Source organism: Vigna radiata, chromosome 5 (assembly GCF_000741045.1).
Source record: "Vigna radiata var. radiata cultivar VC1973A chromosome 5, Vradiata_ver6, whole genome shotgun sequence".
NCBI lineage: Eukaryota > Viridiplantae > Streptophyta > Magnoliopsida > Fabales > Fabaceae > Vigna > Vigna radiata.
In genome coordinates this window covers 28,408,005-28,480,093 of record NC_028355.1, presented here as the reverse complement: position 1 = coordinate 28,480,093, position 72,089 = coordinate 28,408,005, and the positions used below count along the sequence as shown (strand labels likewise).

At 31.9% G+C, this 72,089-nt stretch overlaps 3 protein-coding genes across 4 annotated transcripts; 1 reads left to right on the top strand and 2 right to left on the bottom strand.

The window, feature by feature from the left end:
- Window positions 1–669: 669 nt before the first annotated feature.
- On the bottom strand, window positions 670–1,974 carry LOC106760572 (probable aspartic protease At2g35615). Its single transcript, XM_022780257.1, has one exon. The coding sequence runs from the start codon at window positions 1,972–1,974 to the stop codon at window positions 670–672; it is 1,305 nt and encodes a 434-aa protein (XP_022635978.1).
- Window positions 1,975–14,221: 12,247 nt separating this feature from the next.
- LOC106761871 (nuclear-pore anchor) lies at window positions 14,222–45,197 on the top strand. The gene is made up of 48 exons (XM_014645453.2): window positions 14,222–14,744; window positions 14,848–14,994; window positions 15,204–15,302; window positions 15,645–15,773; window positions 15,882–15,974; window positions 16,063–16,128; window positions 18,860–18,949; window positions 19,054–19,131; window positions 19,404–19,513; window positions 21,189–21,309; window positions 21,401–21,493; window positions 22,035–22,083; window positions 22,554–22,657; window positions 22,736–22,804; window positions 23,948–24,088; window positions 24,174–24,278; window positions 24,375–24,488; window positions 24,852–24,930; window positions 30,061–30,113; window positions 30,303–30,376; window positions 31,153–31,255; window positions 31,340–31,474; window positions 31,587–31,685; window positions 31,749–31,790; window positions 31,872–31,925; window positions 32,047–32,226; window positions 32,311–32,358; window positions 32,814–32,864; window positions 33,051–33,134; window positions 33,211–33,285; window positions 33,371–33,555; window positions 33,638–33,740; window positions 34,340–34,456; window positions 35,689–35,781; window positions 36,250–36,408; window positions 36,491–36,544; window positions 36,907–37,020; window positions 37,179–37,256; window positions 37,467–37,616; window positions 37,716–37,787; window positions 39,921–40,076; window positions 40,156–40,209; window positions 40,319–40,406; window positions 40,522–40,589; window positions 40,699–40,827; window positions 43,022–43,126; window positions 43,299–43,473; window positions 43,625–45,197. Exons 1-48 carry the CDS (start codon window positions 14,439–14,441, stop codon window positions 44,980–44,982), a joined length of 6,249 nt encoding a protein of 2,082 aa, XP_014500939.1. The 5' UTR covers window positions 14,222–14,438; the 3' UTR covers window positions 44,983–45,197.
- A 1,608-nt stretch (window positions 45,198–46,805) lies between these two features.
- LOC106762318 lies at window positions 46,806–51,363 on the bottom strand. 2 transcript variants are annotated; one of them, XM_014646163.2, is made up of 9 exons: window positions 50,818–51,363; window positions 50,601–50,668; window positions 50,220–50,385; window positions 50,041–50,117; window positions 49,273–49,704; window positions 48,688–49,188; window positions 48,353–48,565; window positions 48,090–48,242; window positions 46,806–47,351 (listed from the first exon to the last, which is right to left on the bottom strand). In XM_014646163.2, the coding sequence occupies exons 1-9, from the start codon at window positions 50,837–50,839 to the stop codon at window positions 47,247–47,249; spliced, it is 1,737 nt and encodes a 578-aa protein (XP_014501649.1). In that variant the 5' UTR covers window positions 50,840–51,363; the 3' UTR covers window positions 46,806–47,246. The 2 variants fall into 2 exon arrangements, with proteins under 2 accessions (XP_014501649.1, XP_014501650.1); XM_014646164.2 differs by lacking the exons at window positions 50,601–50,668; window positions 50,818–51,363 and having other exon boundaries at window positions 50,041–50,128; window positions 50,220–50,361.
- Window positions 51,364–72,089: the final 20,726 nt, after the last annotated feature.

Here is a 72,089-nt window from a genome sequence, read left to right as displayed (position 1 = left end):
GGGACTTTTGAATTTTAATAGAATACATCTTTTTAATGAATTAGCCAACAGGAATTTTTTTTAAAAAAATTATATAATTTTCATTATTTAGCGAATAAGAAAAAAAAAGTGTTTACAAATTTTTAATTAATTACCCAACACAAAACACAAAAAAAAAAAAAGGTCTTTATACATTATCCTTTGCTTCATTGATCCCAGCATTTTCTGAATTTTTATGAAAAGTTTAGAGAATTTTCATTTCTTAAACATTTTTTTTCCAAAAAGTACATAAATAATGTATAAAAAAAATAAAATATTAAATATGAAAATTTCTTGTTGAGAAAAATTGTAGAGGATTCTCTTCGAAATTAACCCAATATTAGCTTAGTTTGTTGCTTCTAAAAGTTAACTCTTAAAGAACTCCTACATGAACTATTAACACATAATCTGAATATGTAGAACTAGTTGATTCATAGGAGCTGATAAATAAAACCATTTCCAAATTTAACACAAAATTCAATTCAGATTTAGTAGAGACATATAAGTAGACGCATTACATCTCAAAGGGCAGAGTTCCTACCTAGTCAAGTAAAAGACTATAAAACAAAGAACAGTACATAACATTTTTCTTATCGAAATGCAACCTAGATTAAGAAAACAACGTAAGGTCTGGAAGGATAACTAAGCCAGTTAAGAGCTGCTGCAATTGGTAGGAGCAAAAGAAACTTTTCCAGCCGCAAGGTCATACTCCACTTGAAAATTAATCTGTGCCCAATTTCCAAAGATAGAAATACCAGTGGTGGGTACTACTGTCATGCAAATCAAGTTGTTGTCCAAGGCAATGAACATGTTGTTAGGGTTTAGCACAACATCAGCCCCTGTGAAATGAAAGACAAATTCAGGGAAATTCATGCTAGAAGGGTTTCTGACACAAAACTCAAATGGGTTTGGAGCATCTTCAGCAGCCTCCACATTAAAGGCTTCCTTAACAGAACTTATGAAATCAGCATAGATTCTCTGCTCAAGATGTGTCAGTATTGGAACTGAATCAATGATTATGTTCCCACCAGATTGACCAGTCAACACCTTTTTTTGACCAACAGTTATACCCTCTAGGTTAAGGATATAATAAGAAGGCAAAGAAGGGTTGATTACGAAGGGAGTGGACACAACTCCATTCGTTGGTGCTTGACTTGGATAGCTCCCAAATTTCAATTTCCCAGTAGAGGTTGAACTAAAGGGAACCATGCAATAGGAAAACTTGTGGCCAGTTTGCTCACCAAGTTGTGAGGCAAGTGATAATGGGCCTGGGCCAAGGCCCACAATGCCATTGGCCTTGCTGCTTATCTCAAAGGTGAAATTGCTGTAAAAGGCACATCCAAAAACGGATTCGGGAAAGGTTGCAGCTTGGCCCGTACCCGTTGACCCAAAACTAACAGTGTCAGAGCCCAGTCTCCCAATGGTGATTGAACTCCCACCATATTCTTGAAGGTAAATGCATTGCCTAGAGTTCCCACAATCACGTTTGTTTTGGGGGATCACCGTGCATGCTTGTGAATCGCATGCAACTTCCATGTACGTGGAAGAGTGAGTTGGATCGTACAAAGGCGCATCTTGGGGGAAACATGTTTTACAAGGGGAACATTGCACCCAAGAGAGATCACTCCCTGTGTCAAAAATTGCAAGCCTTTCAACTTGTGGGGTGCCTAAGGAGAATCTCATGAGGTATTCACCATGGTCAGGAACAGGAGTTATGGCACTTACAGCAGACGAAGATGATGAGGAGGAGGAAGGTGGTGAAGGAAAAGATGGTGATGGTGGTGATGGTGATGGTAAGGGTGAGGATGATTCATTTTGACCTATGAAGTCAAGTAGTTTGGATCGAGCAATTGATCGCATTGCAGCACTTTTCACTAGCTCGGTTTGAGTCATTTCGGAGTTGTACAAAGGGGACATGGGAGAGTGGCGTGGGATGAGATCAATGCTAAAACCCATTAGGGTTTTGCTAGCATCAACCGACAACACACTACAAAATGAAAAGATTAACGTTGTGAGCACAAAGGGATGCATGTTTGCGAATTGAAAGAGCAAGAAAGTGGGAAATGGATGATGGAGAAGAGTACCTTGAAGTGCTTCTATATATAGTTTTTTAGTTGTATCTATGTAGTGAGCTTCTTCTTTTTTTTTAAGTGACAAGATAGTTTTATAGTTTAATGAAACAAAATTTTGATTCGTGCAATATCTTTGAGTTACCTTTTACGGTGACTTTTTAATTGTGTTCACTAATTAGATTGTCTTGTTCTTGTCTCGTTGTGTGGACGGCACCGAGCGGTGAGATTCTTCAATTTCGGTGTTACATTTTGTAAAAGCAAAGTTGCAATTAATATGTCAGAATTGAAAGTGAATAAAACAAAATTATAATCGCATGAAGGTATTTTGAATCGATCAATGACCAAAGTTTAAACAATGTTATTTAGTATGAGATTCATTTTTATATTATCACATTAATATTAATTACCTTCTCATACTTATCTTCTATAATCTAGTATAACTCATGCAATCGCCTTTATTTTTTCTTAAGTTCTCGACATTCAAGTGGAAAATTATTCGTGACCTTCTTTCTTGTTTTGATATTTTCTTTTTCTGTTTCTATAAAAAATTCTCATTGTATACCTTCCTAATATAAAACAAATTTTATTATTTATGTCTCTTTTCTCCTCTTAATTTAATTTATGCTGTATAACGGCGAAAATTAAATAAAATAAAACAAATATAGGTTTGGCCTCTTTAAAATATTTATGATAAAATATTAAAAAAATATATTTTATTAACTAATAAATTATATACTGCTAAAATAAGTAATAAAATAAAGTTTATTAACATCAAACTAAATGACATATTTTTATTTTATAGGATAGAAAAGACAAAATAATTGAGATACATCAAAACATATTTTATCTCAAATGTTCATTACCCTTTATCATGTAAAATCTCACATTTAAAATATTATTACGAAATTATTACACTCAAAATCAATTTTTTTTCCCGCATTTTAGAGTTGTAAAGACAAAACACAAATAAAAAAATTATTTAGGGAATAAAAGCCTCTAACCAATATACTAGAGAGACCGAAATCAAAACTAATTTTATCAGAAGAACAAAGTGGATAGACACACACAAAAAAATATCGAGAATTAAAATTTACTAATAATCATAAATCAAAATTATTAATATATTATCGATAGTTAAAAATTCATATATAAAATATTTGTCGATAAATTTTATTAATAGATAAAAAAATTTATCAGTAATTATCAATAATTAAAATATGTCAATAATTAATATTTACGGTCAAAATTTGATGATAATTATTTGTCTTTCTATTTTTCCTTTTTTTTATTTTTATTTTTCTCTTCTCTTCATTCTTCATCATTTTTGTTACCTTTGCCTTCTCCTCTCTACCTTCTTCAATTACATGGTTTTCATTATGACCTTCACCACTATCATTATGGTCTCTATCGTTACTATTATCATCGTCTCATTTGTCACTAGTACCTCATCTTTGTTCTCCCCTTTTCTTTTTTTCTCATTTTCTTTCCTTTTCTTCTTCTTTTCATTTATAATTAATTTATAACAAAATAGGGTTTAACAAAAAAATTATTTCCTATTTATCAATAAACTTACCAACAAATTTTCAAAAATTTCAATTATCAACAATTTATTTTTTTAAAAAAAGAAACTATTACTGATGAATTTAATAATGAATTTTAAAACAATTCAATTAAAGATGGATTTTACTTAAAATGATCAAAACTTAAAGTGTAAACTTTGACACCAATTTACTGACAAAATTTAGCAACAAAAAATATTTGTCAATATAATAAAAAAATTAATTATTGATAAATTTTAATAACGCATCTATTATGGACACATTTTACAAATGAATTTTATCTACAAATTCATTATGAACATATCCATTACCATGAATATTTCTCTTAGTAATTAAAATTTTAAAATTAATTTTTTTATCGATTAACTTTTTTTTATAAATAAATTTCTATAATAAATTGAATAAGTTCTTGTAGTGGATTAAATTGATATTAAAACCATAAAATTGACCTAATTTGATGTAAAAATTAATTTTAATTTAATTTTTAATTTTTAATTTTTGTAGTAAATATATTTTACGTGTGATATATGTGTACGTATATATCATTTAGCTTTTGAATTTGTTTATGGAGTGCTTTATGTAATTATGTTGTGACTAAAAAATTTATTTTAGATAGTAATTATTTTACTAAATATGATTTAAAATTTAAAGTACATAATCACATCATCTTTAGCTTTGTTTATTATTTTATATAGGAGCACTTTATTACATTAAAATTTTAATTTTTAGATTATTGAAATATTAGACACATATTATATATCTTTATTTTTTAAATGTGTGTACCAAATCAACTAACATTCAATGACCCAACTATTAACTGAATATTTCAAACTGAAATAATCATCAAACTGGTTTTTCAAAAGTCTATATTTTGCCAAAAGATATAAAGTAAACTTATTTTTATATTTTATCTTCCGGCTATATAAATTACCGAACGAATCCTTGGTTTAAAAATAAATAAGTTAGCATCAAGGCACTAATCACATGAAAACATTATAGCCAAATTTATTATATAGTAAAATTCAGTAAGTGGATGTCAAAAGCCAGTTTCTTATAGTTAAAAAAAAAAGGCATTTCCAACTTGATTGCTTTTAAGTATAAACTAAAAGGCACGAATTGAAACCTCTATGTGGGGGAAGCAACGTAAGTTGAATGTTAGTAAATTTTAAGTGTAACACAATAAACTATGAAGAGCCACTATAATGCAACATTAATGACTTTTAGGGAATAAATTTAAACCTTAATTTATTTTTTAAAAAATAGAGTGAATGTTTAATTATTACACAGTAATCCCAAAGACAGAACGAAAACATAAAATTTAATTATTACAATAATCACCCTTTAAAATTTAAATACAAACCTTAATAAATGTTATAAAAAATTTGCATCTCAATTGTGTTAGCTCATTAAAGTTTCATTAATAAGATATAAAATTTTTATAAAACTAAGAAAAAAAGTATATAAAAAACATGAAGGACTAACCCTAAACTCATGCACAAATATAACAACTTTCAAAAACTAACAATATAAATTCAAAAAGACAAACGAAGTATAAAAAAATTAAAACTAATACTTCAATATTAATTTATAATATTTATAAATAAAAATATGATTAAAAGATAATACTTTAATAAAGAAAACTAAATTTTTTAAAAAAAAATAGTCAACAATAAACTTATTGAATATTTCATATTTATAACATATGGTTAAAAAAATATCAACTTACTTATGTTAACATTGGAAGATGGTACCATAAAATCTTTCACCAAAATAAGCCTTCTCTGTACAACTTGTTCTGTGTATAAGCAAGTCTTTGAACGGTTTAATTGTACTCTGATATATAAAGAAATAAAAAATATAAGTGGACCAAACAACTAAAATAGTTAATAGTGACAATTGTTTGGACCCTTGGGACAAATGTATATCTATACTGTTATATTATATAATAAAGAGATTACTCTTCTTTCTTTTTTTTTTTGCCGTCCACATTTTTCTCAATTTTATCCTTCAAATAATCATTTTTTTTAATTTAACTATTTTTTAAAATTTAAACATTTTTTTAAAATTAAATAAATAAAAATACCTACAAAATAAATAAAACTAATTATTTATATTTATTTTTATAATTATAATTTTATCATCTTTTGTTATTATAAAGAAGTGAGGCATGTGTTTTTACTGGTTCATATAATGTCGATAGTGGTGATGGTAATACAAACGTTACTAAGAAGAATTTTAATAATTAATTATATAAGTAAGAAAATTCACCGTTAGGTCAATTACTAAATGACTCGTTTAAGTTATTTGATATGTGTCCGTATTTTTTTGTTAGGCTTAATACCTTCCTTGGTCCTCGTATTTGTGGGAAAATTTCAGTTCGGTCCTCAAGTTTTGAACTGTTTCAATTGGGTCATAATTTTTGTAAAAATGCACACATTTTACCCCAACCGTTAACTGATCTCAAACGGCGTTAAGTTTAGTTGACGTGGTATGCTGACGTGTTGGCTTAATCCCTTCTTAGTCCTCGTATTTGTGTGAAAATCTCAGATCGGTCCTCAAGTTTTGAAATTTCTCAATTGGGTCATAATTTTTGTAAAAATGCACACATTTTACCCCAATCGTTAACTGATCTCAAACGGCGTTAAGTTTAGCTAACGTGGTAGCTAGAGGACATGATGACGTGTATTATTTAATTATATGAATTATTTTTTAAAATAAGCAGTGTTTCATGTGGCACAATACCTATTATTTAGTTTATTTGAATTAGGGATTTTATTCATCTCTCTGAGAATCAGGGATTTTACACATATTATCTCGTCGACTCAAAAAATAAAGTCACCGGAAAACTCGCGTAACCAATGCAATCAGTCTCACAGCCTTTTCTGCAAATGAACCAACTTGGTAACCTATAGGTTCATCACCAGCCTTTAAGCTATTTATTCCACTGATAGCAGAAGATAACTATTGCACAGTGAGATCAGTTAGCGATTGGGGTAAAATGTGTGCATTTTTACAAAAATTATGACCCAATTGAGACAGTTCAAAACTTGAGGACCGATCTGAAATTTTCACACAAATACGAGGACCAAGAAGGGATTAAGTCAACACGTCAGCTAAACTTAACGCCGTTTGAGATNAGTTAACGGTTGGGGTAAAATGTGTGCATTTTTACAAAAATTATGACCCAATTGAGACAATTCAAAACTTGAGGACCGAACTGAGATTTTCACACAAATACGAGGACCAAGGGAGGTATTAAGCCTTTTTGTTATTTTCTTGTTTTATGGCAAATTGACAATTTTAACCTCATTATTATACTCCTTATGCCATCCTATGCTTAGAATTTTTTTGTATTTTCAGGATTGGCGCTTCTTCCTTTTGATGGTCAATAATTATACTAGATGGACAATAAGAAAATGATTAATGAAAGTACTTTGGTTGGTTTCTAGTTTTTTTTTTTTTTTCAAGTCTTTTATTTCTTTCTCAAATCTTCCACTTCTACATTTACATTTTGTTAAATCTATTGTAGTTTTCGTGTTCATTTTGAAAGAAAACAAATTTCTTAACATATATTTTGTTAGGTATCTTCATCTTATTCTCTTTGTATCTTATTTTCATAGTATGGTTAGTAGAATTGTTTTTGTGTGCCTTTTCTTTTAACTATTGTTTCTATTGTCCAAAATCCGATTTTTTTCATCTTCGTATCTTTTCTTTGGGAATGTATAAATATTTTGCTCTTATTTTTCTTTTGAATGAACTTTCTTTTTCGTTTTCATCATGATTTGTGATTATTTGTTGGTTTGAAGTTTGTTTTGTTGTCATTTAAGTTATCTCATCTGTGTTTATGATGATGTATTATGAAACAAGTTTGTATTTTGTGTTTGAGTTGTGCTCTTTTCTTTTGTATGACGAAATTTGTTGGTTTGAAGTTTACTTTTTTTTTGTCATTTAAGTTATTCCATTTTTGTTCATCATCATGTATTATGACACGAGTTGGTATTTCGCATTTGAGTTGTGTTGTTTGGTTTTATATGACGAAGTTATTGTTGAATACGCAAAGTATTTCTTTTATTTAGTATGATTTTACATATTGTTCTTTAGTGTGGTGTGTATTACAAGGTCATTTATTACGTAACAAAGAAATTTAACACAGGTAAAAGATATTGATGGAAAAAGAGAAACCCTAAAACTTGTTGTCAGATATTCGAGTGATCCTCCACCGCAGTTTCGGACTTGTCTCCCTTGCTCCCAATTGTTCACCCCAACACTATTAAACTCAACACGAGTTAGAACCCTATAGGTGAGACATTCATCCCTTTCTACTCCCTCAAAAGAGGAAAAGGTAGCACTTGAATTATCAGTTCCTTCTACCATCCCTCAAAGACGAAGAGACCCATATATTCCATCGCCTCATAAAGATGAAGAGAACCACCTTTCTACCCTCCCAACAAGAGGAAATGTGTTACCTAAATTAAATATGTAGACAGAAGACATACTAAAAAATAATAACCACCACAATTATCACACAAGTATAATAGTCAACCCAATATATCACAAGTCAACTTATTACTTACCACACCTTTTTTTTTTCACACAATATAATGATCATTTCTTACCACTTTCATCGTGGACCTCAAGCCACCACCACTCTCTCTCATTACCCCTTTTTGTTTCACGTCACATGCAGTATAACATTCAAATAACTTTCGGCCTGAACCATAGTTACATAAAATATTTAATACACCCAAGGTCCCACCCAATATTAAATTCAATTCTTGCTTTTTCACTTTACGTTCCACCCTTCCCATGTGTTTGCCTTACTTTCACTCCTTTAACATTGCATGCCTCTGCCACACATCCATACATATACCAACCCCAAAATTATCATATATTAACTCCATACGAGTTATATATTAGCATAACAAACAATCACAATATATTAATACATTCATGCATTCTCATAGAAATGTCACTAACATCACCTTAAGAACATGACCCAATATTTCTCGCACAACTAAAATCCCTCCATGGCCAAACCAATATGTTTCTCGCCTCCCCGACCCCCTTGCTTCTACCCACCAGTGAACTTGTTTCACGAACCAATTTCACACTCATACCCATACCCATATTGCACCCCCTCATCATAATGTATATTAATGCAACTTAAAGAAACCCAAACTTATATAATGTTTTAAACCCCAAACTACACCCAACATATCCTATTAACACTTGAAAGAAACAAACATGCTCAAGACAATCCAGGGTTCCTCTCGGTTACACTAAAAAATCCTGCCTAGGGCCATTAACTCCTTCTTACAGTTCTCATTCCTTCATAGTCATTCAATCATATGATAAATACACACAATACTAAACCTAACACAAAATCTCCTATGACCCCATAGTCCTCTCCCTCCCTTTTCAATGTAATGGAAAAAGTGTATCTCAAAGCAAAATACTATAGTATGCACATATTCACACACCATACAACACATAAAATAAGCCACCCTTTTCATATACTCCATTGTTCATACACTTAGCCATACATATTTACAAAAGCTAATACCCCAACCCACACTTAACACTATTTAAGGTAATTCTTTTAAAACAACATGTATACAAACTCTTTCATGAAACACTATACCCATCTACATCCACTTCGTCATACCTAAGAGTCCATTGGTCACACCAACCTTGTATCATAGAATAGCTAGTTCCCTAACTAACTCATATCAACCAAATTCACAGTATTCAAAAGACCACCATGGCAGAACTAATTCTTCAAATCCTACTTACCTGTTAAGCACTACCACCTTTTTTTTCTTTTTGTTATAAGAAGAACTACACGCATGTAACATTCGTGAATCATCCCAGGGAATAACCTTTTATCGCATCCCATATGTAAGAAAAGAAAACCCTTATATCTCAAGCCAAGAGGGGCGAGGAGGGTGGGGAGATGAATTGGATTAACCTTTTTTAATGATCTTTTTGAAATCTTTATGAGTTTTTGGCTTCTTGAAATCAATAAACAAATAGTAATAAATCAACAAGTAAAGAAAGAGTAGAGAAAGATCAAGCACACAAACAATCTATACTAGTTCGGCTATCACAAGCCTACATCCAGTCCTCCTTCAATAACCTTAGTTGAAGGGAATCCATTATAATGATTGAGTATACAAAAATACATAAACAACCCTCTCAATGCACTCCTCTCCTCACTCAAAATCAAAATAGCAATAAAAAAACAAAGATATAAAGAGACGAAGCTCCCCATATCAAGAATCTTCCCTTTTTTTTTACGATGACCAACAAAGAAACATGTTTTCCATTTATCTCCCCCTTTGGGCATTAGCAAACAATGGCAGAACAAACAAGTAACATGGAATTCATTTGTGCTAAAAACATCAAAGTCACTTAAAAACCATTGAAGTATGTGATGCTCCCCCTATCAAAAAGAGTTAAACCACTATGAAAGTGTGTGAGCAATATATGAAAAATATCAAAATAAAGATCAACTCAATGTAACAATTTCAATACAGTATATCAGAGTAATTTTGACATGTATCAGAACATGTATACTGATTTTACATGATATAACAATTTATATTAAGGTTATTTCACAATACTCATATAAGGTACAAAATGTAGATGAAGTAATGAGTATTATTGCATAGATGACATCTATTTTGCAGTAAAGAATATGATCCAAGATAGTAGATATATTCAACAAAATGTGTATGCTTGAGTTGGATCAATATGATGCAGATAACACTATATATGATGAATTTCAATGTTAATTTGTGCTAGATGCAACATATAACATGAATTTCACTCAAAGCATGTATTTAATGTCAATTTGAACTTGTTCAACAGACCATACATGCAATTATATGTTTATAAAACCATATTCAGGCACTTAATCAATTACATTATCAACGCAACCAAATAAAAATTGTAGTAATGGTCATTTAACAGATTATACCATCTATTTAATCTATTAAAATGTGTAGAAATGGTCAGAAACAAAGTACATGAACAGAAGACCTATTTTGATCACATTAACACCTACAAAAGTATCTTTCTCAACATTGCATAATGTTATTACTTCAAAAGTATTATATATACATCAATTTTATGCCAAAATGTATGAGCATTGAATGATAATGAACATTAAAATGCATTACCAAGTGAAATATTATATTTAATATTCAAAATATAATCAAATTGATAATTCAATGCATTCATCCAATAACAGATCATTTCACTCAATCATTCATGATAGACCTTATCAAATTCAGTTAGCACAACTCTTAAGCATTAACCATATATCCATACAATCATCAAACAAATTAAGATTCAAAGCATTGTTTCATACACTCCTCCTCCACTCTCAATTTTTTTTCTTCTTATACTCTCTTTCATGTTCTTTTTTTAACTAATTCTCCTTCCCTACCAAAGATAAATCCTCTATATTTACTTCTGTTTTTTATGTACCAACAATAACATGGTTTTTATTATTTTACTCAACCTCCCTCAATTCTGGTACCATATAATTTATTATTATTATTATTATTATTATTATTATTTCTAACTTATCTTTCTCTCTCTTCCAATTAGATGCCTATATGCAAATTCCTCTTTCTTTTTCTTTTTGCTACCACTAACCGCCCGCGGGCCCCACCAACCCACTTATTAAAATTCACACTACGTGGGCCTCATATGTTCTATTTTCAAATAGAACAAAAATGACCAAAACCCTGCCTAATAGGGTTCAAATGAAAGACTCTTAAGCATTTCAAATGAAAGACTCTTAAGCTGATAGGCACCATAACATCACCAACCACTAGACCATCCAATTTCATTGATAATTATTCACAAAAACAAATATACAAAACTATGCACAATGCCGTTTATGGAACCAAACAATAAAAAATCATTTAAGTTAATTTATTCCTCTAACAATATCAATACAAATCAACCCAAGACTAACTTATTTCTAGTATTTTATACAACCCATTATACTATTTTTCGGATCTAACAAATATGACTCGATCTTCAACATTGTACATGAGCTTTTTTAGGACAACATAGCATGACTCGTTTGTTGACTTATCTATGACCCCTACTAATAAATTGTTAACTACTAATGTGAATGAAGATTTACAAGAGATATCATCAACCATCTTTGACTTTGATCGTTTGGAGGACATACTATTAGCCTAACTTTCAACCACAAAGACAATGAAGAGTATAAAGAAGGAGAAATGGTTAAGGTAGTTTTAAGGCCTAGAATGTACTATGTTTTGGGAAGATGTTAGTATTATGGTAAGGATTATGATGTAAATTTTTGGGGAAAATGTTTTGTATGTTCTTTGTTACATCTGTGCTTTACAACAATGTATCAACCCCATAACACTTAGGCCAAGATTTCAAGATTATGGAACAATGTTAATATTAAATTGTACTTAATATTGTACTTTACGAGTATGAATATCTTCCAAGTATCAATATTTAAATTGCATCTTTATTATTACTATTTTAAAAATATTTTTTGTTAATTAATCAAATACTTATTGGAATTTCAAAATATAATATACCTTAGTTGATTGATTGAACCAATAAATACGTTATTGTAATTTCCATTTTGTTTCATGCATGGTTGATGGAGTTGATGACCTGGTAGTCTTTAGCCAATCTAATTAGGCTTCTTTTTAGTTGAATCTGTCCAATAGACAAAATTGAAAAGGATATTCTATACAAATAATATGCATAAATAAAAGATGAAGAAAGTAATAGGCAGTCATAACTAAGTATAAACTTGATTAGATTTAATAAAAGACATGGGTTGCAATTGATCAACATAAGTTACTGAATTTTGTAACTTATTCTTTTTATAATGAAATGAAAACATGTACAAATTAAAGGTTTTCAATATCGGATAAGACATGCATTTGACCTAAGTAATAAGCTATAACAATTTACCCTTAATATCGTTCAACTCATCCAATCAAAACCAGTACACAAATTATGAACTTTGTATCAACGGGAAGGAATTTCCCAAAATCAGAAACAAACAATTGTAGCTATTACTAACATTTTCTTAAAAAAAACTCAAAAATTCATAACTGTAGCTACTCCAAAGATATATGAATACAATTTTTGACTCCGTTGATTGGATGTCAAGCAATTGAAATCTTATATGAAGTTACTTTTTAACATTATGAATACTAATATAATAAAATGAAAATCTACACAAATCTTAGCAAATTAAACATGTGTATATTAACTGAAAAGACCTGCATTCATTATCCAAAATAAAGTTTTCCACTAAGAAATAATCTACGATAATTGGCATTAAAAAACAATTTATGCATCTACCTAATAGAACTAAGGAAAATTTAACAAATTTATTACAATTAGGGCTAGAAAATAATACATTCAACTAAGCAATAACACCAATGTTCTAATCAACTTTTTCCAATGAAGTGCAATACACAAAGAGTTAAACTTTAACTAATTTTGTTTTATAGAAAAATTTTGTTAAGCTTGTTTTCCATTGTCTTTCCTTCTATGTTAGAGTAGATAATAACAAACAAAGTAAAGGGATAATCCAAGCAAAGTAGATAGTATTCTAACCACTTTTGGTTCAATCCTAGACAACTGTCTAGATTACTCAACTCAACTAAGCTAAACACCATGTATTTTAATTCTCTTCAGAATATATAACACAATGAGTGTTCAGAGCAAATACAAATTGATACTTAAGCAGAGAATAAAATCAATACAATGAAATTTGAGATTCTGCTAATGTTCTTTCTCTATAAAATTTGGCTTCAAACGGTATAGAGCACCAACAAGCTTGTATAAGTATTTACAAGTTCACCATATTATCTTTTTTGTCTTCTCTTCAAGCTTTCATTTATTTATAGCTTTTTTGAGAAATGACCATTAGAGAGAGAGGTTGACTTCATGTAGAGTTGGTAACCTTTATAAGTGAAAAGTTAGACTTAAGTCTACTTTGCAGAGATGTAGTGTTTTGTTATAATGTTTGTCATAACAAAGCTTGTACTATGTGTAAGAGTAAAAGACTTTAAGAGAAACATTCCTATAATGTTCTCCATATCTTTCAGTGTCTCTTATCTTGCGTGTAATGATTATGATAAAGTCTTTACACTTTTGTGATCTACACAAATATCAAGAACTATACAAGCATCGAAAGCATGAAATATTTTAAAGCAACTTACCTGATATACTAAATATTCTATAAATATATGATATTAAAGAATATCATGATATAATCAAACTATCAAAATTTGGTTACATATACTATTAATAAATGAATATTTAATACTTGCCGAATATCTTCAACTTCTTTTATGTCAGTAAAACTGAACGAGTCTTCTTATACCACCTTACTTTGATAAATTTGTTGGACTACATTGATAAATAAAAAATTAAATATTTAATTAACCAGAAATTCTAAAACGCAACAATATATAATTGGTATGATCTCTGTAACACTGAGAATGTTTTTAATTAATTTTTTGTAATTTTCTAAAGCAAAACGGATTTAGTTTCTCCAAACATGAACTCACACCGGGCCTGAAGCCCAATCCGTAAAAGCATTGCGAACATAAAATTTTCACCTTTCTCTTAAACCTTTACCAATCCCTTCGTTTCCCCTTCAAATTTCTCACTTCCCTCTTTTCCTTTCTTTTCCATTCTCCTTTACTGTCTTTTAGTTTTTTCATTTCTACTATCCCTTTCAAACTCTCCGATTAGGGCACACGCGATGCCTCTCTTCCTCTCCGACGAGGAGTTCTCGCGGTGCTCCGGTGACGGCGCCGCCGTGGCCGCGAAGGCCGACGCGTTCATCCGCGGCCTCCTACACGAGCTCGACACCGTCCGCGCTAAGGCTGACGCCGCTGACATCAACGCCGAGCAGAACTGTTCCCTCATCGAGCAGAAATACCTCTCCCTCGCCGCCGAGTTTTCCAAGTTGGAGGCCCACGTCGCCGACCTCCAATCTTCCCTCACTCAGCGCCTCCGCGAACTCACCGAGGCACAATCGCAGAACCACCAAATTCAGTTGCAATTGGTTCGAATCGTTCCAAAACGAAACATTCCTCCACTTTTCTTTTATTGTTATGTTACTATTGTGTACTTGTTGTGATTTGATGCTTTTTTTATGGGTTTATTAGGTTGAGAAAGATAGGGAGATAGAGCGGTTGAGGATGGAGGTGGGGGAATTACACAAGTCAAAGAGGCAGTTGATTGAGTTGAACGAGCAGAAGGATTTGGAGCTTAGTGAGAAGAATGCAACTATGAAGAGCTATCTTGATAAGATTGTGAGTTTTTCTGCCTTTTGGTTTCTGGTGCTCGTAAGGTTTTTAAAGTAGTTTTCGCGGTTGCAATGTGGAGGTTTTGTAGTGTCTGCCACCCCAATTGTGGCCATATCAGCCGCATAAATACTAAGGGCCATGGCAAAACCGTAACGTGATGTGTTTTCTTGTAACGGCGTTGACGTGTTTTGTGTGTTTCAATGGTGTTGTTAAAGGTCCATTTAAGTGAAAATGCTGCTCATAAGGAGGCTCGATTGAGTGAAGTTGAGGCAGAATTAGCGCGGTGCCGGGCTGCTTGCAGTCGCCTTGAACAGGTTTTTTTTTTTCTTTAGTGCTTGCTGTTATTTATTGTAACTTGTTTCCTTAGATTTGCCTTTCTATTTTTACATGAGCAGATTACTGGTGGTACTGGATTCCTTCACCGTCTGACTCTTTTAAATGACTCATTTCTGAATTAAACATAGTTGTGGCTTATTAAATATAATGGTAAACAACTTGGGAATTTTCATTGTGCTGCTCTGTTTTACTGTTTCCCAAAACAGCAAAATGTGTCTGAATATCTATTTCTCTTCTTATGGACTAGACTCTTTCTTGTTTTATCTAGTGTTAAAACTTGAATGTTTCTTTCACGATAACTGTGCAATGTGTGTGAGCAGGAGAAGGAGATTATTGAGAAGCAGAATTCTTGGCTTAATGAGGAGTTGAATGGTAAAGTTAATAGTGTTTTTGAGCTACGCAGAAAGAACGCAGATTTGGAAGCTGATACATCTTCCAAGCTTACAGATGTAAGCTAGTTTAATAGTGTAGTTGGAAAAATGACTTTTTCTTTTCTTTTTGAATTTGTTTTATTCTCTTTGCATTAATAATATTTGGGTTGACGTCAATGCTTTCAGATGGAGAGACAATTGAACGAATGCTCTCAATCTCTACAATGGAATAAGGATAGAATAAGGGAGCTTGAAATGAAGCTTAAATCTGTGCAGGAGGTTAAACTTGGAGCATTATCTCGAAATGTCATTAGTGGATATCTATTATGTGGAACTGTGCTTGATTGATTTTACTTTACCTTTTTAGGAATTAATTTCAGCTAAAGATGCTGCAGCAACCAATGAAGAACAATTATCTGCTGAACTCTCTACTGTGAGTTTTATGACAACCTTTGGCATGCACGATCCATGCTCTCCTCCCAAAAACGCTCCTTATACTCTTTATTGACATAGTTATGTTATGTTGACTTTACGCTTGTGGCATATTAGTGGAATCGATTGGAAATAAGAAATTGATAGATAGGGAAGACCTTTTAATTAAATTTGAGTAGGTTTCAACATTACCACGATCTAGTGAAGCTTAGTGTGTGTTTTTTTTTTTTTTGTGTGTAAAAGTTTGAACAGAGAAAATGAATTTGAAAGCTTTGGTTCATGAGAAACAGCAATTTCTTGTTTATAAATCCTAGACATTGGTTCACCAGTCACAATCACAGAATAGGCATTTGAGGCATTGGTAAATCCAACCTCCCTTTGAGATTCAGAAAACAGTGGTATGGTTTAGAGAATGAAAATAGTGATTGTATTGTAGTATACAATTGATTGAGCTGATAGGGTACAACTAATGTTTATGAGAGATATTGAGGATTCATTTGTAACTGAATTCCAAAGGATTCATTTGTAACTGAATTCCAACCGTCCTAACTAACTGTAGCTGTAGCTGAAAACTGTACAGTACAATTATGCCCAGACTAATGCCTTGTGCAAACGCTGAAATATACCCCCACCCCCAATCCAAAGCTGGATCTGGCTGAGCTAGGGTCTGATGTACTTAGAACAGCATGCTGCTATTATAAGGAAATGTGCAGCATCTTCAAGCTTTTGTTGATCACCTTTTCTCAGAAAGGAAAATGTCCTACTCCATATGCTCTGTCCTAGAGTGAAGTACAACAGTCCTCATGTTTTCACAGTAGATTTTTTGTGATGGAACCCAAGGAATTTGTGCATTGGTTCTTGGTTTTTCCTGAACTATTTGCTTTCAGGATCACCTAGAGATGAGGTTATGGCCTTCATGTTGACTTCGTGTCATCAGGGTATGATGATCACTCTAGCACGTGAGGAACTATCCTTTGAAACTAGCTCCTAAAGGCAGAGAACCAAACACTGAAATATTCAATCAAGTATCCCGTACTACTTTATGTGGTACTTAGGCGTCTCATAATACCGAAGTCTATTAGAGTAGGTCAATCTTTGATAAAATGATATATAAGCTATAGAGGTATTACCCATGATGCTGGTTGAAATGTAAGCCCTGATTCATAATACCCTTTTGGCAATGCAGTATGCCCAGTGAGACTGTGAAGGCGTATGTTTATGCACTTTGTTACTGAGAATGGAATATCAGGAGTAATTATAGCAAACTGTAATGATCCAATTATTGTTCTGTACAATAAGTAGTCTGGCTCCTGTCTTGATATCTTTGTTGGAAGTTCTACATTGATTAGAGATAAGGCCAATTTAGAGAATATAAGTAGGTGCAAACCTCATCTTACAAGCCGTTTTTGTGGGGTTGAGTTAGGCTTAAAGTTCACTTCTTAACATGGTATTAAAACCAGGTTCGATCCTTTCCTAGCGATATTTGTTGTTTGTTGGGTATATTGTTCCACCCACTATTGGATTGATATTGGACCACCCATTAATGTTTAGTCTCATGCTCGAGATGTGTATACCTTGGTGTGAGGGGTGTGTGTTGGAAGTCCTACATCGACTAGAGATAATACCAATTTAGAACATATAAATGGGTGTAAACCTCACCTTACAAACCGGTTTTGTGGGGTTGAGTTAGACTTAAAGTCTATTTCTTAACAATCTTTAAGCTTCCAACCATGTGGGAGGAAATGTGTTTGATATGAGGAAAAGGAGAAATTAGTTAAGATGGTTAGAATATCATTGGTTAGTTAGTTTGAAGGGTATTTAGATACAAATAGGGGAAGAAGAATAGGTGGAACTGAGATTGGTTGTAAATTGAGATTTGGTTCTTTGTGAAGGGACACACTCATTGTGAAGGGGAAACCAATGGAATGACAGTGCTCTCCTATTTCTCTTATTTATTATCTAGCTACCCTTCTAACTAACAAAGTAAACTAATTAACTAACTAACCCATTATTATTGTAAAAACCTTAACTAATTTCTCCCTTTCCTTTTATCAGCAAAAAAAGCTTTCTGTTTACCAAATTAATCTTCTCTAATGTATTTGGACTTAGTATCAGTAAAGTGCTTTGCTTCAATACAGGAAATAGTCCGATTCTTTAAGTTATTTTGTGGCAAAGTTGCTGTGCCAATGATTAATGAGGGTCTGAATGAACCTTGGAGGGTTAGATTGTTTGGAAGGGAATTGTATGAACTTGTTGTTTACAGTTTAGACATGTGGAATTGATTGAACATCTTATAACCCCAGTGTTATCTGTTTTTTGGAGGCATTGTATTTGAAGGATGAATATTTTATGATCTATAGTATATGCTGGTAGGAAAATAAATTGAAACGAGAGATGGTAAACATTTATGGTGAGGACAAGGAATCCTTCAATACTATGAAATATAACTAGGGGAGACAGTTGAGTGCTTGAAAATTCTTGCAATGGAATAATGCTGTCTATTAATCTTGACATATTTGAAAAGTTCCCTTGAAGCAGTCAGGAGTAGAAGACCTAAAAGATAAGTTATAAAGTAACTCTAGCAACTCATGTTTTGTGGAGCAGATGTATCTCCTGTGGAAAGTGAAATTTTGTTTACACTTAATGAACAATAATGTTTTCTTCTAGATTCTAAGCAGCAAATTTTTATTTGTCTCTTTTATGCATTTTGAATTTGAAATCTCCCTTTTCAGGTTAATAAGCTTAATGAGCTGTATAAAGAGAGTTCCAAGGAATTGTCAAAAAAAGCAACTGACCTAGAGGGTGTGATAAAAGCGTTGGAGGTGAATTTTGTTAGCCATTGCTCTATTTTTTATGTTTGGAGAGAATTAGTCAAATTATAAATTACAAGACATGGTATTTTTAAATGTTACTCGTGTGTAAACAGTCCGACTTAAAGCAAGTTGAGGATCATTATAAAGGGGAACTTGAGAAGGAATTATCTGCCAGAAAACAGGTTGAAAAGGTATTTTTGTCACCCAAGTTGTTTTAATTTTCAGTATTTGATTGCTTTGCCTTCTGACACGAATAATTAGCAGTACTAAAAAGAGTTGAAATACTATGGTTCTTTAAGCTGCTAAGTGTTTTAGGTTACTGCAGGTAATGCCTGAAGTTGATAACTACTTGGGTGACACTGGGTTGCCAGTGGTCTCCTTTTGTTTGAGGGTGGATATTTATTCAAAATAGATTGTGCTTGAATGTACTAATAGCCATATATGTCTATTTGGGTACTTGTAGGAGGTCACTGATTTAAAAGAGAAGCTTGAGAAATTTGAAGCTGAAAGTGAGGCAAGGAAGAAGACCAATGAACTGAATAATCTTCCTCTTAGCACTTTCACTACTGAATCGTATGCCTTTACCTTTTTTTTTTTTTTTTTTTTTTGATTTTACTCATAATTCAATGTTCTACTTTTGTCCTCATGGTATAAGTTGCTGAAAATGTAAAGCCCCAAGATGCAGCATTGTTATATGCTGTCTTTTGTATCTAAAATCTAGTACCCATTTCATTGGTTGTTGAAAAGGGCTATAATATGCAAAAGTCTGTTTTTTTTTTTTTTTTTTTTTTTTTTTTCCACTTTGGAAGATGTTATACTACCTAATAATAAATTGCTTAGCCATGGAGGTCTCATGTGTAACTAAATTGTTGTCCTGGTATCCACTATTAGCAACATTGAGCAATGAGCATGGTCAGACTTTGTGTGTACTCCATAGTGTTGGCATTTGATTGGTCTGAGGTTTTGGAGTTGGATGGCAGAGTTAAAATCGTATTACTTTATTAATTGTTGTATCTTTATGTGGAAGGGAATTGGTTTTTGTTTTTTTGGGGTAGGGGGGATGTGATGAATAGAAATCACGGAAGTTTAACTGTTTATGTTAAGAACTAGCATTTTAACCCTTGCAAAAATGCACAACCTGAATATTTATTTATGTACAAAACTTTAGTTATATAAACGGAATTACTTTATTATATTATTTCAATGAGTAAGTGAGGGAAGAGAGAATATAAAATTGTGTTAATTGAGTTTGATTGAGAGAGTGTGGGGAGAGTTAGAGAATCACTCTCCAAAGTGAGTACTGAACTATTTAAGATAGGAGTATAATATGCCTAGGGTTAGGAATGAATAAGATGGAAAGATGACCATTAATGGTAAATTAAAAATGTGATATGAAACTCAGCAGATATATTTCTTACTTTTAAAGAATAGAGATATATGAAGGGTTCTACTTCCAAGGATATCAAAAGCAGTACTCCCTCCTGTTCTTATTGTGGCATATTTTAGAAATGATTGATGGCCCAATTTCAAAGGCATTTTATAGTTTCTAAGCAGCATTAAATTTGTTTTTACTATTTGCCTGTATGTGTTTTTTGTTAATGAATATTGACAAAAAGATTGGTATTGAGGGTAAATTTAGTACATCAGTAACGTTTTTTGTTTAAATTTCATTAGTTAATGTATTAGTTAGATTTATTGGTCTTCTTAATTCTGTTAAAGGTGTCTTATATCGAGAATTAGTGGGAGTAATATGTAGCGCATGTGGAACTCAAAACAGTTGATAGGGGTGACCCTTTGAGTTGAATGATACGGTACCATGTTAAAAATTATAGGTTATTAGGTTCATGTAAGGAGGAAGAAAATGAAAGAAAGGTGGCCTGAAACTATAAACTGAAAATATAATAGATTTTGTCAAGAAATGTTAAAATAATCTCTTTTTTATACTAGTAGTTGTTATATGGTCTTATTAGCTTGTTAGTAGTAGCTCAAGTCCACTAAACAGTCACACTAATAACATGTAACCAGTTTTAATTCTCAATTGGTTAATATTCTCAGTGGAAGCAATAGATAGATGATTATTGTTGACATTTTTGTGCAAAATCAGCATATATAATTGATTTTCCTTCCAATCCTTTTCATGTATTAAGTTATGGAAACATAACCTATACATGAAAATTGTAAGAGATAACATAAGGCCATTGTTTGTTCCCATAATTCTTTTTGTTAACTAGTTGCTTTGTTCTTAAAGGTGGATGGAATCAGTTGAAGCTGATAGCATGGTGGAGGAAAATAGCTTGCTAGTCCCAAAACTTCCTGTTGGAGTTTCTGGAACTGCATTGGCGGCTTCACTTCTTCGAGATGGGTGGAGTGTGAGTTTTAAAATTTACTTTTAACACCGGTCCCACCTTTCTTTTGAATTACACAATGATACATCTTACCATATACATCTATTTGTTGAAGTTGGCCAAAATGTATTCAAAATACCAAGAGGCTGTTGATGCATTGAGGCATGAACAATTGGGAAGGAAGGAGTCAGAGGCAGTACTGCAACGGGTATGATTGACCTGGTGCATTTTTTTTATGTATAACCTCAAAATTTGATGAAAAGAATTGGCATGGAATGACCATTTTTGTGTATTTATTTATCAGTGAAGGACCAAGCTAATGAATAATGATACTTGTAGTTTTGGAGGACTGAGATGGTGTCAACTGACTATTATTTCTTTTTCTTTGGTTGGATAAAAATGTTTTGATGAATGTTTGAGATACCTAGATTGTAATTGTTCTCTCGGCATATATCTGCTTTGAGGTGCATTTTGGTTAAGTTATGCTTCTGGATGCACTTTGACTTGGTTTGGAAATTTGATTTACCACATCTCTACTCTACAACTCAACTGTGTTCTGGTTTGCCCAAGTTCAAAGATTATGTTTTATAAATGACAAATTATATTCATTTTAATAAAAAGTTTTTTTTTTAGAAGGAACTTGTTTATAATGTCGCATATCACTAACTGCATTATTTTCAATATTAATCCAGGTTTTCTGTGTTTATTATGTTAAATATGACGCAATGCTATTCTATTAACCTTTTCAGGTTCTATTTGAGTTAGAGGAGAAAGCAGAAGCAATTATAGATGAAAGAGGTATATTTTTCTGTTAGATTAAATGTGTGAAATCCCATTCCAACATTGCCCTCCATGTTGATCCACAGAAAAAGTTTAACTAGAAAACAGAAAAAAATGTAGATCTGATCTCAATTGTACTGCATTATTTCTCCGATAGGATGTCTAATATGAAGTTATGAATGTACAATAATATTTGGTGGTTTCTATTTTTGTGCTTCCTCCTATTTTTTATCATTTTGATGGTGGTGGTGCTGTTGTTTCTCAAAGATTTCATTGTGCACTGCTTGGGTAAATACACATGGATTTGATTGTTCATTTGAATTTTAAACTGGCTGGTGGTTTTTTATGTATATAATTGTAATTTTTCTAGCAGGAATAAGTTGTGCCTGATTTCACTGTGGGGTATATGCTAGCATGTTATTGTTTATATCTGTTTATCATTGATGCTGTAGTTTTTCTCTGAAATAAATATAATGGTGTGCTTGCAGAGGAGCATGAAAAGATGGCCGATGCATACTCTTTGATGAGCCAAAAGTTGCAAAACTCCCTGAACGAAAATTCCAACTATGAGAAAACCATCCAGGAACTGAAGGTTTCAAAACATAAAATACAGTGTCATTTATCTAAATTTTTGTTTACATGTGGATTTGCTAAGGTGTATCTCATGCAGGCTGATCTGAAAAGGCGTGAACGTGATTATAATCTTGTCTTGAAGGAAACTGACGACCTTCGAAAGCAGGCAAGAAACAAGAACACGTATTTATTAATGTAGCGATGTAATTGAATCATACTAGCCAATAGAAGATGGCAGCATGGAGTGGCCACCAAAAAAATCTGTTGTGGGATAGTGGATGATTGCTATTTGAAGATTGAGTAGGGTTTTATTACATGACATGTATATGTTAAAAATAAAGTTGCTAAAATTAAAATCGTTTATACTACTGAACCGAACAGAGAATAAACAGAGATCTGCTGTTGAACTTGAATGAAAATTATGGGTTTGTTCTGGAAATGAAGAGCCAACATCTGAATATTATAAAGCTCACTGGAACAAGGCCAAAGCAGATTAAAATATGATTGAAGAGGTGTGAAGTTGCAGAACATAGGAAGAAGTTAAAGGTGTCAAGGGGGAAATGCAGAGGAAGGAGACAAGAATTAAGTGAGATTGAACCCAAAATGCATAAGATTTATTTGACATGGGAGTTTACAAATTTGCCTCCAATTACAACCTGGTTTCTGGGCCAGAATTGACTATTGGTGTATTCTCAACGTAACACCTTTGTAGGCCACTATTTGCTATGATTTCTTCTGCAAATTGTGATGATCTGCCATGATTGGTGGTGCTACAATGACTTTTGTAGGAGCAGCAGGGTGCTACTGTGCTCCACTGCAGTGTGTTTGATTTGTATGTATGATTGTAACATGAAATATGTCTTTCATCAAGTTATTTGTTGAGATGAGTTTGTTGTTTGTCTTGTTATTGTGCAATGCAAATAGTTTAAACTTTATTAGAAGTTGAAGAAAGTGAGGGAAAATGAATGGAATTTATGAAACCGATTACAGGCTAAGCTGTGTTAGTTACAAACTAACTCTGACCGCCAATGACAGGTATATCACAATAACAAACTATATAATAGAAACAACAAAAGCTTAACATCTTATGTTAACAAAAGTATGCTATGCTGTTAACTCTAATATGCCTCAAGCAAATGGTACTTTTGGTACTTATTTTGGATCTCACACCTATTAGCTTGTTAAGATGTATTAGTTTTATCTAAAAAATTTCATTTGGAGCATTTTTGTCTCAATTATAATCATTTTCATGGCCTTGATCATGGGTCTTTGTATTACAGATTATTATTCAATAATTGATTCTTTACAGGTGACAGTACTTTTAAAGGAATGTCGAGACATTCAACTTCGTTGTGGCTCAATGGGGTATGATAATGTTGATCATTCTTCAAACACTGCTTCAAGGACAATTACAGAGACTGAAGCTGAGCATGTCATATCAGAGCACCTGGTAAGCTGCTTATGGAATTAATTTGTCTCTTCTTGAACTTGTCTGTTTCATTGTTACATGTGTTAAATTGAAATTTGGGATGCAGTTGACCTTTAAGGACATTAATGGACTGGTTGAGCAGAATGTTCAACTTAGAAGCCTTGTACGTAGTCTTTCTGGCCAGATTGAAAATCAGGAGGTGGAGTTCAAGGTTAGATGAAAAATAAATCTTTTGCCATCCTTATACTTATTAATGCAAAGACCCTCAACCACAATATTTGGTTTTTCTTGTCCTATTAAATTGTAGGAGAAGCTTGAAATGGAGCTCAAAAAGCATACTGAAGTAGCTGCTTCTAAAGTTGCAGCTGTTCTGCAGAGAGCAGAAGAGCAAGGGCAAATGATTGAGGCACTTCATGCATCTGTAAGTTTATATAATACTTATTTTTATAGTTCATAGTCTGCAACCTGGGGAGGAGGGGATGGGACTGAGATGGGTGGTTTTTGTTTTAGATACGAGGAGATATCCTTACAGTTCCCTTTGAGATTAAACCACTATATTTAGAATACTAACTGTAATGACTGAAGTTATAACTGTAGGTCAGAATGCTCACTTGTAATGTTCCACCTCTTATATAACTGTCATACTTTTTACCTTGATTTTTGTTCTTATGAAAAGTTGTATTCTTTGGTTAATTTATGTATTGATAATCTTTAAAAGTTGATTCCTTGTTACTACACTATTCAGGCCTCCTAAGTTCATATATGTGATGTCTACTTCTTGTAGGTTGCCATGTACAAAAGGTTGTATGAGGAGGAGCATAATCTTCATTTATCTCATAACCATTCTTCAGAAGCACGTGCAGGTTTCACAAATGTTTATTTGTTGGCATTTCCTTTTAATGTTTCCCCCTATTGTGCAATCAGTTTTGAATGAAAACATGTGCTTTATGAGTTTGAGACTCACACCATAGAAGACATTTTTCTAAACCATTTTATTTCAATGAGGTTGAGACAGGCCACGTCTACGTAATTAGGTGTACCATCATAAGCTACAAATCAAAGCTGAACTGGGCATAAAAGTTCTGGGAAAAGATAGAATTATTGTACCTGATCTATTCTCTAATTTCAGCTGTTGAGGCTTTTTCACATGCTTCAATGTTTGAACACCATGATATCTTAATGAAAACCAACTTAAGCAAGAATGCATTTTGTTTTTGCTTGCGTTTAAAAGGGTGATTGTTTGATATATTCCATTGCTTCTCTCTAACTACACTTATTTTAATATTGCTTGCTCTTGTGATCTGATAGTCCTTGCTAAAGTTGTCGTATTCATGTTAACACTAACTGTCTTTAACATCAATTAGTATTCTATTGTCTAGAGGTCTTGTAGATGGATCCTTGGACTGATCTAGCCTGCAGTGTAACTTGTTTGTTCTTTGAAGGTGTCAATACTGCTTAACTTGTGTGAAGTGGCTATCTTGTTAAAATATATTAACTCAATATCTGTATTACATATCTGGTACGTATGTGTAGATCATCATATCTTTTTTGTATTTTATGGATTTTAGAACCCATATAAATGAATGGATAAGCTAATAGACATTTAAGCTCACATTTTTTCATATTTTTAATCTTAAGATGGTGTCAAAGTGGGTTGATCACACTGTTTGTCATTGTCTGGTGAGTTCACCTCCATTTGCTCCGGTCACCGATTGTCGGTCACTGTCATCTTTAAGTCTCAACCTGCAACCACATGCAACTTTTGAAGACAAAATACCTAGAAATGTGTTGCCTTCCAGCCATCGGAATGGCTCTACACTAACTCCATTGCTGTCATTGACCACTTTTTGTTTGTGTTCCAACCCTCTTTTCCTTGTCGCAGAGTTGGTTTGATTACAACTGTCCTTGAACACTTTTGTGGGTTTTCTTTTTTATCATTGTCTGCTTTTTTTTTTTCTGTTCTAAATTTGCTTCTTCTGAACCTGTTTACTACTTTTTCGGGTCCCGCATAATTATTTAATAGAAGCTTAGTTACTAAAATTACTTATCTTGGTCTGTGCTATTTAAGCTTTGGTTTCTTGGCCAAAGTTTCCATGATCACTTGAACCGTGGAAGATGGATTTTCAGCTTTGTGCCTTGTTTTAGGAATCTATGGAACCCAATCTATTGCGAACTCTTAGAGCATTTAAAACTTATAACTCCTTTCGAACAAGGCTTTGCAAATAATACTAAGTGTCTTTTGTTTCTGCTTAAACTAGCATGTCTTAAACAAACAAATCACAATATGACCTTGGATATTGTTGAAACCCAATCAACAATTGTGGAATTAAAGATGGTTTTAGAATTCAATTCTTTGAAAGAGATTAAGGGCAAGTTGGATAAGTTTTGCATGATTATGATTCTTCATATCATGCACCCAAATCTTGATCATGTATGGGATCAAATCCTAACCTACTCAAAAAATTCTATCAATGGACAGTCTAAGCATAATTCATAATAGGATAATCTAAGTGTGAGTTGGTAAAGTCTCTTTATCTCCACATTCCTGGTTTGGCAGATCTTTAGAGAAGTGTATGTTTGATTGTGTATGTTGCTGATATAATCATTATACTTGTTAGAGATCTCACATTGACTATAGGTAAGACGAATTTACAATATATAAGTGGGTACTAGTTTCATCTTACAAGCTGGTTTTATAAAATTGAGTTAGGTTTCAAAATCACTTTTTCACATTGCTATCAAAAGGTTTGTTGTTTGTTGGTTCTATCGTGTCACCTATCTGATCGCTATTGGACCACCCATTCATTAATGTCTTGTTTTACACTTGAAATGTATATACCTCGGTGTGAGAGGGGTGTGTTGGAGATCTCACATTAATTAAATATAAAACAAGTTTACAATATATATGTTGGTATAGACCTTACCTTACAAGTTGATTTTGTAAGTTTGAGTTAGGCTTAAATGTCACTTCTTAACAATAGGAAATGGTGTTACTAAAATTTCACAACTAAAGAAACATTTATGTAATCGATTTTGGAACAAAGATCTTGGATGTCTTGAGTATTTTCTCGGTATTGAAGTAGCTTTGTCAAATAAGTTATTGTCATCTATGAGAGAAAGTGAGCCTTTGATATTCTAAATAAGATATTATAAAAGAGACATGTATGGTTGGTTGTTGACCTATGAGTGGATCCATATTAGCATATAATGCCATAACATGAGTAAGCCTTTGATATTCTAAAAGAGGCATGTATTGTTGATTGTTGACCTATGGATAATCTGGTGATTCTAAATAAAATATTCTAAAAGAGACATGTATGGTTGGTTGTTGACCTATGGATAATCTAGTGGATCCATATTCGCAGATAATGCCATAACATGAGTAAGCCATTCTTAGACCCAAAAAGATATAAAAGCTTGTTGGTAAATTTAGTTATCTCACTATTACTAAACTTGTCTTTTGTGGGAGTGGTTACTCAGTTTATGTAAGTTCCTTGTCTTTATCAATGGAGCGCTATCATTTGTATTCTTTGATACCTCAAAAGGCTTTAGGACAAGTATTGCTCTATGAAGATAAGGGAATACATAAATAATTTGGTATTGTGATTCTGGTTGGGTAGGATCTCCTTTAGATCAATTTTCTACAACCAAATATTGTGTTTTTATTGTAGAATTTTTATTTCTTAGAAAAGTAGGAAACAAAATATGGTTGCTCAATCTAGTGTTGAAGCTAAGCAATTTCATCACTCACTTGTGAACTTATGTGGATAAAACAACTCCTTTGAGAGCATAAATTTTGTGAGATACAACAACAATGGCACATGTATTATTGTGACAACCAAACAACTATTCACATCACTTCCAATCTTGTATTTCATGACAAAATTGTTGGAGATTCCACATCGAATAAAATAAGACTAAATTGCAATATATAATGGAGCGTTATCATTTGCATTCTTTGATACCTCAAAAGGCATTAGAACAAGTATTGCTCTATGAAGATAAGGGAATACATAAATAATTTGGTATTGTGATACTGGTTCGGTAAGATCTCCTTTAGATCAATGTTCTGCAACCAAATATTGTGTTTTTATTTCTTAGAAAAGTAGGAAACAAAATATGGTTGCTCAATCTAGTGTTGAAGCTAAGCAATTTCATCGCTCACTTGTGAACTTATGTGGATAAAACAACTCCTTTGAGAGCATAAATTTTGTGAGATACAACAACAATGACACATGTTTTGTAGTGACAACTAAACAACTATTCACATAACTTCCAATCTTGTATTTCATGACATAATTGTTAGAGGTCTCACATCGAATAAAGATAAGACTAAATTACAGTATATAATTGAGTGCAAACTTTACCTTATAATCTAGTTTTTTAAGGTTGAATTAGATTTAAAGTCCACTTCTTAACATGATATTAATAGATACAAAAACATAGGATAGATAAAATTCTAAAGCTGAACAAATACTGGCAGATCTTATAATATAGAGGATACTAGCTTTATTTCACCATAGGTATTGAATCCTTATGAAGGTCCAAGAAGCGAATAAGATACACATACAACAAAACAAGAGAAAAAGATGTCTTGTAATTGGAGAGCTTATGTTTCTTATCATGAATCTTACTATTCATAGACATTTGAAAAATATAACATACAAGACATACAAACATGTAAAAATGTAATTAATAATAATAATAATTACATTAAAAAAGAGTGGCTATATAGTAATAAATAAGTTAATATTATAATTTTTTGATTGAGATAGGTTTTATGACCCACCTCCTTTGTTTAATGAAAAAAAATGTATGGGTTGATAAATATTTGACCCCCAAAAAATAATAGAGTTACTTTAGTAATTGGGATTTGAATGTTTTAAATGGGCTAAACTTTTAGGTTAAAAAGATGTCTATTTTCAACCCACTAAAAAACCCTAGCTTATCTCTCTTTAATCTTGAAGGCAGAAGGCCAGGTCGTGGCAGCCATGTTGATGTCCCGAGAGTTGTCGCCACCCTAAGAGTCGTTGCCGTGGGCTATGTTAGTTTCTTCTCATTTATCGTTGTGAAGGACTACACCGCGAGGTAGCAAGATGCACCACGAATAGAGACTAACATTAATAAGTTTCAAGGCGCGAAAAAAATAAGGGGAAAAAGTTAGGGTTTCAAATTGGGAGTATATCTGTATCGAGAATTGAATCACATTCGTGCTATTCACACTTGTATTGTACGATTTAGGAGCAGAAACGATAAACCTCATGATTCGTATCGTGGAGGAGTTGAATTGTACTGCACAATACTTAATACACTGCTCCTATGTGATGTAATAATGTTTTAGTGAGCATTTATATGTAGCAAAATGACATTAAAATATAAATACAAAGTCTTGTTTGACCTATATATATTTGTGTGTGTATGTGTGTGTATGTATGTGTGTGCATATGTATACACACAGATACACAGATACACATAGACAAACACACACATATGTGTGTGTGTATTTGTTCTTTGGACACCATCATATCCTCCATGTCTGGATCCTAGAATTCTGTTGAGATTTGGTCATGATTTTGGTCAAACAATGTTTTGCAATGGCTGCAGCGCTGAGGTGTGAGGTATGACACAGCGCAACCTTTTTTTGCTGGGAGTGTCATTCCACTTTGTATTAGTGTGAACGCACACTATTGACTACTATGGACTGCAGATGGAATTAGAATTATTTTAACTGTGTCTAATGGTAAGTGGGCTGTGTAGTCCATGTAGGAAACTTACCTAGTGGGACAAGGGCTTTTTTGTTCAGTGGTTGTACTTGTGTGCGAATGTATTTTTGTTTCATTGTGATAAATGCTTAAAATGAGGATTTTTTAATGGAACTTCAATATCTTTAAGCTATTCTAGGTTAGCTTCTGGTCTTTGTTTCATTATTGTAAAACACATGTCTGCCTATACAGTGTTGGCATCTTATCTTATATTGATTGTTGGTTTTTCAGCTTTTGCCGAAGTTGGAAGAAACAACCTTAAGACTTCAATTGAAAGTTCACAGGTGATTACTTCTAATCTCATACTTTCTCTCATGGTTTGCTTGACATTATTGAGTTGTGACCCATTATTTTTTATCTGCTCTGACATCATGTAAATAACCAATTCTTCAACAATCATTATTTATTTGGTGAATTGTCCCGAAAGGTTCTAATGTTAGCACTTGTATTTTGGGGTGTTTTCATTATCACAGGAGGCTTCTAAGAAGTCCCTGGAAAAAGCTGCTGAGCGTATGAGAGGCCTTGAGGATGATTTAGCAAAGTCTAGGTATGGTTGAAAATTTTCTGTAACATTATTTTCAGAAAAACGTGGCATATAAAATCTTAATTGTTTTTTGAAAAACGTGATTGCTTTCAGTGGTTCTGGAGTTCTGGTTTGTTAGATATTAAGTTGTGTTTATGTTAATTAGGGAAACATAGACCTTATGCTTATTATGTTATTTTTACATATTCATTTGAATTTGGACTTAGCCCACATTTTTATTATTATAAATACATTATCCTATGTGTATGTTAATAGTAGTACTCTGCCTTTTCTAATCTGCTTATGTATTCATTCAGTATGTCTAATTGGCTGAAATGAGATTATACTGATCAAGCTGATTCTACACAACTGAATATAACATAAAAAGGTTCGTAGACCCCTGAAATGCAGGATTGTCTAGAAAGGTTCCTATCCAGAATGTGAGTGTGTGAAAGGGCTGCCTCACACCTTTATAGTATTTAATCCACTTACTTCGGAGAAGTAGTTTAAATTTGGTTCTTGGAACTCTCTCAAAGTATTTGGTTTACCTTTAGTTATGCAACAGTGATTTTTCTAATTTCAGGTTACTTGTTCTCAATCCTTCTAACAATTAATGATTTTACCGACTCACAATTCCTTTTTTTTTTTTTTTTTTTTTTATTTTAAAGAAATTATAACCAGGTAATCTTAATGCTGATTATAATAACTGTATATAGATTAGTAAATGGTTTACATACAGGTACCTATGTGCTTTCTGTATAGCATATGTATGGTTTCAAATTGTGAAATTGTGTCTTCAGGAGTGAGATTATTTTATTACGATCTGAACGTGACAAGATGGCACTCGAAGCAGATTTTTCTAGGGAAAGACTTGATAGCTTTACGAAAGAATTTGAGCATCAGGCATGCACTTGTCCATAATGTTAAGTGCATTGTTCTTGAATATATGTGTTGTACTTATTTATGGATTTTCGAATGACATTTTAGAAAGCTGAAGCAAAAGCCATTTTAGAAAGAAATGTAGAGTTTTCTCAGCTGGTTGTTGACTACCAAAGAAAACTGCGTGAAAGCTCCGAGTCATTGATTGCTGCTGAGGAGCTTTCTCGGAAACTTACTATGGAGGTTAATATCTTATTCAAGTTAATTATTGGGCTATTTTAAAATTATAAACTTTTTAACTGATTTCATTGATTGTGCCTTTCTTTCGTGTACACATTTCATAAATTCATTTCAGATTTCAGTTTTAAAACAAGAAAAAGAAATCATATCAAATGCTGAGAAAAGAGCGTCTGATGAGGTTCGCAGTTTGTCTGAAAGAGTGCAGCGTTTGCAGGTAAGCATTGTTTTTGTTTCATATATTTCTTAAATTAGCATATTCTTACACTTGCTATTGCAGGCTAGTTTGGGCACCATACAAAGTACTGAGGAAGTTCGAGAGGTAGGTTATAATCATCAAGTGTTATCTTCATGTTTCTATGAAACTTTCCATCAATATGATTTTTTTATTTGTAAAACATAGGAAGCAAGAGCTGCAGAGAGGGTTAAGCAAGAAGAATATATAAGGAAATTGGAGGTCTGTTTTCTTGTTTCCTTATAAATACTTCCGACTAATTGTTTAATCATAATTTCATATAGTTAAAAATGGGCAGTTTTGGTCATTTTTTACATATTTATCATAAATTCTCACTATTCAGAAGGAATGGGCTGAAGCCAAGCAAGAGCTAAATGAAGAGCGGGAAAATGTGCGGAGATTCACACTAGATAGGGACCAGACCATAAAAAGTTCTCTGAGACAGGTTGAGGATATGAACAAAGAGTTAGCTAATGCTTTACGTGCAGTTGCATCTGCTGAATCAAGGGCTGCTGTTGCTGAGGTATGGCTTTTTGTCTATTCTCTTTTGTACACTTTATTAAAGTCTTCACAAATTGTAGAGATTGACTTCATGTTCTATGCACAGGCGAAACTCTCTAATCTACAAAGAAAGTTGGGATCCTCTAATGACAAGGTTTGCTTCTTTTGATTTGTTTTGTTAATTTACGAATTGTGTTGCTGATGGTTTGTTTTATGGTTTACAGTCCTTATGGTTTAGTTTGTAGAAGTTTTCAATGCATATATTTTATAACTTTCGAATTAAAATGTTTTCTTGGGCATTATAAGTTTTTAAGGGCCCGTTTTTTATTGAATGAAGAAATCTATTAGATGTGAATAGAAATGAAGAGTGACTAAGAATATGAGAGAAGCAGGAGAAAATTAGAAGAAAGTTTACAATGTTGCCAAGTACCTGCATGCCACTTCTCTTGGCCAAGTATCTATTTACTTACTGATGAATTCATGATGTGTCATATAACCTCTAGGATGTTAATTGTTTCTTATTCATTATGCTGAATTCCAATTTTAGTATGTTTGCTTTCCTTAAATCAAAATATTTATCTTAATTCTAACTTGTATTATTGAATGTAGCTTGTCGAAATGGGCGGAGAGAGTGGACCTTCCACTTTGTCAAGTGATGAGGTGGGCACAGTTTTGTATACATCAATATCACCATATTTGGAGGCATTTCTTGTGCATATGAAAAATATGATTATGTTTATTCAAGAGTGCATAGTATTTAGGGCCTATTTGCTTTCTGCAAGAAGCATTTTTTTTCAAACCATACTTGTAATTGTGATTGACAAATATGCCCCCAACTTAATCTAGGTTGTTACTGAATTGCAAAAGGCAAAGGAGGAGATAGAAAAGTTTAAAGAGGAAGCACATGCCAACAAAGTTCACATGCTTCAGGTTGTTATTATTTTGTTTATAAATTATATTTAATTTGTAATTAAACTAACACCTGTGTTTAAACTCTGCACTGAAGTATAAGAGCATTGCTGAGGTCAATGAAGATGCACTGAAACAGATAGAAATGGCACATGAGAAGTTTAAAACAGAGGTAATTATGCATATTGAACCTTGACATAGTTTTTTCAGTCAGTTTGATATTGTAGTATATTGTTTGTCTTCTTGATAATAAATAGGCTGAAGATGCCAAGAAAGTTCTTGAATCTGAACTTAATTCACTTAGAGAGAAGATGTTAGAGATTGAAAATGAATCTAGTTTGAAATATGAAGAAGTTGCTTCTGAAACTGTGGGAAAGGAAGAGGCTCTTACATCTGCTATGGCTGAAATCACAAATCTTAAAGAAGAAATTTTAACAAAATCGTAAGTTGTTTCTTAATGCAGCCAGCAGTGTTTAATATAATGTTAGTTTGGTTTCACATTTCTTACTTTTTTTTCTTTGTAGTTCTCAAATTTCAGCATTGGAAATTCAGCTATCAGGTTTTAAGGAAAACCTGGACAGGGAGCATCAGAAATGGCGGGCAGCTCAAACTAATTATGAAAGACAGGTGCTTGAAATATGTTCACTTGGATTGCATGATGATTCTGCTAGTTTGTCTGATTTTTGAGCAGTCTGATTGTGCCATTTTAATTTCACTGACATTGCAATATTTATACTCAACTAGCTGCAAAGTATGTTGATTTTGGGTTTAGTTTTGTTATCTTTAATGTTCATTTACCATCAATTGTTATAGTGGAAATGAAATATGTAGTAATCAGCTGAAAGAATATAAAATTTTATTTCATTTATAATATAATTAAAATAGTGACTGTTCTGTCATTTCATTTTTGGGATTGGCCGATCCCTTCCATGATCAGGGATTAAATCCTATTGTTGTGTATTTGTTGAGTATATCCTTGGACCTTCACCTTTGCCTTCTGAGCTGAATTTTCTTCTGTCAAATAAACTAATAATACAATCTGTCTGCTTAATGTGCATATGAAAGTGCAAGTCATATTCTGAAATTTTTTCCTTGTTGCTAGAATTTTTAATATTTGGGGACGTGGGTATATGTATATTCTAAGCAAAATTTCAGAAGCTGTTTGAGATAACACTCTTTTTATTTATTTCCATAGGTTTTAATTGTAGATGTTTCTTATTTTTCAGGTTGTTCTCCAGTCTGAAACGATTCAGGAGTTAACAAAAACATCTGAAGCACTATCCTTGCTGCAGGAGGAGGCATCTGAATTACGGAAACTAAACAATACTCAGAAAGTTGAAAATGTAAACTATTTCCTATTCAATCCATAATTTAGTTTTCTCATGTATTTGTTTTTCAATACTTCATAATCAACCCATAATATACTTTTGCTACAATACCTTTTATTTTCCTTTCTGCTTAAGTTTTCCTTACTGAGGTGTCTATAGCCCTTATTAAACCTTTATGGGTTTTATTTGTGGATTGTCATCAGATTAACATACAATAATTTTGTTGACTTGGATTATGCTGCTGCTTTGTTTTTTGGCTGTAATGAAGTCTTGAAAGGATTTGGTATCTTGTATCGTGGTGATTTTTCCCATGAGTTGTTTATTAATTGCTATTTGAGGTTGCACACACCTACCCAAAAATAGAATATTAGTTGTTTACTTAAGTTAAGAGTGCCCATGTTCTAAAATGAAGCACTATTGAATTACTGTTATGGTGCAACTGTATAACACAAATGATTTGATGTTGGTGGAGAAAAAGAATAAAAGATAGTGAAACATTGAATTGATATTGAATAAGACATTAAAATTTATTGTTTCATTTGCTATATGTGTGCAATCTGTTGTACTAACTCGTACTTGTACTAATAATCCTAGACAACTGGGGAAACAAATCATGATAAGAGAAGAGGAATTATGAAAATTAATCCTAAAGATATGATAATATATTTTCATATATTCTAACACTCCCTTAAGTTAAGCCTTACTATGCTGTTAGTTTATTACAGCTTATGGAGAATGGTGTCACTATGATCCTGTCCTGTGTTTTTGTAGTTTTAGGTACTGATGGAAAAAATTATTCAAATGATAAAAGTCTTAAATGATGTTATTGGAAAGTTTCATTAATTGCAGGCACTTGTTGTTAGCCTATTTGTAGCTTCCTTCTTAGGGTTGTAGTTTAGTTCCACATCTATTTGATGTATGATTCAATTATTCTTTTGATGCTGGGGTAGCGCTCACCAAACATGCACCCCCAACTTTGGTGTTGAATTAGATCATGGGCCCAAATTCCAAGATATTTAACCCTATCCCTAGGTCATATATTTTTTGGCAGTTGTTTTGCTATGCTCTGCGCTCTGTGTTACTTCCCCATTCAACGTTGAGTACCTGCTATTTTACTTGTTTTTCCCTAATTCTTTGTTATACTGAGTTTTGTACCAATTATTTGATCTCCGTATAATATTTTATGGTTGCTTTTCATATTATGAATATAAATCTGGCAATTAATTTACAATTCCTATGTTTGACAGAATGAACTGAAGGCTAGGTGGGAAGAGGAGAAGGCACAATTAGAGAAGTCTAGGAATGATGCTGAAAGGAAATACAATGAAATCAATGAACAGGTGATTGAGAATATCTCTAGACTATTTTATGATTCAGTACAAGAGATGTGCAGTAAACTATATATGCAAATTTATTTACATAGCTTTATTATGCTACTAAAATATTAAGTGATGCTACATGATTGTTTCCTTATTGTCAAATTCTTTTGTTTTCTAATTTCATTCATCTGGGAAATGGGTTAGTATTATTGTTATGTTCTTAATTTTCAACTGCTATAAATATTCTTTCAGTTTCTATGGGATTAGACAATGTTTCAGTTTCTTACCAATTCTTTTATTTCTCTTGACTTAATTATACCTTTTTAGATCTGTTCAATTGCATTTGCTTCGGTGAAGTAGGTATATAATTTTTATTGTGTAGAAGTCTGAGCTCCGTATTACTTAGTGTTTGCTTGTAGTGATTTCCTACTTATATTGTACATAGTAGATGTTATCATTCCCACCATATAAATTTTCTACATTTTTCAGAATAAAATATTACACAGCCAACTTGAGGCTTTTCATATTCGATGGGCTGAGAAGGAGCGTAATGCTGCTGGTATTTCATCCGGAAGTAGTAGTGCAGATGCCTTTGGTGATGCTGGACTTCAAAATGTGATTAATTATCTCAGACGATCAAAAGAAATAGTAAATATCTCTGCCTTGGTAAATACTTCTTTATATTTATGTTCATTTCCTGGTTATCTAATAATGTATTGAACTTTTACAGGCAGAAACAGAAGTTTCTTTGTTAAAACAAGAGAAGCTGCGGTTACAGTCACAGGTAAAATTGTGTATTTATTATATTTCTTGCATTATGTGTGGTAATCAGGGTTGCAAGATGGACAAATTATTCGTCGAGTAATCTAAATAATGCTTGAACTCTCCTTATATTCATATTATGGGTTGTTACCTAAATATATTATTCAAGATTGCACCATTTGTTTAACACCAGCAGTGCCTTCTATCAATATTGATATCTGTAACTGAATTAATTCTCGTCCAATCACTGTTTGTCTTGCTAATTTGAACTGGTGATAATTGTGCTTGGTTTTGTAAGGATTTGTGATGGGGGGTGGGGATTTTGCTATTTATATTTTGTGTATTTAATGATATAATCTTCTGGAATCTCATGGTTCTGTGTAGCTTGAGAGTGCTTTGAAGGCAGCAGAATCTGCACACGCATCACTAGAATCTGAGCATGCAAAATCAAAATCATTTTTGTTTACTGAAGAAGAGTTCAAATCGCTGCAACTCCAGGTTGAGAATCGTATCATCAAAATCTACTTTTCTATATTATCTTTGGCTTGTTTCTTGAAAACATAATAGGATTATAGATTTCAACTTAAATGTTTCTTAGTGGTGTTATTGTTCAATCAATCCAATAATTTGCTGATTTTTTTAAAAATATTTTGTAGGTCAGAGAAATGAACTTACTTCGTGAGAGTAACATGCAGCTCAGGGAAGAAAATAAACACAATTTCGAGGAGTGTCAGGTATACAGCTATGTCAATTACATTGTCTGATTTTGTTATTCCAACACATGAACTTCGTTGCAATGCTTTATGACAGGCTAGGAGAAAAAGTTTTTGGAGGTGTCATAATAGAAAAATGTAGTTTATGTTAGTTGAAATGTATTTTGGTAGCATCTGTCGTACTGTGTTATGTTTGCCTGTTACTGACACTTGCAGCTTACGGTTTCTTAGAAATTGCGTGAACTAGCACAAAAGGCTAGAGCTGAGACAGATAACCTTGAGAATGTCCTGAGGGAAAGAGAAATTGAGCTTGAAGGCTGTAAGAAGGAAATTGAAACACTAAAATTGGAAAAAGATAATCTCAATAACAAGGTTTTGGAGGTATATTCTTTTGAAACATTGAAAGTTAATTATGACAATGTATTACTGTCTTTGTTCTACAGTTATTTTTTTCCTAATTTTTTTCCATTCTTTCTTCAGTTGCTTGAAAAGAGTAAAAACGTTGATGTTGAGGATTATGATCGAGTGAAGAAACTTGCTAGAGAAATTCAGGTTGTTTTATTAGCAAAAATTGTTCATTTAAATGAGTACTGAGGCCTCTTTCAACCTTGAACTTGTATAGCACAATTGATTATTTGATACATGTTTCATGCCTTATACATGAACTCTGTTATCTAAAGCTTGTGCGTTTAATAATTTAGGACTATTGGCGATCAAGCTGGGTCTGCCTGCTTTAAAACTAATATGAAATCTATTACGATAGCAATCACATTTTATTACTTATATTTTTAGCATATTATAATTAAAGTGTATAACGGAAATATCCTTGAATCATAGGGATCTAATTAGATACTTGTTATTATATTACCAAAATTAGTCTTCCAATCTCGTATATATGTCTGACGTATTCTTGGCAATAAAATCATTTTATTCTATCCTAATATTTGAGATGGTATTTTAGCGTTCAAATTCTGTCTGAGTCTGCTTCCCAAAAGCCCTAGATGACACATCCTTCATTGCTGTCAATAAAGGTCAAGTTTAGCAGATTCCGCAATGCTCAAAGAATATATTGAGCAGGATAGAGTTTATGATTTTTTGGTGGGCCTTAACTCTGATTCTTATCAGGGTTCAGATCCTCAAAAAAGTAAAAGTTCCTGAAATCAATGAAGTAGCGGCTATGGTCAAAAGTGAATAAAGTAGAAGGGGATTGATGCGAGAAAACGCCAGTTATGGAAAACATAGCCAAAGTAGCCAATGGGGCCTCAACCAAGATGGTAAACTAGAAAAGGGAGGAAATAACCAACATTGCGAACAAAGGTGAAGGAGTGTGGTGTACCTAATGCAACTTGCATGAAAAGCCACCAAGAAAAGATTGGGTCCCCCAGGATCGTGAGAAGGAGTGTGAGGAAAAAGGAGACAACACAAGAAAGAGAGGACAGACACACATGGCCTCTGAAACTAACGAAAGAAAACAAAGAGGAATTGGTTCAACTCAATCAAGATGAAATAGAGAAAATGAGATCATTTTACATCATATTGGATAAACCAAAAAGTCCGTTTGGAAAATTTCCTTTTGCTGTTGGACTCAATGTGAGATTCTATATGAAATATTGGATACTGAATTCGGCTGGCTCTGATCACATGCACCCCCACCTAAAACTTTCTCCTACATCACCCTAACAATAAGAAAATCTTCACATCAGATGACCCTTCCATCACTACAACAAGACATCCATTAGATGTTGAGTTTGACTTGTAGTTCATTTGGTTGTGAGCATAATTGGAATGTTTTTTGAGGGGGTTAAGAATTTAAACTTATGAAATTGATTTTATAATTATTTAGATTGACACCAGAAAAGGGACCGTAAATGATGTTGTCTTTGTGATGGCTAATTCATGATTGAAGAAGGTTCTGGGAAACAAATGATTATAACAATGATGATCTTACGTATGAAGATGAATGGCTGTGAAAGAGAATGAAACAAATTCAACTTTGGTTGCTTCAAATGTGGATGTCCTAGTTGAAGTTGGAAGAGATGAAGATGCTAGTGGTGGTGTTGTTCAAGCTGTGGATGATTTGGAGGTTCCTCCAATTGCTGATAAATAATGAAGGTCATGGAGGAGATGATGACTTTAATGAATATGAAGATCATGTGGAGGAAGATGACCATCCTGCGTTTAATATGAATTATTTTATTGGATAGTTTGTTTCAAACATTTGTGAATTCATAAGTTGTTTTTTATATGAGCGATTTTATGAATTGTGAACCTATTTTTAGTTGTGCTATTTATTTTATCTTTCTCCTTTAAGACTTATTATGAGTTATTTTGATCATTTATATTATGTTTAATGCATGCACTAATCTATGAATATATTTTTTCATATACTAGTAATACTTACTAGTCAGTTATGATCCTCAAGTTATGATTTTTCATTCCCCTTTATGATCCTCTTACTAAACTCGAGTCTGACAATATTGAAAGAGAACATGTAATTCCAAAAATTATAACTGTATTTGGAATACCAATTGAGCTTGATATCAGATAGAGCAGTTTTAAAGTCGGCAAGAAACTTCTAGTTTTCATTTACATTTCTGGTTACACACACACATGCTATTGTTAGATTTATATTTAGTTTTCTCTATTTGAAGTGAGATATCATTATCTTTTATTTTGTCTCATCAGGATAAACTAAGAGATAGGGATGCTCAGATTGAGGAAATGAGTAGAAGTCTATCAGAGAAGCAGGATTCTGTTTCACGTCTAGAAAAAGATCTTGCAAGCTGCCGATTGCAGCTTGTGGAGAGAGAGAAGAGAATTCACGACATTCTGCATAATGAGGTCACTGGGATATTCTCTATATTTGATGTTTGGTGATATATTTTCTCTATTAACATTGATTGTGTTATGATTTAACCAGGCTAACCTAAAACTTGATTTGGAGAAGCATAGGAAACTGCTGGCTCAGTATAAGGTGCGTGGAAGTTCTTATTTTTGAAAGTGGATAGTGTTCTCTTTGGATAAGTGTATACTCCAATCGTTAAAATATTATCACATTACTTTTCTTTGCCATCCTTTTCCAGAAGAGGATTGATGTTTTGTTAAGGGAAAAGGAAGATGCAGGTAAAGAGAACCAGCAACTATCTAGGCAATTAGATGAGATTAAACAAGGTGATAAAATTATTTTTCCAATCTCTATTACTTTGTTGTCCATGTTTATATTTGTTTCTAAACGGCTATTACTTGCTGTTGGAATTTCTTGTTAAAATTTCATGGTGTATATTAGGGAAAAGGTCAACACCTGATACAACTGGTGAACAAGCAATGAAGGAAGAAAAGGACACAAGAATACAGGTTCATTTGGAACAGTAGCTTTGTTTTAACTCACTGCCATAATTTTACCCTTTTTTTGTGGTGAACAACTCAATTTGTTTTAATTTTACTTGTTATTTCTAATTCCTAGATTTTGGAGAAACATCTAGAGAGACTTAGAGATGAATTAAAGAAGGAAAAGGAAGAAAGTCGCCTAGAGAGAGGGAGACGACTGAAGAGTGAAAAGGCCATAAAGGATTCTTACAACAATGTTGAGCAGGTTCTTCCCCTCACCCACCCCCCAATTGTCTCCTTTCCGTGATTTGTTTGCTTTAATTTCTTGTACCTATTAATATGCTCATTTTTATGTTATAACTTAGACTTTCCAAGTTAATGTGGGATTTCCAAGACAATCTTGTACTCTATCTTAATCATATTTCTAGATAATGTAGGATCTCATTAACATGCACAAGCTGAAGGGTATTCAATGATTGTTGTACGGTTCAGTGCAGTTAGAATTGTAAGAATAGCACGATTTAAATCATGATTCGTGAGATACATATCTTTTGGTAAAAGAGGAGGTTCATGATTTGTTAGATACATATCTTTTGGTAGAAGAGGAGGGGTTCAGTGCAGTTAGAATTGTAAGAATAGCACGATTTAAATCATGATTCGTTAGATACATATCTTTTGGTAGAAGAGGAGGTTCAACGGAACAGAGAATATGCAGGGAGAAGGCAAACAACAGAGAATATGCAGGGAGAAGGCAAACAAACAACAGAGAATATGCAGGGAGAAGGCAAACAACAGAGAATATGCAGGGAGAAGGCAAACAAACAACAGAGAATATGCAGGGAGAAGGCAAACAAACAACAGAGAATATGCAGGGAGAAAGCAAACAACAGAGAATAGGAAGGGGGAAGACAAACATGTGAGAATAGGAAGGGGGAAGACAAACATGTGAGAATAGGAAGGGAGAAGACAAAAAATGAAAGAATAGGAAGTGAGAAGACAAACATGAGAGAATAAGAACGAATAAGACAAACAGTGAAAAGAGAGTAGGAAAAGCGTTAATAGCATTTTCATCTTTTTTGGCACTGCAAAATTTAATCTTTTTAATCTTACTGCTTTAATGATACCAACTTACGTTAACATAATATTTTATGTTATTTTTTATTTTGTTTTATATACTAATATGATTTCTTAGGAAAAAAAACTAATTATTATTTAAATTAATACATAATTGTTATTATATTTTTTATGTTTTTATAAAATTAGTTCTTATTTAATGATATTTTATTTTATTTTTGTAGTAGTTTCACGATATTATTAAATGGTATATATTTATTATATTTTTTATTTTTACTCTATTTTTGTATAAAATATAAAATTAGTTGTTATTAAGGATTCTTTTTATTTAATTTATTTGAAAAGAAAATAAGTTTGAATTGCTATACACTTTTATTATATACTTTATGAAAATTAGATATTGTTTAAGGATTTTGTATATTTTATCTTTTAAATTATTAAAGTTATGTATTTTACATTCAAAATACATAAAAAAAAAAAAGATTCACGATTCGAATCTCAATGCAATAACCATGGTATGGTTAAATACTTTCCCTAAACGGAATAACTTGAGATACGTAGAGAGACAATATATTTTAGGTACAGGTCATTGGTACAACACAGCAATTTTCCAATATAAACTATTTAAGACCTATTCGAATTTTTTATCATGTAATCTGCCCCTACCCATTCATGGGATATAATTGGTGGTGGTTTAAGCTAGTAAAACAAAAGGTAGGTAAATACTTTGTCTTGAGAATTCATCCATTTCCTGCCCCTGCATTTTATTGGCCAATAAATTATTTTTGTTAAAACCTCTGCCTTTGAACCGAAATTTAGTAGACTCAATGAACGAAAATGTTTAGTACGACTGCTCATTTACGCATATAATTTTTAGCGTGTTTTTTGTGAAAAGTTGAGTCAATAGTGTTTTTTTCTTATCTTTTTTTAATACTTGTCTCAAGCCTTGTATTGTCATATATACTGTTATTCATGTTTAAGCTCCTTCAGTGTTACTTGTCTCGATAGCAAGTGCAATTGTTCTTTATAGTAGCATTGGAAGAATGCAGTTTTTGTTTCTTAGCTTGTTACCGTGCTCTTTGAGGATTTCCTTTTAGTTACATCATTTTGAGTTGAGGTATAGAGATTTGATATGAAAGCTGAAACGATAGTGACGAGGTTTCTGTTAACTTCTGATTTAAAGTACTAGGCCATTAAATTTTCCTGAGGTGTCTGTATTTTTTATATTTTTCGATACATTCACAAATATGCATCCTTACAGAAATATATATATATATATATATATATATATATATATATATATATATTACTAATAATGCACACAATATTACTTTGGTCGAGGAAATGTTAGTAATCTCACCTTTTATTGATTTGTGTACTTTCAGGAGAAAACTAAATTTGTTAATGAAATTGAGAAGCACAAGGAGTCTCTGAAAAAGTTATCTGACGAGGTCGAAAAGCTTAAGATTGTTATTGGCAATCTTCCCGAGGTAAGAATATAAAACCGTTGTTTATTGTGAAATCTAATGTTGAACAGGTAGATATAATTTAGCCTTCGTGAATTTTTTGTTTTAACTATGTGATTATATTCTGATCCCTCATTACTTGCTATTATTATATTTGAGTCAATCGATTTTGAGCAAAACATTTTTATCCTTGTAGGGTTCGAATGTGGTTCAACTTCTATCTGGACCCAATGTCGATGACTTGGCTGCTTCTTACATATCTGCTGTGGAAAGTTTTGAAAAGGAAGCTCATTCAATATTTCGTGAGCTTGGAGGTCGCGGTAATCTTGGGGACGCAGCTACAAATACAGATGGTTCAACAGCTGCTACAGGTTGTTTCATTTGTAATTTGCAGATCAAGTGTCTTGAATAATGATTTTATTTTAGAAAGAATGAAGCTTTTCGATAATTACTCACGTTTGTTCTCGGCATGAGTTAACTTGTACCTCTAGCTATATTAATGGATAAAATACAATATATCAGGTTCTCTTGTCCAAGTTCAATCCCAAAGCACCGCATCTCTGGCTGCTCCTGGAGCTAGCAGTTTACCACCAAAAGCCACTGGAGAAAGTGAGAAAAGGCTTGCATTACCATTACCCAAAGCTAGTGTTGAAACTCGTCGAACAGGTAGAAAATTGGTCAGGCCTAGACTCGTAAGACCGGATGAGCCACAAGGTGATACTGAAATGTCAGATGCCGAAGGACCTCTGGGCAAGACTGGGCCGTCTAGTGACACAGAGACAAGTAATTTTGCTCAATCATCTCAACCATTGGCTCGTAAACGTCTTGCTCCGACATCCAGTTCTGAGTTACGTGAAGAATCAGTTGCATCTGGAGAGAAGAACTCTGATGTAGTAGCACCTGTGTTGAAGAAGTCAAAAGGGTCAGAGTCACCAGAAGAGGGTACAGAAGAACAACCTGCTGCAGCTCTGGAATTTACTGGCAGTCAACAAGCAACTGAAGAATTATTTGATAGCAGTGAGTTGCCACAAGGCCAAAATGAGGAAGGTGAAGTCCAAAATGAAGATGGTGAAATTGCTGTTGGCAATGACGAGGACTCCAAAGATCCACAACACTTGGATGGTACAAGTCATGAGGAATTACCAGGGGACAGAACTGGAATTTTAGATGAGAATCCGGATCAACCTGATGAGATGCAGAGGGATCACACTGACGCAGACAACCAGCAGTCAACATTGGCATCCAGTGGTGAGAGAGAAGAGGGAGAATTGTTGCCAGATGCTGGAGATCTTGAGGGTGGTAGTGATTTGTCTAACATTATGGAGAACCAAGAATCTCGGGAAGGTCAATCTGAGTCTGCTGCAACCCCTGAACGTTCCCCAGCACGAGGGGATGATGATGCCCTAGAGGCTGGTGAGATTAACTCTCCTGACCTATCAAGCGATGACAAGAATGATGAGCCTGACTTGGTTGAGGAGGCTGCCGATGGCTCTGACAAGTTAATTGATGTTAATGAGCCAATATCAGTTGAGAGTGATCAGGTAGCTGACCCGACACCTGTTGTGAGTGATGTTTCTACTTTGACTAGTAGTGTTGTAGAAAGCAGTTCGTCAAAGGTAAACATACCTGTTCCAAGGCAAGGAACCCCCACTGCTCCCTCTGAAACAGAAGAGACAACAAAGCAGGCATCACCTATTGGTAGTACTTCAACTACCATAAATTTGTCAGAGCGAGCACGGGAAAGGGCACAAATGAGACAGGCTGGTTTGGTTTCTACCCCTAATGTTACTAGAGGTCGCGGAAGAGCTGCTCCCCGAGGACGCGGTCGTGGTCGGACAGTAGTACGCCGGCCTCCTCCATCATCTGGTGGTGAACAATGAACAGTAAATTCACTGTCTGGGATTTATACTGGCAGTTTATGAAATTATTTGACTCAGGGTTGTAAACTTCTCCCTTAGTCCGACTATTACATTATAGACCACTTATTAGGTGTAAATTGGCGATCTGTTCTCGTCATGTAAATACAATTTTGCTTTTCACTGGCTTTACTCCTTTCTATCACTTTTTGCCTCGAATAATGATTTGGTTGTGAGAATGGTGGTCCTGTTTATATCGTTTATGTTTTGAAGGGTTGACATGTTAGGAAAAGAAAAATTCAATAATGGCGTTGCCTCAACTCATTTCTTAGAATCGTGAACGAGCATGGAATCTGTCTACCAAAGATATTTGAATTACTTCATGGAATTAAAATAATGTATAATTAATCTATGGAGATTTTCAAAGAAATAATTAATCTACAAGGTGTCGTTGAGTTTAATAGATTTTTACAAACACACACACGTTTGATTTGAGTTACGTAGTGGATTGTTAGGGTAATAATGATTTCTTATGCTCATGAAAATTTGGATAATGCTTGATAGATCCAGTGAATAATAATCCAAAGGCTAACATTAAAAAAGAATATAAAGGATAAATATTGTGATTTTTAAAATTATAAAGAATTTAAAAGAAAAACATTAATATTTTTATTGAAAATTAAAGCATAGAACGTAAAATCTTTTAACGCAATTGTTCGGATTCTACACGTGTTATAAGTCTAGCTTAAAGAAATTCAAACAATTAACATTAATAGATAAATTCCTTTCAATGTAATATTGGATGATTTAGCCATAACGTTATTTTTCTCATAAGTTTAAATAGATAATGTGTTGAATTTAATGCATATTGTACAAGAGGTTAGGTTACAAATAGCGTATTATTAGAATAACAATTATTTTTAATATTTTCATAGTAATTAAACAAATCATTTTCAGATTTTTTTTATTTTTTTAATATATTTTTATAACTTTAAAAAATATATTAATACAGATGAGAATGTAATTCATGTCAATGTTATCAAGAGTATTTCTTTATTTTTTATATTGATGTTTTGTTGCTTTTGTTAATAATTATCATTATTTGTCATCGTTCACAAATTTTTAAGAATAAAGGTAAAAACAAAATCTAGACCAATTAGAAATAAAAAATGTGTTTACATTAGGCAATTCGTTCAAACTCTATGCACAAACTACCCAAATAACTGGAAATTATGCTTTATCATTTTCAAGCTCAAATTAAAGCGATCGTTCCATGTCCCATTTGTTATTGTTCGATCAAGTAGCTGGAGTTACATTACTAATCAATTTAAAAAATATATATAGATATAATTGAAAATTAACTATAATAAAATCATAAATAACAATCAATTTCTATAATCAACTAACGATTACAACACAATCAATGTTGCAGATTGTGCTATCGTATTGTAACTAAATTTAAACAAAGACTACATGGTATTAACATATAGTAATTAAATTCATAGAAGAGATACTAGTAAATAAACGTATCCAAACTACTAAAACACTGTCTCTAACCCAAAATCATAAAATGAAAAATTTTCCTATTTCAATATTATTTATCTTATTCACTTTTATTACTTGATTTGCATGATTGGAACATGATTTGCATCTTTTTTATTTTGATTCTTGATTGTGCGAAGACAGATAGATGAATAGTGAATTTCATCGCAAAATAATGGGTGCATTCTACGACCATGATATGCAATAATATATTGAAAATTGAAAGAATGAAATAATGCATGGTGAAAAAGTTCACAAGTCCAATAATTAGCATCATTATTTTCAACGCATTATTATTGGTGAGCTGTCCCAATCGTGGCATTTGTTATGTTATTAAAATCGGTAACTACAACTGCAAGGAATAAAATGTGAAAATACCAAGAACAAAGAAGAACCAAACTGAGCTTATTATGTGCAAACAAAGATAAAAAGAGTAAATGAGAAGTGCTTTTCAAAGCACTATGTAACAGCTATATCACCGGGTCCATCATCTTCCAAGACTTTCTTCCTTTGTAGTTTTGTACAATTAGGAATGCAGTCACCATTTTCCCCGACAAAATTTATTTTCTTTTCTTTTTTCTTTTTTTTTTTTCCTTTTCTAAAGCATCATCAGCAAGAACTTTTTTTGTTTAGTACTTCAAATTTGAATTCATTAGCTTTTCTTACTCTATAGCCCACGTGGCAGTGCCAGAATGCACCATGCTGATATGGCAGGTCCCCAGGAACAGTATCAGCCTACGTGTTCTTCAGTCCTTCACTTTCTCAACCACCTTAGGATCCTCCATGTTCTTCACAGATGATGATGATGATAGCTCTACTGACCCTAGTGATGTGGTTAATTCATCTATATGCTGCCAAATATAACAAATACTTCAATAAAAATGTACTGAAATGCATGTTTTTAGACTTTCAATCAATCACACATCATTGTTAAAATATTTCTGCAGAAGTCAACAAATTTATCAGCCCAATAAAATAAAACTTTAGCAGACACCCAGCATAAAAGATTTTAACTTGTAACGAATCTGTATATCTTAATTATCTTTTAAGATAGTTACTATAAAAATTTGAACAAACTTATCTGTATAACAATTGCAAAAGTTTTGCTGTTGTCAGAAATCATCATTAGAACGATTTCTTAGATAGTTTTTATAAAAGTGTAACAATCTAATCATGCATGCCAGTTTGTGATTAGATGAAAGTGTTGTAAGTGCAAATATTGTTTATTCATAAAATTGTTATAATGGAGCAATTGAGAAGGAGAGGAAAGCATCTTGAAAGGAATATGATTACACAGAAAAGTTAAATAAAGAACTGAGAATAAACAGTAATGCTCAAAAGTGTCTATAAAGAGCTCTTAGTTTATGAAATTTCCCAACACCAAATTATTCTGTGAGGCTTTAGAATTTTTTTTTTATCAACTAGGCATGATCAGATATAGCAAAAGAGTTCCTACTCCAAGCACAATTATGCCAATGTGGACCCACAATCACATGCGTTCATCAGTAGTTGCCATTGTCCATCATATCAAAAACGAAAAGTAAATACTTGGTAAAATTTTGGAATAAGGTAGCAGTGTAAAAGCAAACCTGTATACTGGTATGGGGAATAGATTGCCTTGTTTTCTTCTCCTGCAAGACCTTCTGGCGGCTTTCGTAAAACTCAAAGTCATCCAATATGGAAGTTCTTGCCACATAGTTCTTGAAAATGTTGAGAATTTCAACACCTTGGGGAAAACTCACCTGAAAGAAGAAAAACATAGATGATGACATGATGAGTAAGCACGCAGAAGAAATAACCAAGTCTTTCTCAGTTGATTGTGTTGGTTTACAATCAAATGCAAAATGCAGACCTCTTGTGTGTCTCTACTATTTGTGACGGGCTTGTGATCATTATTCTCAAGTATTATGTGCCGTAGTTGAGGATTTGGAACATCCTTTATAATGTGCCATTTCACAGGAAAGTATCCATTCCATTTATCTTGTTGCCAGAAATCCATACTTTTGTTGAAATCAACCCGACCAGTCATCTCAGCTACTCCACAAAATTGACCACTAGCATTGACCTGAACAACATAAACAACTAGCAGTAAGATATTGAGAAACAGTTATTAATCTTAAAATACATAAGAAGATAAACATGGATGCAAGGAATCTTAAGGTTTTGAGACAGATCCAAATGGCATACCGAAAAGAAAAGGAACACAGGGCACTTGCATCCTTTCTCTTCCATTCTCTTCTGTGCATCCTGATATGCACCATCCAGCCTCTTGTTCCCATTAGGAGTACTTGCCCAAACGTTGTATTTGATGCTCTTGTGGATATCATCTTCACTGTATGATTTGATGACAAAGAAAAGTGCATGGTCGTATTTGGTTGGAAAATCAGGAAGGTTGTATTGATCTGTCCTAATTTTACTGCTAACATTTCCACTCCCACCTAGGACCAAGTTTCTCACAGAGTTACCTCCAGACACTAATGCACCTTTTGCATTAGCTGTTCTAGGACCTTGATTCTGCTCATTAAGTGAATCATTGACCTTGTTTCTGTTTTTCAATTTATCAGTACTAACCCAGCCCTTTGTATTGGTTTTCACACTAAGCAAGTTGTTTGGATAGAGGAATCCACTCTTTCCTTGATTGTATGTGGGAAACTTGGCAACAGGTGAATGGAGGACTGAAACTGGTGCCTGAAAAAACATTACAAGCTCATTAGAATAATCTATTCCAAGAGGGACAGGGTAAAGCTAAAGGAAGAAGAAATGCAAGGTTACTTTGTTTGTTTGTTTTGGCTGGTTTCTCTTAACATGAGTTGATGTGACCTCCAATAATGGTGTTGAACCCTTCACTTCTGCCGAGTTAGATGAGGGTGAAGACTTTGATACAGCACCACCAGAATGACTCTGGGAAGAAATATTAGATCTACCGTTTGGTTTACCAGCCAGATCATTATAACCATGTCCTAGAAACCCATCTTGTGTGGTCAGGGAAGAATCCCATGAGTATGTTGATGGTGGTAATTCTCCATAGGATAGAGAGGCTGGTAAATAACCAGGTGATCCAATTGGGTGTTGAAAGATGGATCCAGGGTGGTAGACATTATACTGTCCTTCAACACCAGCTGTACCCATAGGAAAGTATGAAGGGTAGCCAGTCTGAAATCCTGGCACGAGATAGACATAAGATCCATTATCTGCTTGCATGACCTAAATGAAGCAACAGAAAGAACAAAAGTATGTATTGAGACATGTATCATACATCAATGAATATTAAAAACCCCAACTATATGTTAGCTTGACTATAAGGTAAGAATGCAAACATAGTACATAGTAAAATCACATTGTTTCAGCAAAGCAGTTAGTGTCTACATAGCTTGATTATTTCTCAAAAAACATTAGAGAAAAAATGCTGTTAAGTTGAAGTATTTAGACACGCATGCCTGAATCGACCAGATTTGCACCAAGTCAACCACAGTCCACACAGAAAGACTCAACAATAACATCAACAGCATGACCAACCACAGTTTAACTCAAGAGACTTACAGGGTATTGAAGATCCATGGCATCTGCACCAACATAGTACCCTTGGTTGTCAGACTCTCCAAAGAAACCACCATAACCTGTGATCACTCTACCGTAAGAAGTGAAAACATAAATATTGCAACCAATTGAAATGAATAGGGAACCATTGGAGGGAACGTCTTTAATCAGCAGCAACTAACCTGGATAGTAGTAGCCATAATAGCCACCAGCAGAATAAGGAACACCCTGATCTGTGGACAAGTACTCATGATCAACATCAACATCCTTGACGCTACCTGAAGCATCTCCTATCGATGATACACATGATCTTGCATCAGATGGGGAACTTGCACCCTTCGAGGGAACCTGAACAAACAACATCCACATGAACACTAAGAAAACATGAATTATATGTGTTTCTCATGCACCACCAATGAAACAGTTCATTTCAAACAAAAGAACAGAAAAAATAATATTTAAAAAAAAAATCCTGAAATCCAAAGCTAAAGTGATACTTTACACATCACATGCAACAACAGAAAAAGAGGCATGAGGCTAAAATAAAAATTATGACTCATTACCGTATTGGAATTATTGAGTTCAGCCCCTGGAGAATCACCATGAAGCTTCTTCCTCATGTCATCTGCAGCTGTTAATAGCAGAAGATTTAAAAAATCCCTCCCTTGTTTACAATTTTTTCATCTCATTTTACAAAGGGTAACCAAAAGAAAAGAAAAGAAAAAACCATGAATAAAACCCATAAATCAAAAGAACAAAGTAAGAGAGATGAAGGCTTACACTTTTGCAATTGAGCAGCCATGCCAACAGTACTTAAACTAGAATCTCTCAGCTTTTTCAACTTCAATTAAAATCCTCAAAATCCCTTTAACACAATTCACTGAACAGACAAAACACAGAAGATCCTCCAAAACACCCAAGAAATACAGTTTTATATATTTATATTTTTAATATTTTAGTATAAAAAAAAAAAGTTCAGTCTGTGAAGGTGGAATCAAAGAGAACAACAACTACATAAAACAGATAAACCCCACAAGATTTTTCAGGGAGAAAATTCTGGGTATGGATTTTTTTTTGCGGCGGGTCTCTAGATTTCAGGGTTATGCCAAAAAAATCAGAAAAAAGAAGATTTTTTGTGTGAGGAAGAAAGAAGGGCGAGAAGCACGGCCTGAATATCCTTTAAAAGATAATATTTTTGGATGGAAGATATGGTTTTGAATAGAGAAACTATTTAAAGGGATGCTGATGAATGAATGGAAGAGAGAGAATCCTCAGAACAGAACAGATACACAATTGAAGAGAGAGAAAGTAAGGGGAGAAAGAGAAGGAGAAGAAGCAAATGGCATCTCATAAAATAGAGAAAAGGGACGGTCCACACGACTCCACGTCATCATCTTTTAGTTCAACAACAGAATATTATATGAAAATTAAAAAATAAAAATAAATAAAAATACTGTGTTTTTACAGCTTTCATTCTTTCACTTCTCTTCTTGAGTTTTACTTATTTAAATGTGTGTTTTTTGTCTGTGCATGGGACTACCCGCGTGAATTCAAAAAGATAGAAATAAAATTATTAATTATACAGTAATTTTTCTTAAGTTGTTTAAATGCTTTTGAAAAAAAATATAATTGTAATAAAATGTTATTTTAACAAAATATATCATAAGATTTTATTTTACTGTATTTGCTTTTTATATCATAATAAATATATAATATATAAAATAATTAAAAATTAATAAAAATAATAATAATTATTATTATATTAAGTTTTAAATTTAACAATTACATAAATTATATTCAAAATGTAACCTTTAAGGAACCAAATTTATATTCAAAATGTTAACATTTTTTTATGTATTTTTAGACATTTGACTAGAAAAGGAACTGTTTATTTATTATTTTAATTAAATTAAAATTGTATTTTAAATTTTAATGATTAAATGATAAAAATAGCAAGTGAATAAAAGAAATATATTTAGAACTTATGAAATAAGTATGACTATTTTATACATTTTATGAACATTTGTATAAAAATAAAAGTTAAACATAATTGTTACATTGAATAAAAAATGGGTATGTAACAGCATTAATAAAAGAATATATATAATAATTATTTTACCAACATTTTAATGTCACCATTAATGAACTTTTGAATATATTAGATTTGTATTTACAAGTCTCATCAATCATTGCTCTGATGAATTCAATCATATTTTTCTTCAATAACAAATTATTATGAAGGGTAAATATATTAAATTTTACAATAAGTATCTTAAAAATATAATTTATCATGATTTATCTTTTAGTTGACTATTTAAGAAATTGTAAAAAAATTATTTTAGTAATATTTCTTAAACAAACATTATTTAAAAATATAATATACTGATTGATAATATAAATAACTCGTACATGCAATAAAAAGTTATGATATATGATAACTTTTTGTCTTGTGAAAATTTGTTTATCAGATAATATATCTTGTTTTATAATTGAATGGTAACAATTTTTTGTATTATTAGATTATAATAACTAAATTGATATTACTTAACCAAAATTAACAATAATCCTATATACATAGATATTTATGTTATGTCTTAAATAGTTATTTTGAAAAGACTAAATTAAATATCCATATTTAATCATTTATTTCAAAGTTAAAATTATATGTGGTTAAAATTGTAGTCATATTTTAATCAAAAGTAGTTATTTTTAAAATATGATATCTGATTATTTTATTATTTTAAAAGTTGGATTACAAATAAAATTTTAATTAATCAATTTTAATTTTATAAAAAATTTATCTAAACTTTTTCTTTTTTTTTGTACATTTTAGATTTTTTACTTTATCTTTCATATGTTTAGAGACAAGAGGATGTAGTAGGAATTCTAGTTACAAAATATGTATATCAATCCAATTAGAATTCAAAATAGAATAAATTCATTTTTTATCTTTTATTGAATCAATTTGCTAATTTGAATTGCAAGTGACTTTATATGGTTCATGCATGTGATTCAAAGTAGCTAAAAGTGAATTTCTATTTGTTTATGATTATAAAGATATATTCAAATCTTTATTTAAGTTTTCCTTGTATAGATAGAGTAACCTATAAGAGTTAGGTAGGAGAAAAAGTTGAGTTGAGAGCCTCTTACTTCATGTAAGGAAAGCTAGTAATGTTTTTATGTATGATTATTCTTGGTTGGTATTATCTGGTATGTTGAGTATTGATGAATTCGTAGGGTTCAATGGTTTGTGATCTTGGTTAGTTTAGCTTTAAATTTATGATGTACATGAAACTTGTGATCTTGGTTGAATTACCTTTAAATATGTGATATGCATTTGAACTATGGTTGTTGATCTATTTATGATGTATCATTTTGGTCAATTTGGCCTATCTAAGCCATCTTGAACTCGAATGTGTGTTATTTTTGAACTAAGAAACATGTAAGAGTTATTAGATAGACCAAATATAAGATTTGATACACGGGTTGCGTATGTGTGGTTTTGTGGGCTGCGTTTGAATCCATGGGGAAACAAAAGGGCTTTTTTTTGTTCTTTTTCTTTTTGTTTGATGATCGTCGATGTCCCACTCAACTCAAATTAATATTGCAGATTAAATGCAGTGACTAGGGAGTGACTTCTAGGTCGTCTCTAAAGGACTAATTTTTTGTTCTGTCATAAGATCAAACATGTAGTAAGGGGCTTTGAGCGGAATATGTGAACTAAAATTAACTGAACAATTAACGCAAATTAAACACAGATTAAAAACAGGTCGACCACTAGTTCGATTGCAATGCTTCCAATCTCATATTAACAACAATTACCCACTCCTCTCACCCTTAATCCAACACGAATTAACCAACTAAGTAAAGATTAATTAGATTTTCAATAAAAATGAATTAAGCAAATGTAATGCATATATATAATCAATTATGCACCACACAGATTAATCAACTAAGCGTAGATTAAACATCAATTATGCAATTAAGCGTGTACCTAATTGCAAGCACAAACAAATTTAATATGATGCAAGGCAAGACAGTGGAATTACAATGAATGAATAATAATCTCATGGAAGTAATGAAATCTCGCTAATCACCAACCCAACAAATTCAAGCAAGCATTAGAACGAAATGGAAACATCAAGACAAATTCAAAAACATCAGAGTAAAGAAGAATAAAACATAGAACAACAAAACAAAGTGAAAGAGCAAAATGTAAAAGCAAGACGAAATGGAAAACTTAAATTGGAATGCGAAATTGAAACTGGAAAAGAAATGCAAAGTCAAGAACAGTAAATGAAATTAAAAGAGAAAACAGATCAACAGTTATAAAGTGCAAAATGAAACAGAATCAAGAACCCAACATAAGAAAAAACAACAAAATGAAATCGGAAAGAAAACGAAATTGCATTCAAACTGGAAAATGAAAAAAGCCAAAAACCTCCAAGGGAGAAGTTGTTCCCATTCCTAAGAGTACAAAAACGAAAAATACAATGCTGATGTGGAAAATAGAAAATGGCGTGGCAATCTTCTTGAAATCCCAATTATAATTCCAAAATTTTTCCTAGAAATCATAATGGAAATAATTAAGCTATATATTCAAATTAATCAAATAAAAATTACTGGTCAAATTAAGCCCAAATAGCAAAAGTGAGAAACTAATGGACAGTTAAGCATAACTCACTAATTAAATTCGGCGCAAAAAGTTAAGTGAATAGAACAAAATAATGATTCATCATTGGGTCGAGAGAAGCTCCATTCTTTGTTCTTTTTATTTTTCCTAGGCGTGAGATTAGGGTTTAGGGGTGAGAGAAATGAGACACGACATAAGAAGGAAAAAAAAAACATTTGATGCCAAATTACTCATGCGTTTTTGTGAGGGGAAATATTGTCAATGGAGGGCCAATTCAGGAAGAAGAGATGGGGTTTTGAGAACCTAATCGTGGTAGTGAAATTCCTTGAAAATGAGAATGAGATTCTTCAGGTTCCTTTGGGGTTTTGGACAAATACGAGAAGAACATATTTAGTTGTTGAAAATTGAAAAAAATGATATATTTAGATTGTTGATATGTTTTGTTACTGCTGTAGAATGACTGATTCAAAGAGTATAAAGTTTTTTCTTCAAGAATATGTGAAATGATTAAACTTTATACAATTTAATGAGAGTGACTTAAACCTCATTCACAGTAATATTCTCCATGATTGTGGATAAAATCACATATGTTATTATGTTCAAATTTGTGATAGCATTATCTTTAATTTCCTTTTGATTAATGATAAAGTTATCTTTTTCTAAAATTACTTTCATCTTTAGTTTCCATAAGAATTTATTGTCATTGAACTTTTTCATCTCATGTTTTATTGTGATAACTTTAAAATTAACTTATGCATTTTCACTATGCAAAGTATTATCTATTGGAACAACAACTGTAAACCTCAAAGAAAAAAGGAGAATCACTAAAGCCTACAAAATTTTTTTATACAATATTATTATAGAGACAATAGTAACAAAGTTATTAGTAACCAAGCTTTGATATCATTTTTAGATACTAAAGTAATAATATTAATGAAAAAAATTAATTAATAGATAAAGAGAAACTAAATAAATAATAGATGATAATGTAGTTTTACTTAATGAAAAAAAAATTACACTACCATTCTTTGCAACTTCGAGAAGAAAATAATAACATGCTCTTTTTCAAATAAGAAAATTAACTACAAATATAATCTTCCAAGAAACAAATTATCCTCTATTTATTTATTTTTTCTTAAAAACTAAAACAATAAAAATAAAAAGAATTGATTTCTATATATATATATATATATATTAGATTAAAAAAAGTGATTAGAATAGTAAATTTTTGCGGACAAATATCTTCTCTTTCCCACATCTAATCCCTTGAACATTTCATTCTAAGAATAAGGGTGTTCAAATTTCTTAAACTTTCATTTTAGGTATCTAATAGGTACAAGAACGCAAACAAACGTAGCTAGAAATATAGCTATCAATTCATGCTAAGTTAGGATGGTCAAGGCAATGTACAGTAGCCTATTACTCATAAAGAGGAACCAACAACAATATCTATCATTTAGCAACCTGTAGCAGAATGCTGAAAGAAGTATATAGAAACAATACAGAGACATATATGTGCTTTCTAATTCATATGCCCTAAAGGTATGTTTTTATTCTAACTAGCTAACTAGCTTCATTTAGAAAGTTTATTATGCTATCCCACAACACCCTATTCATATATAATAATGTGGTCCTATTAACTTCAATATGAAGAGTTTAAAAAAATTACATTTGTAATTTGCTCTTTTCATTCGAGTGTGATTTTCATAAATTGCATTTTATATTTATATGTATTCATTCAAAAGGATATATATACATTTTAAGCTACTGTCATATTAATATTTATTATTGATATAATTTTTTGTTACAATTGATTAGTTTGAAATGAATAACTTAAAAAATTAGCGTGTCATTACATTAAGTTTTTATCAGCCTTAGTTATTGGATTGATCTCTTTAAATTGTAAAATTTAAATAGTTTTATATTTATGAAAAACGTAAAACAGTGAGTACGAAAAGGTTTTAGTAATGGTTTAAAGATCATTTCGAGGTTAATGTAATAACAGTTTGTCTTCTTGAGCTTATTTTGTTGATAAAAATCTAAGAATTCCCATAAGATTTTCCTTTATTCGTATAAATAAATATTGTAGTAACTTGTTTTTTAAAACTAAAGTTGACTATAAAATTTTGCTTTCAACAAATCAATAGTTTATCGATATCCAATTGCTTTGTTTATTAAGTCAAACATTCACATATTAAACCTTTTGTCCCCAATTAGGATACAAATACTAAACTAATAAAACATATGACAATTTCAAAGATGACGTATAACTATCTCCAAATATTACTAATAATTTAATTAATTCTAAATTGTATAAAACTCCATAATCATGGAAGGATAAGGACATGCTTAAAAATTCAGAATTGTTATTTTTTTTTATAGTTTTTTTTAGTAAGCCAATTATAAACTTTATATTTTAACATGAGTATTAAAAGAAATTATTTTATTATACCTTTAAATCATATAACAAATACAAAATATCTTCTCATGAAAGACAAAGTGGAAAACAATCAAATAAAATTCTCAAATTAATCACAACATGTATTATAGTACTAATTTGGCTTTAATTACGATGGAGCAAGACAACTATGTTCGAAATTAGTTACAACAGTGAAATTTAATTAAAGCAGTGAATTTCTGCCAACAAAATAATAATTTGAAAGAAGTTTCACATACAATTTCTCTTAATTAAGTATAATTAGTTTCATTAGTGTTTCAAATGTATCTTATGAAGATGATTTTCATGGACTTCCTCAATCTTCTATGCATCAGGTGAGTTATTTGTAGCTTTTTCCTTAATAGATGGTGATGTGTCTATTAAAGACACTTGATGTCCGAGTTAGTAAGATGCACTAGATAATAATTGAGGTTGTAAAAAATGAACTTGTCTTATTTACCTCGATAGATGTACTACTTATAATCTAATTATAAATATTGTGGGCTCTCACCTTTATAGGCCAAAGTAGGCCCAATGACCCATTTACTTTTTATGTAAATTATCCCAAGTTAAAGATGACACACTAGTAGAGTATAACAGACCAATTTATGGTTAGGTAAAAATAGGTCGATTTGTGGCCAAGTAGCATTAGATCGTGTATCATGCTTCATCTCCCCGGTCTTCTCATAACTTGAAGGCATGTAAAGGACTTTTAGTAAAATAGTTATAGTTAATTAGCCTTTACGAAACATTATTCCAACAACGGGTACTTAGTAGTCATCCTTTATTGCAAAGGAAATGCAAAGCAAAACAAAGAAATTTTCTATTTTGCAAAGAAAATTTGTATCATTACCAATAACCTTACAAGTATAGTACCCCCTCAGCCTCGAGGAGCGTAGCGACGAAGAGGTTTGAATGACGAGATGTGAGGTCTGGCTAGATTTGAGTTGCCAGGAAGTCGTCTTTTATTCAGCAATTGTCTTTGAGTTGTTAATTTGAAGCATGGTACATGGCATGCAAATCTAAGATATTTAAAGAAAAAGTAGGCGGCACATGGGTCTCTATTATTCAAAGCCAATTGTAGGCAGCATTTGAATCTCACAAACTCAAAGCAAAGGTATGTTAGGTATGCAACACATGAATTTGCTTGAAAGGTTCAACCAGGACCACCATAATAGGTGGTAGGAGTTGCATAGAAGGTTCAACCGGGACTTCCTAGGTAGGCAATAGGGAACAACATGGAAGTTCAACGAGGGTCATTGGGTAGGCACAGAGAATTGCTTTTAAGGTTCAATCAGGACCACAGGGTGAGCGATAGGGAACTAAATGAAAGGTTCAACCAAGACCGCTAGGTAGGCAACCAGAAACTACATGAAAGGTTCAATCAGAATTGTTGGGTAGGGATAACAAACTATACGGAAGGTCAACTAGGACCACCAGGTAGGCAATAAGGAACTGCATGGAAAGTTCAACCAAGACTGTCAAGTGGGTGATAAGGAACAATGTTAAAGGTTGCACAAGGATATGCTTGATTGACAACATGTAACTTTCTTCTTGTTGAGATCTAGAAAAAATGCAGATCTGTAGAGGATAAAATACATTGAGGCTGAAGAAGCCAGGCCCTATTGAGGCCAACCTAAAAATAAAAAGTTTCTAGATCAAAAACTATTTGCTTCACAAAGGCTTCTCTTTCAATTCTATCACCAGTGTGCAAACTTGTAGCAACTCCTTTTAGCATGTCTCGATTTGAGAGTAGTGAAATGTCAATGCAATTTTAAAAGAGCATACTCAATTGATTACTGTCACATTAACTACAATTAACGTTATTGATGAATGCATATTTATGTCATTATTTAGCCTTTAATATTATATTCTTAATTGATTTTTGTACTTTAAAATAATATTTTAATTAGAATTTGTTATAATTAGGTTTATTGAGCATGTACAAAAACATGATAAAAATAACGTTTTAGTTGCATAAATATTTTGGATATTTTTAAGTGTGTTAATGTAGCTGCAACTAAGTTGAACTTACTGAAATGTGAAAATAAATTAGTTAAAGTTTCATGACACCTTAAAGATATATCCAAGAATAAAAAATAATCAAGACCATAATCAAGCCAAGTGTTATATTTTGAATATCTTTTCATTATTTTTTGCGTTATTGAGTATGTTATCAAAGGTTTCAAAATTCAAAGATGTTTTTAATGATAACTGATAATGTTATCGATGATGCAATCAAATATTAATACTATTGAAGTATAACAATTTCAATATTGTTATATGTTTATTTTTATTTTTTGAAATAATGATGTGTTAATAAATAAGGAAATAAACAATGTAATAAAGTTATGTTGAATTGCAATTATCCATTATATTTATAAATGCTTTTTGAATGGTTTCCTCAAATAGATCAAGATAAACATTTGAAAGAATCAACTTTTCTTTTCAAACATCCAAGGCTATAAATATGAATATGTGCTTTAAAGAAAGATCGTCCACATTTGTTCTGGGTTGTGAGATATCTTCCATAAATCTTTCATTTTGTGAAGTTGTTTTTAATGAACTTAAACTATATTCTTTGTGAGAGTATTTCTTTTGTTTGAGAATTCTTAATCTCAAAAAAGATTAAAAAGGATAACCCAAAGTAATTTGTGTCCTAAGAACCATAAATAATTTGTGTACCCTATTTTTTAATTGTGTTTTTAATAAGGTTTAAACCCTTTTTTGGTCCCTAAGTTAAGTTCCAATGTTCAGTTTAGTCCCCACTTTTAAAAATGTCAACCTTTAGTCTCTATAATATAAAAAATGTATCAAATCAGTCATATTCCTATGATATGATTTGTTATGGAATATGACTGATTTGATACATTTTTCATATCATAGGGACTAAAGGGACTAAAGGTTGACATTTTTAAAAGCGAGGACTAAACTGAACATCAAAACTTAACTTAGGGACAAAAGAAAGGTTTAAACCTTTTAATAATGAAACCTTTTAAACTATCTGCTCAAAGAAAAATTAGACCTAACCCAAGAGATTAGGATGGGCCGGTATCAAAATTTATGGAATTGACACCTCATTATTCATTAATTATATGTCACCACATAAAAGCCTAAAAACTGAGTTGATTAATATTCTTTCTATATTATCAATAAGTTAAACTAAACTTACAAAATATTTTAGTTCATATAAATATTTAGTTCATAAAATAGGCCAATTCCAATAACGTTGCCATAACACTTTAGTTACTTTTATTAGTGAAACTTAAAAATCATCGTATTAAAACAATATTTTTATTCATAAATATAATGAATCAAGACAATAAGTTGAAAAAAAAAACAGATATAATATAAGGATAAGATTAAATAGGAACATATATGTCAATAAAGAAAATATAACACTATGCCTAGAGCTTAAAGTTTCCAAACTTCTTAACTAAAAGTAAAATACATTTATTCTTAAATTAACATGTTTGAAAAAATATGATGCTTAAAAACATTTTATCATCCTTTCATTAAATATACAAAAAAAAATTAAATAAATAATGCCACTACCGAAAAAGAATGCATTGTTCCATGCCAACTTCAACTTTCTTAATAAAGAATATATACATATAGTGACAAACGAAATATTCTTGCCCACCCAACTATTACAATTCTTCAATAATTTTTCTTTATTTTGTGTGTAGTCAAGGAGAAAGAATCACTTTAACAGACAACGGAACTATATAACTATATATCCAACATTATTAATCTATATGCAAATAATTAAACACTATTAATAAATCTTATACTCTCATTTTTCTAACACCATCTTTTATTCCCAAAAAATTATTTAAAAAGTTATATATTTAATATTTCATTTTTCATTTAATGATCTCTTGTACTTTTGTAGTTTTCAATAAAATAATCTTTAAAAAGTGTTATTAGCACTCATCTAAAAATATAAAAAAATAAATTTTAATCTTAATATAATTCATATAAATTATAATAATTCAAACTTCTTTATATCACTTTATTTTAAACTTGTAACTTACGTCATTTTCATAGCCAAGTTATTTTTTGATGTCTTAATTTATTTATTTTTAAATATGTGATATTTTTTTAAGATATTGTATAAATTGTTGTTCTAATACAAAAATTTTATAAAAAAAAATTCTTTTTAATATTTTTCTTTCAATGATATTTTAAAATACATCTTCATTTAAGATAAAAAATGATTTTTTATTCTTAAAACCTGAACCTTAAATTAAAATACATCTGAATGAAAATTTTTTATTTCAATACAAAAGTATTATAAAACCCAGAATTGAAGTACTTTTATCAAAAACATTAAGAACTTTAATATTTAAAAAATGTTTTTTATTTATAATATTATTTAGGACATAGAATACTTAAATTTGATGTAACAGAAGTATAATATTTCATTATAAGATAAAAAGTATTAAAGTTATAACCATTAAAAAGATAGATATTGGCAAAATTCTTATAATTACAGTGACATATTCTGATTCTGGTACTGCATAAAAAAAAACTGAAGCAATAATAGAGGCAATGGAAGAATATAGTTTATTTGGTAAAATAATAGTAATGAGAAATGGGAACCCTAATTTGGTTTAGTTTATAATTAAGAATGCGTGTTAGTGTTTGCTTAGTGAAATGATATTTTGCATATTTGATTTGGAAGAAGAAGAAAAAGACAAAGAGAGAGTTGGAATCCACTAGAAGATGGAAATTAAAGGAGAGAAGGTAGAAGAAACTGAATTATTAATTAATTAATTAATTATTGTCATATTTATTGAGTTCTTCTTCTCTGTCTCTGCCTTTGTCAAAGTCAGTGTGTTTGCCTTAATGGCTAAGGATTGTAAGCCATTCCGTGGACAATTCGTGTGCCGTGGAAATCAATCTCATCTTTTTTGTTCTTTATTTTCTTTTTTTCATTTATTAAAATATGTTAGATTGATTTTGTTAATGTTTTTATTATGGTGTGAGGTAAGAGAGCACGATTACTTGGCACATTTTATGGAGTGCACGTGTCTTGCTTTATGAGCACTGAAATGCAAAAACCTGATGATAGGATCACACGTCTTACAATGGAAAACGTCTCTACGTATATTTTAGATGCCGGTATTTTAACACAACTTTTTTGACATGGTTTTGACACACACACGTGTCAAGCTGGCATTGGTTGGTTTTTTTTTTTTTTTTTAAATTTGTGAATCAAAATGAATAGAGTTTGGAAAATTTTCTATTCCAAATATGCCCTTTGCCTGTTCCATTGCGTTTTGTCTTAGATTTCGTTCTCTCTCTCATTTCGTTCTTCCCTGCCTTGTGGTTGCCCCCTGCTTGGTCTGTGTGACGTTTGGTTTTTGGTTCCCCGTTGTTGGCGTTTGGTGGAAATGGAAAGTCCTGAACAACAGCTTCGTTGTAGGAAGGTAAATGCATTGTTGGGTTTTGGGTTTTTTGTTAGGGTACTTGGGTTTTTGTGTTGTTCGACTTTTGGGTTTTTGTTTTGCGTTGTTGGGTTTTGGGTTTGCGTTGTTGGGTTTTGGATTTTTGATTTGTGGTCTTGCGTTGTGGATGTTGTGGTGAGGGTTTAGTGTTTTTTTGTTTTGGGTTTTTGATTTGTGTTCGTCATCGTTGATGTTGTGGTAAGGGTAGTGCGTTTTTGTGTTTTGTGTAATTGTTTTGGGGTCTTGTGTTCTTTGTTTTTGGTTTCTTTGTGGGTTTTTCGACCCTTTTTAGGTTTGTTTCTAATTTGGTTCTGTGTTTACATTTGATTTGTTTTGGTTGAGCAATTGACGGTGCGTCACTATTTTTCAACCATGTATGTTTGCACGTTGAACGAACACTTGACAGATGATCAATGGTCACTGATTTCGAAGACTCCTTTTGGTTGGTTTTTAGAATTGAGTGGTAAAGTGATAATGAATACTAAAATTTTGCGGGAGTTAACGTTTGGGACGAACCCGTACTTGAATATCGTTCACCGCAACATAGTGAAGGTTTTCCCACCAGAAATTTGTCCTCCAACACTTGCCCTTGTGAAGGAAACGCCAAAACTTGTCATTCGACTTCCGATGTGGGTAGAAAACAATGTCGATGTGGCAGCCATCCTCCGCAAATTTGTTCCGCCAACTGACGAAGCGTTTCATTAATATTTCCTTTTGTAGGTGACAATGTAATTGTCTTTAATGGATTAGTGTTATCTTTTGGTATATCTTTTGTAATGGAGGTCAAAAATATTACATATGTCATGTCATGAATGTAATATTTTGATTAATGTTATGTTGGACCTGATGTTATTGTAATGAAATCCTTTGGATTTATTTTGTCATTGAAAAACCAATGTGATTGACTGAAAAATTAAGAAAGATTATCATACAAATGACATACAAGATAAGTCTCACACATAATCAAAATTTGGAATCAAAACCAAGTGTTATTGGCCTTAAAAACTCAAAAATTCACCAGTGGTCCCTCAGGTGAGCACTGGTGGTTCCTACAGTGCAGCAGGACGTGCAAATATGCAACCAGACTCGAGTAATCGTTTACAAGCCCCTGTAAACGATTACAATGCTATTTTATCCAGGAAAAGCTTCAGCAATTGAAAGTTAGGTGATGTTTGAAGCATGGGTGCTCCCCCAATCCATCATGGGGTGTGATACAAATGACTTACAAGCTAAGTCTCACACATAATCAGTATTTGAAGTCAAAACCCAGTGGTCTTGGGCTTAAAAACTCAAAAATTCACCAATGGTCCCTCAGGTGAAAACTGGTGGTTCCTACACTGCAGAAGGACGTGCAAATATGCAACCAGACTCGGGTAATCGTTTACAGGGCCCTGTAAACGATTACAATGTTGTTTTATCCAGCAAAAGCTTTAGCAATTGAAAATAACCTGATGTTTGAAGCATGAGTGCTCCCCTAATCCATCATGGGGTGTGATACAAATCACCTACAGGATAAGTCTCACACATAATCAGTATTTGGAGTCAAAACCAAGTGCTTTTAGGCTTAAAAACTCTAAAATTCACCAGTGGTCCCTCAGGTGAACACTAGTGGTTCCTACAGTGCAGCAGGACGTGCAAATATGCAACCAGACTCGGGTAATCGTTTACAAGGCCCTGTAAACGATTACAATGCTGTTTTATCCAGCAAAAGCTTCAGCAATTGAAAATAACCTGATGTTTGAAGCATGGGTGCTCCCCCAATCCATCATGGGGTGTGATACAAATCACCTATAGGATAAGTCTCACACATAATCAGTATTTGGAGTCAAAACCAAGTGCTTTTGGGCTTAAAAACTCAAAAATTCACCAATGGTCCCTCAGGTGAACACTGGTGGTTCCTACAATGCAGCAGGATGTGCAAATATGCAACCAGACTCGGGTAATCATTTACAAGGCCCTGTAAACGATTACAATGTTGTTTTATCCAACAAAAGCTTTAGCAATTGAAAATAACCTGATGTTTGAAGTATGGGTGCTCCCCCAATCCATCATGGGGTGTGATACAAATCACCTACAGGATAAGTCTCACACATAATCAGTATTTGGAGTCAAAACCAAGTGCTTTTGGGCTTAAAAACTCAAAAATTCACCAGTGGTCCCTCAGGTGAGCATTGGTGGTTCCTACAGTGCGAAGGACGTGCAAATATGCAACCAGACTGATTACAATGTTGTTTTATCCACCAAAAGCTTCAGCAATTGAAAATAACCTGATGTTTGAAGCATGGGTGCTCCCGCAATCCATCTTGGGGGTGTGATACAAATCACCTACAGGCTAAGTGTCACACATAATTAGTATTTGGAGTCAAAACCAAGTGGTTTTGGGCTCAAAAACTCAAAAAAACACCAGTGGTCCCTCAAGTGAGCACTGGTGGTTCCTATAGTGCAGCAGGACGTGCAAATATGCAACCAGACTCGGGTAATCGTTTACAAGGTCCTGTAAACGATTACAATGCTGTTTTATCCAGCAAAAGCTGCAACAATTGAAAATAACCTGATGTTTTCATTGTATTTTGATGCACACATTCCACTACTTCGCCTATATTGCTAAAAAACAAGTTTTATACTTTGCACATTAATAAAGCTGGACATCAATCATGAATGAACAATCATGTATACATTGTAAAATAACAACCTTGAAATCAATAATATTATTACAATAATTATTTGCACAATGTATTCATATACATTTTTGTATCTTACAAACTATACCAAAACCAATTACACCAACCATATTACCATGAAAACAAATTGCCCTACATTTTTACAAAAGAAGAAATGTCCTACAACAATCCATACACATCTAGCGGATCTAGTATTCTTATGTTCTCGTTGTCCAAGATCCAATCACGTACATATTGCTTTCTAATTGCAAGCAATTCCTCCCGAAAGGAAAGTATTGAACTAGTCAATTCAACCAAATCACCAAAAAGTAATGAAAATGTTATCTATTCCTTACATTAGAGTATGTTGGCATGCTTTTCCCATTGAATTTGTCCTGTCCATCCCAAATTTGCATTGCTTGTAACATTATAACTCCACAGTCATGTCTGAAACATAAAAAAAAAAAAAATTAACAACAACCACTAATGAAAAACTACATTACTTACAATAACATATTTTTAAAGTGAAGGCTTATAACAACATACAAGTTTGGTTGGGATGGGATGTTTGCTTGTACAATAGAGAGAGGTCCAATACTGTCTTCTAGTCTGTTGTACAACATGCAAAAAAAATCGAGCAAGGTTTTCACCCTACAATGTACAAATAACAGTAAGACATTAACAATACATTATTTAAAGAAAGTCAATAGGTTTAAACCTCTTTTTGGTCCCTAAGTTATAAGCGGATGTTCAGTTTAGTCCCCGTTTTTAAAAATGTAAATCTTTCGTCCCTAAGTTATAAAAAATGTATTAAATGAGTCCTTTTTTGACTTGAAATATTGTTTTTGGTTGTTTCTTAACAATTGTTACATCTTTAGATTGCTCTGATTTGTTTCTTAATAATAACAGCACTTTAGATTGCTCTTTGTACTTTGACCATGAACATAAAAAAATGACTCATTTGATACATTTTTTATAACTTAGGAACCAAAGGTTTACATTTTTAAAAGCGGGGACTAAACTGAACATCCGCTCATAACTTAGGGACCAAAAAGAGGTTTAAACCAAGTCAATAACATTATTAAATTCGATCACACATACCACAACAGTGTCTATCCAAAACACTAAATGGAACCAATTGATGACTCACCCTAAAGCTAACATCATGCCCAGCCCAGCGACATACCATAACCTTCAATAATTCACAGTTAATCTCTACAGCCTTACGAAGCTGCAAACACCAACGAAATGGTGTCATCGAAATTCGTTCTACATGCACTTCTCTCAATAACTCATTCATAAGAACAATTATTGATGAATCAATAGAGATTCGAACACGCCACTACACAACATTATCAAGAAAAAAATTATTACTTACCAAAAAAAAAAATAACAAGTTTATATAATACTATAACTTAAACTTACCCTTGGGTTCCCAGACGCCATTGTAACTGTCCAAATTTCATACAAACATATGAATGGTGGATTAGGGTTCATACAAACACAAAAAGCATAAAACGACACGCACAAAACCAAACACACCCAAAATGCAAAACGCCAAACGCGAAATAGTGCTTACCAACAGAGTATGGATGAATAAAAATCGAGAGACGAGAGACGAATGGAAAGAATAAGGGAGTCGATAGACGAATAAGTGCAGGAGACGAATGAAGAGAGGAACCGAATGGGAGAGGAACTTGGCTTTTGAAAAGTGAAGAAGATGAAAAATTAAACCGCCAAAATCAATTTTCATAAAACCATTATTCCAAAATTATCCTTCTGCACTTCTTTAAAATGGTTTTATTCATTTACTGAGGACATGCAATAGAATTTTGACACGTGAAATTGTGTTAAAATTGTGTCAAAATAGAGTGTCAAACAAACATTTTTCTATCTTTTATGATAATTATACAGTAAGAGTATAAAAATGTTATAATCCATCTTTTTTCAATAAATTTAATTCTTCATTTTTTGTAACTTTTATTTTCACTCCTTTCTTATCTTTGCCACACATTCGAAGCTTTTTGCTTCAAATCTTAATAACATGTCAAACAAATACACGTTAACACCATAAGATTAGTCCTTGGTAAACCATTCTTAATTTAATAATTAGATATAAAAATTAGTTAAACATCAGTTCTTATGCAAAATATTAATGATTTGGCTTCTGTTCCTATCAAAATCTTAATTAATTTTAATATGTGTTTAATTTATTTATTTTTAGATGTAACACATTTCTAATTTGATCATTTTATGTTTTAGTCTTTATTTATAAGGGATGTAATTAAGATGCACTACATAAATGCAATTTTAAGAATATATATATAAACTAAATTCATGATTTAAATAAGTAATGTTCATAGAGATAAAATTGACAATATTTTATACATATATGGAATAATTTTATTATATTGATAATATTTCACGCGTATATGGAATAATTTATAATTTTGTATGTAAGAATTCAATTAACAATTGACTACTTATTTAGAAACTAAATTATTCGTTAAACCAAAGTTATATTACAAATTATTTACATTTTTCTATATTTTTTCTTTCGTTTGAAAAAAAAAACTAATGACAGAATTTTATTTTTTAAATATTATAATTTAATATTTTCCCTTTTATCTTTTTCCGAAATCTTATATTAGATGCTGGTAACTTTTAGCAAACAATTTCATTGGGAATCTCCATGGCCCATTGGCCATGCATATCATGTTAGGCAATTGCTATCTGAATCCTATTATTTTCTTTCTACACCCTATCATTTGATTTAATTCTTTTTTGCTTTGGGAATTTTATTTGAAGCATTTGGGAAAATGAAATGAAGTGGTCCCGGTAATAGATTCGATAAGGGTTATGTGGCTAACCGGAAAATCGAAAATTCTGTCCAGAAAATAGATTTTGAAAGGGAAAAAACGTTTTTTTGGAAAGGAGATTCTGGGCGAGCTAAGTCAATATCCAGATAATGAAATAAATTCTGGAAGTCAGTCTCGGAAAAAACTTCCCAAAAATAATTTCCAAAATTTGCTTATGGAAAAACATTTTCAGAAATTTTAGAATATATTCTCTATTTTTGTGTTATATTTTCCGGAAGTAACTTCTAAATATGGATAAAAGCGGAAATTAGATAAATTCATAGGGTGCAGGAAGAAAACTATAGGGTGCAAGAAGTAACACGTAGCATATTTGTTTGATTTTTCTCTGCATCCCCAAAATTTGTAATTGCACCCTCAATATTTTAAAATGATTATTTTATCCATTATTAAGGTGACTTCTGAGTAAGTTTTCTTGAATTTGTGAAACATGATTTTTAGAACGGAATTTCTGTAACATAATCTGTGGAATACACTCTGAAAAACGTGAAATACTTTTTAGAATAAGGTTTTGAGAACATAATCGCTTAATTGATTACCATGGAATTAATTTTGTTTTTACAATTCAACGATATAGTGTAATTATATCATATAAAAATATAATTGAAACATTTTTAAAAGTAGATATCAACTAAATACTAATTGTTAAATTTGAAGAAAAAAATAAGTAATTAATTATTTCCAAAACGAACTTTCTAAAACAAATATGATATATTCTAAAATGAGTTTTCTATAACAAAATTTTCAGAATACCTGAGAGACGCATTTTGGAACAGGATTTTTAGAGCAAGTTTTTCAATATATATATATATATATATATAATATTATCTGGAATGAACTTTTCAAAATAAGCTCCTTTTTTTTCTTTCTCCACTCAAAGATTAGTTGCAGACGGCGACAGAAATTGCAACGGCCATGGTGATGGTGGCAGAAGGGGCAGGGAGGAGGATATTTTAATCTTTTTGCTGTGAGTGTAGGGTATAAGTAGTAATAAATGGGTGCAGAAAGAAAAATCCAAAAGCCCATCGTATTAAGGGAGACAACAAAATCGAAACCGAATTTGGAATATATACCAGGTTTCTAATTCTCCGGTGACAATTTTGTTGGTGATGAGTTTGATGTCTGTTTCTACATAACATTTACTGAAAGAAAGGTTCATTAAATTAAGATTAAAATGTGTTGTTTTTTTTCCTTCTCGAGAATCCCCTTTACGACAAATGTGTGATGCTGAAATGTGAATGTCCCTTTTCCTTTGCTTGTACGCTTGAATTATGTGAATACGTGTATTAATAACATTTTTTGGCACCAACTATGTCTTGAGTTCTCTTGATTTATAAAATGGATAATGATACTTATACAACATTTTTTTGACAACATTTGAACATCGTCCACGTGTCGTTATGTGATTGATCTAATCACAGAATAATACATAAATGATATTCAAATATTATAAAAAAATATTGTCTAAGTATCATTATCCAAAATTAAGATTTCAACTATTATTGGAAAATATTTTTTATCTTGTTATTTGGCTCTCCTTCTTTTCTGTTATAAAAGGCTTTATGAATATGTTGTGTAATTGAAATTTTTTCTGTAAGTTGGCTTTCATACTAATTATAATTTAACGTAGCAAGGTATAATTGTAAAGGTTTGAGAAACATTTTAGAGTGGAGAAGAAACAAAAGAAATTCTAACATCTTATGGATATATTTTCTTGGTGTTTGTAATATATCTAAAAACATGGGTTCTACATTCTTGCACCATGTCTTATATGTAAGAAAAATTATATGCATTAACTTCTACTTTGGACTGGTTTAAAGACAAACACTGAAAAAAAATATTGATAGGTAAAATCTGATTGTAATAGTGAAATTTTGTTAGTAAAATAAAGTTTCTTATATAATAAAAACAATGGTAAAAAATTCATTGATAAAATGCTTGTTTAAAAACTTGTAACTAATTATCAAAGACAATGAATTTGATAATAATAATTTGTTGGTAATTATCAAAGATAAAATTTTGAAATGTGTTACTTTTAATGTTTAAAATAAATAAAAATTTCAATACGTGACATTTTTAAATTGCATCAACATTAATTTAACATAAGAAGCCACGTTGAATTTTTTTACTGAAATAAAAATTCAATTAAATATATTTTTTTAAAAAAGAAATAAAGCCTTGAGTAAAAAAAAAATATAGAGCCTAATGAATGAAAAATCTACTAAATAAACCAAATTACTTTAATTATTTTAAAAACTTAAATTACTTTAATTATTTTAAAAACTTGAAGTAACGTCTTTTAAAATTAAATATCCTAATTTTTAAATTTTTTATATTTATTCATGGTTTGTATATAATACTTAAATTAAGGTTTTATCCTTTGAATAAGGGAAGTATTATTACATTTTTTTTTATTTTGTTATTTATTTAAAACTTAATCTTAATTATTTTAAGATATTGCGTGAGACTATTATAAAATATTACTAAATGAAAAAACAAAAATTCAAAGTAAATATAAAATAAAAGTAATTGATTGATAAAAAAAAATTACAATATTTTAAAATTAGTTGAGAAAAGTAAATTATAAACTCCTCAATATATTTTCATCAATTAAAATTCGATATTAATTATGCTTAAATGCGTCTACTTTTGTTATTTTACATTTATAATATACTATAATAAATAAGTTTACCGAATATTTATAGTTCAATAGCTTAGTCTAATAATTTTAAGATATTATATATTTTTTTAGAGTTAGCTTTCTAGATAATATGACCTAAATATGAAATTAAAATAAAATATGTTGTATATGTATATTTATTGAATATGTTATATATACTTTATTTATTTGATAAATGTAGTTATATGTTGTGACTAAACGCTTCTTGAAAACTTGAAAGCATCATAATGATGAAGCGTTGATAAAACAAATGAAGATACGTTGTGTGGATTTTAGTTTGACTGCCTTTTGATTTATCTATTAGAAATTAGGTTATGCAATGTATTCAAATGTAAAATTTTATTTTAATCTTAAAAAAATCACTTTAGTTCTTTGACTATCTCGAGAGTCATATAAAGTTCTAAAAAATAAGAATAGTCAATTTTCTAGTTTCATCTTCGAGCATGTTTAGGTGTCTTCCACGTTTAACAATTGTTTTGTAAGAAGCCACAAAATTATTTTTGTAAGATAAAACAATATTTTCAATATATAATTTGAATAGTCGACCGAGTGGTCATACACTGCATAATTCAAATAAGGCTTAATACCTCCTTTCGTCCTCGTATTTGTGTGAAAATCTCAGTTCGGTCCTCAAGTTTTGAACTGTCTCAATTTGGTCATAATTTTTGTAAAAATGCACACATTTTACCCCAACCGTTAATTGATCTCAAACGGCGTTAAGTTTAGCTGACGTGGCATGCTGAAGTGTTGGCTTAATCCCTTCTTGGTCCTCGTATTTGTGTGAAAATCTCAGTTCGGTCCCCAAGTTTTGAACTGTCTCAATTAGGTCATAATTTTTCTAAAAATGCACACATTTTACTTCAATTGTTAACTGATCTCAAACGACGTTAAGTTTAGCTGACGTGATAGCCAGAGGACATGTTGACGTGTATTATTTAATTATATAAATTATTTTTTAAAATAAGCAGTGTTTCACGTGGCACAATGCCTATTATTTAGTTTATTTGAATTAGGGATTTTATTTATCTCTCTGAGAATCAAGGATTTTACACAGATTATCTCGTCGGCTCAAAAAATTAAGTCACCGAAAAACTCGCGTAACCAGTGCAATCAGTCTCACAGCCTTTTCTACAAATGAGCCAACTTGGTAACCTATAGGTTCATCACCAGCCTTTAAGCTATTTATTCCACTGATAGCAGAAGACAATTGTTGCACAGTGAGATCAATTAGCGATTGGGATAAAATGTGTGCATTTTTACAAAAATTATGACCCAATTGAGACATTTCAAAACTTGAGGACCGAATTGAGATT

Excerpts from the sequence above, each read along its gene's own strand:
- LOC106760572 (XM_022780257.1), bottom strand. The coding sequence starts at position 1,974 with ATGGGTTTTAGCATTGATCTCATCCCACGCCACTCTCCCATGTCCCCT.
- LOC106761871 (XM_014645453.2), top strand. The coding sequence starts at position 14,439 with ATGCCTCTCTTCCTCTCCGACGAGGAGTTCTCGCGGTGCTCCGGTGAC. Across the intron at positions 14,995-15,203 it reads AGAGCTATCTTGATAAGATT|GTCCATTTAAGTGAAAATGC; the intron begins GTGAGTTTTTCT and ends GTGTTGTTAAAG. Across the intron at positions 37,617-37,715 it reads TCAATAACAAGGTTTTGGAG|TTGCTTGAAAAGAGTAAAAA; the intron begins GTATATTCTTTT and ends TTCTTTCTTCAG.
- LOC106762318 (XM_014646163.2), bottom strand. The coding sequence starts at position 50,839 with ATGGCTGCTCAATTGCAAAAGT. Across the intron at positions 49,189-49,272 it reads AGCCAAAACAAACAAACAAA|GCACCAGTTTCAGTCCTCCA; the intron begins GTAACCTTGCAT and ends ATGTTTTTTCAG. Across the intron at positions 48,243-48,352 it reads ATAGTAGAGACACACAAGAG|GTGAGTTTTCCCCAAGGTGT; the intron begins GTCTGCATTTTG and ends TTCTTCTTTCAG.